This window comes from Vitis riparia, chromosome 5 (genome assembly GCF_004353265.1).
Source record: "Vitis riparia cultivar Riparia Gloire de Montpellier isolate 1030 chromosome 5, EGFV_Vit.rip_1.0, whole genome shotgun sequence".
NCBI classification, from domain to species: domain Eukaryota; kingdom Viridiplantae; phylum Streptophyta; class Magnoliopsida; order Vitales; family Vitaceae; genus Vitis; species Vitis riparia.
The window spans coordinates 19401145-19473233 of NC_048435.1; the positions used below are offsets into that span (position 1 = coordinate 19401145).

General features: G+C 33.0%; 5 protein-coding genes across 5 annotated transcripts in view; 4 read left to right on the plus strand and 1 right to left on the minus strand.

Moving 5' to 3' along the window:
* LOC117915249 overlaps positions 1-2804 on the plus strand; it is an 8683-nt gene extending 5879 nt beyond the window's left edge. Inside the window, exons 2-9 of the mRNA XM_034830807.1 lie at positions 681-821; positions 911-1006; positions 1103-1563; positions 1624-1683; positions 1797-1881; positions 1960-2040; positions 2143-2200; positions 2684-2804. Of these exons, the coding sequence (XP_034686698.1) occupies positions 714-821; positions 911-1006; positions 1103-1563; positions 1624-1683; positions 1797-1881; positions 1960-2040; positions 2143-2200; positions 2684-2763 (1029 nt within the window). The 5' untranslated portion in view covers positions 681-713 and the 3' untranslated portion in view covers positions 2764-2804. The remainder of the gene's footprint in view (positions 1-680; positions 822-910; positions 1007-1102; positions 1564-1623; positions 1684-1796; positions 1882-1959; positions 2041-2142; positions 2201-2683) is intronic.
* A 13039-nt stretch (positions 2805-15843) lies between these two features.
* LOC117915250 lies at positions 15844-16902 on the minus strand. Its single transcript, XM_034830808.1, has one exon. It carries the CDS (start codon positions 16900-16902, stop codon positions 15844-15846), a length of 1059 nt encoding a protein of 352 aa, XP_034686699.1.
* A 15117-nt stretch (positions 16903-32019) lies between these two features.
* Positions 32020-36738, plus strand: LOC117915107 (amino acid transporter ANT1). The gene is made up of 3 exons (XM_034830672.1): positions 32020-32313; positions 32410-33039; positions 36082-36738. The coding sequence occupies exons 1-3, from the start codon at positions 32098-32100 to the stop codon at positions 36511-36513; spliced, it is 1278 nt and encodes a 425-aa protein (XP_034686563.1). The 5' UTR covers positions 32020-32097; the 3' UTR covers positions 36514-36738.
* Positions 36739-39249: 2511 nt separating this feature from the next.
* Positions 39250-41203, plus strand: LOC117915052 (amino acid transporter AVT1H). Its single transcript, XM_034830615.1, has 3 exons — positions 39250-39573; positions 39673-40280; positions 40486-41203. Exons 1-3 carry the CDS (start codon positions 39303-39305, stop codon positions 41017-41019), a joined length of 1413 nt encoding a protein of 470 aa, XP_034686506.1. The 5' UTR covers positions 39250-39302; the 3' UTR covers positions 41020-41203.
* An 18447-nt stretch (positions 41204-59650) lies between these two features.
* On the plus strand, positions 59651-60876 carry LOC117914794 (transcription factor IBH1). Its single transcript, XM_034830267.1, has one exon. It carries the CDS (start codon positions 60075-60077, stop codon positions 60519-60521), a length of 447 nt encoding a protein of 148 aa, XP_034686158.1. The 5' UTR covers positions 59651-60074; the 3' UTR covers positions 60522-60876.
* Positions 60877-72089: the final 11213 nt, after the last annotated feature.

Here is a 72089-nt window from a genome sequence, read left to right on the forward strand (position 1 = left end):
ATACGGTGTCGTTGTTCTGGCTGTAGATTCCTCTCTGGAATCCATTTGCTCTCAAAAGTGAAGAAGGATGTAATAAGAGGACTTGGTTTTGGTAGGCTATTGCAATTAGGTTGTAAGGAGGTTAATTTAGATTTATGTTTTTGGTTGATAAAAAACACAAACATTGCTTATTCCCAACTCGAGTTATTTGGGGGTAAGAAGGTTTCTTTGACATGTCATGATGTTGGGATGAGGATGGGCATTCCACATAGTGGAAGAAAGTTAATTGTTGAGAAGGGAAGTGTTAAAGCTAGTCAAATTCCAAATTTGCAAGATATAGAGTCAATGATGGTTGGCATCGATGATATGGAAGAATTTAAGCGGGTCTTCTTGATTTTCGCTTGTGCAACCTTATTGGCACCCACATCTCGTTTGGAAGGTAGTCACTCGTTATGGTATACACCCCTAGAGCAGTTACTTGGGAACATAAATTGGGGAGAATATGTCTTGGAATTTTTTATTCAAGCTATACATGACCATAGGAGGAAGGAAAGTGTTTGGATTAAAGGGTGTTTGATGTTTCTATAGGTAACTTTTTGTCTTATTTATAAGTATATGTTCATGTATTAGATATTTAATAATGGTTATACACTATGTTGGCCATGATGTTACCACTAATTATGTCTTATATAATGCAACAGATATTCTACTTTTCAATATCTAATTTTCCAGCCATGTATGTGGAACTTACCACTCCTCGCATTGCTGCATGGAACGATTTTTTGGTCAAGCAACACATCAAGTTGGAGTTGGAAATGCTTGGAGGATTTGGCAAAGTTGAGGTATAATTAGCTTTTAGTTATATTAAGATAGTTGATTACCATTGTAATTAGATTATTGGGATGACAATTTACATGTTTTGCAATGATAGTTGGTTAGCACATCGGCGGAGCAAGATGAAACAGAAAAAAATAAGGCTCCTGCAGTTGATGACCCAGTTGACCCAGATGAGAATGAAGACTTTGATGTAATCCTTCATATCTAATGATTATGAATAGTAACTTATATTAAGGCTTAGTTTAAATATATGTCATTTAATGTTCCGTCATTATGTTTGACTTAGGTTATTTGTGCTCGCATGGAGGCAACACAACGTCAAATCACCGATGCACAAAGTCATCTTAATAGTCTTATTGCATCATACAATCGTGACGTGAAAGTGTTGAGGACTCGTTTCACCTTTTCACACTATCGCACAGATGAAGGCCAACCGTCAAATTGTCATGAACATGTTAATGAAAGTGGTGCACCATTTTATATAAATAATCCACATCATTCACCTGTTCATTCTGGTGGTCAAAGAAGATCTTCTGAAGATGACCTTGGATGTACAAATGAAGGGGTGTCAAAAAGACCCAACGTAGAAGATGGTGTGTTCTTTGCAAACGAGGATCCCCTTCACCCTGGGCCACACAATATGTTGGTGTTAGTGCATTCGTGCATGGACAACAATGTGGATGTAGCACCACAAGGCTCAGAAGAAATACGACCACGAAGAGTAAAAATGAAAGTACGTCGTCATAGGTAATGAGCAGTTGTGTGCAAGTCACCTTTTGTACAATTATGTGTATCAAAATACAAAAGGTTGACGGAGGAAGAGACACATGTTGCCGACTATGTGTTTGACGAGTCAAAAGATCCTAGGTTAGTCCCAAATCACATGTTTAGCAAGTATTGTTCTTAAAAGACTATGATTATGGATTTGTCTAGAAAAACAAAAAAAATTACTCATGTCTTGTGTTTCATGTGATTAATAGTGAGATGCTTTGTGCATATGGTGGCTATGGCATGACACGGGAACAACTTCAATGCTTAGTAGGGGAGAGCTTCATTGATATTCCGGTAAGGTTTATGATAAATAAGAAAAAATACCTTCATCTTTCCATTGATCATTTTAACTAAGGAAGAGGCATTATGTAGGTGATTTCCATGTTCTGCCGATACATGAATGCAAAAGAAGAGAATCCTTCTCGCAGACACTTTTTTAATCCATACTTTGGGGTGAGGTTTTTTCCTCGAGTACACCAAATCTTGTCCCTAATATAAGATGCATGTATAGTTTTAGTCATACATTGTTACTATGATCTCAACAAATTTTTACAAGAAATATGTGGTTCAATGAGCAAGTCTACCTCAAAATCAACACTCAAGAAAAGATTAGGTAGCTATTATGTTAATCTTGAATGTTGCAACCAGGTAATGCTTGACTATTGTATTGATTACATAGATTGATGACAATTTTTTAGTAATTTCAAATTTATATTTCAAATATTTAAGCCTTCATTGTTGCTATGATGATTGTCTGTTTTGTAGTTTTATATCCCCTTATTCCAATTTAATGAATGGGTCATCATGGTAATCAATTTGGAGGCTAAAAGGGTGGATCTACTTTCATCATATCATAGCATTCAACGGATTCACTTAGTTAATGAAGCTTTCAAAGTAGTTGGATTTATGTCGCAGTTCTTAAAAAATTCCTTCAAACGGAATGATGTGAATATAAATAATTTACATCCACAGTATGCAGATATCGTTGGCGATCCAAAATTGTTAGTTACATATATTTTTTTTTTCATCTATTCATTTTCAATCCTAATTGGGTCCTATGTTAATAACATGTCACAAATCATACTTGTTATTGCAGATGTCATACTGGGATGTATGCTATTCTCTATATGCAACATTGGGATGGAAGTGGTCTTAATAGAACCATTAATTCTGTAAGTTGTTAAATATGATGTTATGTTTTTATTTTCAAATGTACATGTTAAATGTTATCGAGATGTAGGGTCTAACATAAGTTTAATGTGTAGAAACGCATGAGCCTTGAAAGATTGAAATTCGCAACTCATATGGTTCTTGATAGCGAAAACGAAATTAGTGAAATGGTTATAGCTAATATTTGGTCAACCAACGATGCAGAATAGTATTGGGTAACCTTCACAATTAATTTCTTTTGTTTTATTTCATTCAATTTTTTAACTATACATTCTAATTTAAACTCTAACTTGGTCATCGATAGTGAATAATAGATTTTGAGGCTATGTCATGTCTTCTTTATGGTACAATATAAGGGATAAGTTATCAATACTACTTCCAATGCATGCATGGTTCATTTGACTACCAGGTTAGGTGCTATCTCCTCCCTATATATATAAAACTATAGTAAATGACATTTTTATTTTTTAAGGTTATATTATTGACAATTTCTTTATGCTTCCATAAATCGTTTGTGCTCTTCCATATAACCTGTTTAAATCAGTTGATAATATTGTAATGACATGGTTTGGTTGCTTAAACTTATCCCTAATTTTCTATGTTTATGTATAATCATGAGCTAATTATTAGATAATTCAACAACCCTATAAACCAATTTGGTCAAATGGCTGTATTTTCTATTTAGCTTAAAGAATCCTTGTTACCATCTGATTGTGGGTTTGGCTGTCTCGCATCTATAAAGCAATTGATACTAAACTTAGTTTAGAGTGATTTTTGATGGTTAGACATTTAATAAGACAAAAGATGACTTGTTCCTGCATTAATATTTCATAGGGGAGTGTTGTGGAAGGAACCCTCTAAAGGAATAAGTTCCTTCATTACTCATAAGCTTTATAGGTTTTTATTATGTTTTATTTACATCTTGTGGTTAACTGTACTTCTCTTATCTTTAAGAGTTCACTGATAAGCTGATTGAGGAGGATGAATTTGATGCAGATCAAAAGGATGCATTTAAGGTGATTTGTAATTGATGATATGCATGTAACTGATTGCTTTTGCATGTAATTAACCATACCATGAACTTAAATTGTTTTGGTTGCTCAGAATTTTGTCAAAGACAATGTCCGAGAGGCAAAAAAAGCCAATAGATAGGTATTTTATAGCAGATACCAATCGTTGCAATAGTTTTGGTCTTGCACATAAATTTCAAATATGTTGAGTAATTGTCAATTCCTTTTCTTGTAGGCTAGAGAAGCCCGCAAAAAGGACTTGCAAAAATGAGTTAGTAGACTAAAGCAGCATTTGAAAACATGAAGTTTAACAAGTTCTACTCAGTCTAGACCGATGATACTCCTGACATATCAAATGTTAAGGTACAATTTTTTTTTTTTTTTTTTGCAAAAGTTAATATTATTAACACCACCTAATTAAAAGAAGGTGCACAAATGTACACAAGAAGTTTAGAAATGAGACATAAAGGCAATTAAATTGAGAGATTAGCAAAAACTTAGTTTAGAGTGATTTTTGATGGTTAGACACAAGAAGATGACTTGTTCCTGCATTAATATTTCCTAGGGGAGTGTTGTGGAAGGAACCCTCTAAAGGAATAAGTTCTTTCATTACTCATAAGCTTTATAGGTTTTTATTATGTTTTATTTACATTTTGTGGTTAACTGTACTTCTCTTATCTTTAAGAGTTCACTAATAAGCTGATTGAGGATGATGAATTTGATGCAGATCAAAAGGATGCATTTAAGGTGATCTGTAATTGATGATATGCATGTAACTGATTGCTTTTGCATGTAATTAACCATACCATGAACTTAAAAGCCATATAATTTTATATTTACGAATGATTTTTAAAAATAATTATTTTTAATGATATGGGTCATTTTTTTTTCCAAATTGAATTAAATAAACTTCTACTACTATTTTTGTGGAAAAAAATTGGAGTCCATGCGCATTTTTTGTCAATTGTGAAAGTTTTTTTAGCATTTTTAATAATTTAATGATACATTTTTTAAAGTATTTAAAATGTCATAAAATATGTTTTAATATACATATTTTTTAATTTTAAAATAAATCTCTTAAATCAATTAATGCTACTTTTCTTATAAAAATTTAATAAATATTATATTTATTCATACTTATATCAGCTATATTACACTTATTTGATAAATATTTGGCCATTTTATGTCGAAGAGAACAAAAACTTGAAAAACTTTTGTTGCATTTGATTTGATTGTACCATGATGGACAATTAATAACTAGAGGTCAACATATTACCAATATTTATGATGCACCTACCACATAATAACTTCACATTCACTCCACATAATGATAGTCTCCAATTGTAGGCTTGTAGAAGACTTCATTCACGTTGTTTCATCCCATCCAACTTTAGTGACTTGTAACTATGCACTCATTATGGAACATTAAATGCATGTATGTACTAGCTACATCTCTTGCACAGGCGGACCTCTATTCCAACTTCAACCATTTACTCAGTTTGGTTGACATCACATCCTCAACAACTCATATTCATTCCCATTTACACCTCATATTCTACCACCTATACACGTTGCACATCACAACCTTCCTCTTCCACCCACCCATTCCTCCATTGTAGTTAACCTACCCTTTCACTCTAAGATTTTCACCGGCATAATCATCAACAACTTGGTACAATAACAACAACAATAAGGTTTGTTTTTCATTGTTTTCTGCACATATTTTCTCTTGGTTGTGGCAACCACTCTTTTGGGAGTTGCTTGAATTCCTTTTTAAGCTATTTGTGGTTGGCTTGGATGCAATGAATTGAAACTTTTCATCTCTAACTTCCATCACTGAATTTTTAACAATATGTAGTGCCATTACAAGGACCAAACATCATGCCGCCTAAAAAGAAGGTTAGACATGGCTCAACATCAACTGTACTTGAGGAAGTCCAACATGACCCTTTCATGCCTCGCCACCCACTTGATGAGCACGAATGTGATAAGCTCATAGCAAAATGACGAATTGTTGTTGAGTGTGTCATACTAATTGCTGAGTTTGAAGAACATGGTGTTGCTAAGTTACTAGATTTTTACAAATTGAGACCATTTATATAGCTAACGCAAGAATGTTATCCAACTCCTGTGCGAGCATTCTACAGCAATATCAGAAATGTTGACGAAGAGAAATATTTGTTTCACACTTCATTCAAGGGAGTTGCTGTGCGAGTTTCCCCATCCCTTATTGGACGCACCTTCTCTCTGGAAACACCCAAGAAAGTTATTAACATTTGTATTCCAGAGATTGATATAAAGGCAATGTCAGACACAATAACAAAGGAATTATGCGGCCTTTCTTTTCAGTTGGGTACAAGCGTTGAACGTAGATCTCTTCTTCCAAAATACAGGATTCTAAGTCTGATATTGTTTCATACCGTCTTGAATAAAAAGGGTCATCTTAATGAGTTTACACTATATGGTCTGCATATTCTGTTCCACATGGCATGTCGCCATAAAATTAATTTGCCCGCACTTATTTGCCATAACATGATAGAGGCACAACGTAGTAATGTGAGCACACGTGCATTACCATATGGTTCAACTGTTTGCTTGCTTTTACAAAATGATGGGTTGGATTTCAAGACACTACCTTATGAGTCAATCCCGTGCATGCAACCTATGCGCATGAAAATGTCGATAGACAAACAAACATCATCCTCTTCTTCGCGTAGGTCAACTAAAAGTTCTCAGCTTGGGGATATTTACGCAATGTGCAAATCAATGAACAATCAATTGAAGATCGTGCGTCAACAATGCGATCGTTCCATTGCAGCATGGAAAGCATTGCACCCTGATGCTCTACCTCCTACGCTATCACAAACAGATGACGAGGAAGATGGTGGAGATGAAGAAGACGAAGATGCACCGATTGATGGAGAGGAGTAACCTTAGTTTCTGGCAATCTTACAACCGAATGCGTATGTGTGCGCACAAAATTTTCATGGATTTTGTAATAAGTTTATAAAATCTCGTTCTCAAACAACTTCTTAACTCCTTTTACTTTAACGCTTTCCAATGCTTATCGATATGCATGCTTTCATTAATCATTAGTAAACTTTATACTCTCTTGCACCAATTGTCAACACTCTATGCAATATTTATGTGTAAATGTGATGCTAGTTATGAGGTTGGTTTAAGTTATTTTGAATGTCTGAATGACATTTTGCCCATTTTTCAATCTTAGTATGTATTGACTCTATATTTTAGGCTTCAACACATATGAAGCAATTGTCCATACATTTTATTTCAATGTGAATGTGTAAGGGCAGCCCTTCATGCGTTGGGTCTGCCTCCCATGACCATACTGTCCAATCAACAAGTAAGATAAAGTCACTATGAAGGCATGCCGCCTGCACAAGGGGCATGCCTATCTTTTTGATACTGTACAAATAATAACTACGATTAGGTTTTCACCCACTTGCATGCATGTCATATGAAAGGTGTGCCCCTAATTTGGCTACTGCACATGGCATCTTCGACACATAGGCATGCCTATGAAATAAAGAGTGGGCTCTTATTTTGTGTATTGCATATAACATAAGATTCCAAAGTTTATCATACCATTGGGGATGTGTATGACATGAAGGCGGTGGCCATAGTTTTCCTTCATGATGATTCCTACAAAAAAACGTTGTCATTACCTAATATTTTATTTCAAATTTATATTATCATTTTATTTTATATTATCTTTATTTTTTTAACTACTTTTTTTATTTAGCTCATTATTATTATTTTTATTTACCCGTTTACTTTTATTTAATTTCAAATTTTTGTATTTTTAAATATTACAAAAATAGTTGTACTCAGAATTTGCTACAATAAAAAAAATGATGAAGTCCTAATATTTTATAACATAAAATTAATTTGATTAGATAAATGATTAATCATTTTAATTATTTAAATAAATTAATGTTAATAGAAAAATTGTCACCACATATTTGTAATAAATTTTTAGAAATCATATCTCAAATCAAATTATTTGATATAAATCAATTTAGTTTTTATTTAAAATGTAATAAAATATGTTTTAATAAAAGTATTTTTTTAATTTTAAAATAAATCACTTAAATATATTAATTGAATTTATGTTAATTTTTTGATAAAAATTTAATAAATATTATCTTTAATTGTACTTATATCAATTACACTTACAAAACATCTTTAATACACACACACACACACACACACACACACACACACACACACACACACACACACACACATATATATATATATATATATTACAAATTTTGCGAAGGATGTACAAATGTTTCTAAAGCGTGTTTCGAGGTGGGGATCAACCATGAATCCCTTCCTTATAGGTTGCCAAATTAAATTATGGTCCATCCATGGTAAAAAGGCGGTCCCGGAATAACTAGGCTCAGATATACCAAATGTAATGAAGGATGTACCAAATTTTGTGAAGGATGTACCAAGGGTTCGAAAATGCGTTCCGAAGTAGGGATCGGCCCCAAATCACTTTGTTATGGGTTTTCAAAAGAAATTATGGCCCATCCATGCTCAGATGGGGGTCCCGGAATCACTAGACTTGGATGTACCGAATTTAATGAAGGATGTACCAAATTTTGTGAAAGATGTACCAAGGGTCCAAAAATGCGTTCCGAAGTGGGGATCGGCCCCAAATCAATTTGTTATGGGTTTATAAATGAAATAGTGGCTCATCCATGGTTAGAAGGGGGTCTCGGAATCACTAGGCTCGGATGTACCAAATTTAATGAAGGATGTACCAAATTTTGTGAAGGATGTACCAAGGGTTCGAACCTGAGTTTCGAAGTGGGGATCGACCCCCAATCACTTTGTTATGGGTTTGTAAATGAAATTATGGCCCATCCATGGTCAGATGGGGGTCCCGGAATCACTAGGCTAAGATGTATCAAATTTAATGAAGAACGTACCAAGGGTTCGAAAATGAGTCACGAAGTGGGGATCGACCCCCAATCACTTTGTTATGGGTTTCTAAAAGAAATTATGGACCATCCATGTTGAAATGGGGGTCTCGAAATCTGTCGGATCGGATGTACCAAATTTAATGAAGGATGTACCAAATTTTGTGAAAGATGTACCAAATTTTGTTAAGGATGTACCAAGTATTCCAAAGTGTGATTCGAAGTGAGGATCGACCCCAAGTCACTTTGTTATAGGTTTCTAAATGAAATAGTGGCTCATCCATGGTCAGAAGAGGGTCCCAGAATCACTAGGTTCGGATGTACCACATTTAATTAAGGATGTACCAAATTTTGTGAAGGATGTACCAAGGGTCCGAAAATGCGTTCCGAAGTGGGGATCGACCCCCAATCACTTTCTTATGGGATTCTCAATGAAATTATGGCCCATCCAAGGTCACATGGGGGTCCCGGAATCACTAGGCTTAGATGTACCAAATTTAAAGAAGGATGTACCAAGGGTCCGAAAATGAGTCACGAAGTGGGGATCGACCCCCAATCACTTTGTTATGGGTTTCTAAAAGAAATTATGGACCATCCATGTTGAAATGGGGGTCTCGGACTTTGTTGGATCGGATGTACCAAATTTTGTGAAGGATGTACCACGGGTCAAAAAATGCATTCCGAAGTGGGGATCGACCCCAAATCACTTTGTTATGGGTTTTCAAATGAACTTATGGTCCATCCATGCTAAGATGGGGGTTACGGAATAACTAGACTCGGATGTACCAAATTTAATGAAAGATGTACCAAGGGTCCGAAAATGCGTTTCGAAGTAGGGATCAACCCCAAATCACTTTGTTATGGGTTTTTAAATGAACTTATGGCCCATCCATGCTCAGATGGGGGTCCCGAAATCACTAGACTCGAATGTACCAAATTTAATGAAGGATGTACCAAATTTTGTGAAGGATCTACCAAATTTTGTTAAGAATGTACCAAGGGTTCCAAAGTATGATGCAAAGTGGGGATCGACCCCAAATCACTTTGTTATGGGTTTCTAAATGAAATAGTGGCTAATCCATGGTCAGATGGGGGTCCCGAAATCACTAGGCTCGGATGTACCAAATTTAATAAAGGATATACCAAGGGTCCGAAAATGCGTCACGAAGTGGGGATCGACCCCCAACCACTTTGTTATGGGTTTCTAAAAGAAATTATGGACCATCCATGTTGAAATGGGGGTCTCAAAATCTATTGGATCGGTTGTACCAAATTTAATAAAGGATGTACCAAATTTTGTTATGGATGTACCAAGGGTTCCAAAGTGTGATCCGAAGTGGGGATCGGCCCTAAATCACTTTGTTATGGGTTTCTAAATGAAATAGTGGCTCATCCATGGTCAGAAGGGGGTCTCGGAATCACTAGGCTCGGATGTACCAAATTTAATGAAGGATGTACCAAATTTTGTGAAGGATGTATCAAGAGTCCGAAAATGAGTTCCGAAGTGGGGATCGACCCCCAATCGCTTTCTTATGGATTTCTAAATGAAATTACGACCCATCCATGGTCAGATGGGGGTCCCAAAATCACTAGGCTCGGATGTACCAAATTTAAAGAAGGATGTACCAAGGGTCCAAAAATGAGTCACGAAGTGGGGATCAACCCCCAATCACTTTGTTATGGGTTTCTAAAAGAAATTGTGGACCATCCATGTTGAAATGGGGGTCTTAGAATCTTTCGGATCGGATGTACCAAATTTAATGAAGGAAGTACCAAATTTTGTGAATGATCTGCCAAGGGTCCAAAAATGCGTTCTGAAGTGAGGATCGACCCCAAATCACTTTGTTATGGGTTTTTAAATGAACTTATGGCACACCCGATCTGACATATTCCGAAACCCCCATTTCATCATGGATGTTCTATAATTTCTTTTAGAAACCCATAACAAAGTGATTGGGGGTCGATCCCCACTTCGTGACTCATTTTCGGACCCTTGGTACATCATTCTTTAAATTTAGTACGTCCAAGCCTAGTGATTCCAAGACCCCCATCTGACCATGGATGAGCCATAATTTCATTTAAAAACCCATAAGAAAGTGATTGGGGGACAATCCCCACTTCGGAACGCATTTTCGGACATTTAGTACATCCTTCACAAAATTTGGTACATCATTCATTAAATTTGGTACATTCGACCCTAGTGATTTCGGGACCCCCATCTGACCATGGATGGACCATAATTTCATTTACAAACCCATAACAAAGTGATTGGGGGTCGATCCCCACTTCTGAACGCATTTTCGGACCCTTGGTACATCTTTCACAAAATTTGGTACATCCTTCATTAAATGTGGTACATCCGAACCTAGTGATTATGGGACCCTCTTCTGACCATAGATGAGCCACTATTTCATTTAGAAACCCATAACAAAGTGATTTGGGGCTGATCCCTACTTCGGAACGCATTTTTTGACCCTTGGTACATCATTCACAAAATTTGGTACATCCTTCATTAAATTTGGTACATCCGATCTGACAGATTCCAAGACCCCCATTTCAACATGGATGGTCCATAATTTCTTTTAGAAACCCATAACAAAGTGATTGGGGGTCGATTCCCACTTTGTGACTCATTTTCGGACCCTTGGTACATCATTTTTTAAATTTGGTACATCCAAGCCTAGTGATTCTGGGACTCCCATCTGACCATGGATGGACCATAATTTTATTTAGAAACCCATAAGAAAGTGATTGGGGGTCAATGCCCACTTTGGAACGCATTTTTGGACCCTTGGTACATCATTCACAAAATTTGGTACATCCTTAATTAAATTTGGTACATCCGAGCCTAGTGATTCCGAGACCCCCTTCTAACCATGGATGAGCCACTATTTCATTTAAAAACCCATAAAAAAGTGATTTGGGGCCGATCCCCACTTTGGATCACACTTTGGAACCTTTGGTACATCCTTAACAAAATTTGGTACATCCTTCATTAAATTTGGTACATCCGATCTGACAGATTCCGAGACCCCCATTTCAACATGGATGGTCCATAATTTCTTTTAGAAACCCATAACAAAGTGATTGGGGGTCGATCCCCACTTCGTGACTCATTTTCGGACCCTTGGTACATCCTTCATTAAATTTGGTACATCCGAGCCTAGTGATTACGGGACCCTCTTTTGACAATGGATGAGCCACTATTTCATTTAGAAACCCAAAACAAAGTGATTTGGGGCCGATCCCCACTTCGGATTACACTTTGGAACCCTTGGTACATCCTTAACAAAATTTGGTACATCCTTCATTAAATTTGGTACATCCGATCCGATAGATTCCGAGACCCCCATTTCAACATGGATGATCCATAATTTCTTTTAGAAACCCATGACAAAGTGATTGGGGGTCGATCCCCACTTCGGAACTCATTTTCAGACCCTTGGTACATCCTTCATTAAATTTGGTACATCCGAGTCTAGTGATTCCAGGACCCCCATCTGAGCATGGATGGACCATAAGTTCATTTAAAAACCCATAACAAAGTTACTTGGGGCCGATCCCCACTTCGGAACGCATTTTTGGACCCTTGGTACATCATTCACAAAATTTGGTACATTCTTCACAAAATTTGGTACATCCTTCATTAAATTTGGTACATCCGATCCGACAGATTCTGAGACCCCCATTTCAACATGGATGGTCCATAATTTCTTTTAGAAACCCATAACAAAGTGATTGGGGGTCGATCCCCACTTCGTGACTCATTTTCGGACCCTTGGTACATCCTTCATTAAATTTGGTACATCCGAGCCTAGTGATTACGGGACCCTCTTCTGACCATGGATGAGCCACTATTTCATTTAGAAACCCAAAACAAAGTGATTTGGGGCCGATCCCCATTTCGGATTACACTTTGGAACCCTTGGTACATCCTTAACAAAATTTGGTACATCCTTCATTAAATTTGGTACATCCGATCCGATAGATTTCGAGACCCCCATTTCAACATGGATGATCCATAATTTCTTTTAGAAACCCATGACAAAGTGATTGGGGGTCGATCCCCACTTCGGAACTCATTTTCGGACCCTTGATACATCCTTCATTAAATTTGGTACATTCGAGTCTAGTGATTCTAGGACCCCCATCTGAGCATGGATAGGCCGTAAGTTCATTTAAAAACCCATAACAAAGTTATGTGGGGCCGATCCCCACTTCGGAACGCATTTTTGGACCCTTGGTACATCATTCACAAAATTTGGTACATTCTTCACAAAATTTGGTACATCCTTCATTAAATTTGGTACATCCGATCCGATAGATTCCGAGACCCCCATTTCAACATGGATGATCCAAAATTTCTTTTAGAAACCCATGACAAAGTGATTGGGGGTCGATCCCCACTTTGGAACTCATTTTCGGACCCTTGGTACATCCTTCATTAAATTTGGTACATCCGAGTCTAGTGATTCTAGGACCCCCATCTGAGCATGGATGGGCCGTAAGTTCATTTAAAAACCCATAACAAAGTTATTTGGGGCTGATCCCTACTTCGGAACGCATTTTTGGACCCTTGGTACATCATTCACAAAATTTGGTACATTCTTCACAAAATTTGGTACATTCTTCACAAAATTTGGTACATCCTTCATTAAATTTGGTACATCCGATCCAACAGATTCCGAGACCCCCATTTCAACATGGATGGTCCATAATTTCTTTTAGAAACCCATAACAAAGTGATTGGGGGTCGATCCCCACTTCGTGACTCATTTTCGGACCCTTGGTACATCCTTATTTAAATTTGGTACATCCGAGCTTAGTGATTCCGGGACCCCCATCTGACCATGGATGGGCCATAATTTCATTTAGAAACCCATAACAAAGTGATTAGGGGTCGATCCCCACTTCGGAACGCATTTTCGGACCCTTGGTACATCCTTCATAAAATTTGGTACATCCTTCATTAAATTTGGTACATCCGAGCCTAGTGATTCCGGGACCCCCTTCTGACCATGGATGAGCCACTATTTCATTTAGAAACCCATAACAAAGTGATTTGGGGCCGATCCCCACTTCGGATCACACTTTGGAACCCTTGGTACATCCTTAACAAAATTTGGTACATCCTTCATTAAATTTGGTACATCCAATCCGATAGATTCCGAGACCCCCATTTCAACATGGATGGTCCATAATTTCTTTTAGAAACCCATAACAAAGTGATTGGGGGTCGATCCCCACTTCGTGATGCATTTTCGGACCCTTGGTATATCCTTTATTAAATTTGGTACATCCGAGCCTAGTGATTTCGGAACCCCCATCTGACCATGGATGGGCCATAATTTCATTTAAAAACCCATAAGAAAGTGATTGGGGTCGATCCCCACTTCGGAACGCATTTTCGAACCCTTGGTACATCCTTCACAAAATTTGGTACATCCTTCATTAAATTTGATACATCCGAGTCTAGTGATTCTGGGACCCCCATCTGAGCATGGATGAGTCATAATTTCATTTAATATATTTAAGTCATTTATTTTAAAATTAAAAAAATATTTTTATTAAAACATATTTTATTACATTTTAAATAAAAACTAAATTGATTTATATCAAATATTTGATTTAAGATATGATTTCTAAAAATTTATTACAAATATGTGGTGGCAATTTTTCTATTAACATTAATTTATTTAAATAATTAAAATGATTAATCATTTTTCTAATCAAATTAATTTTAAGTTATAAAATATTAGGACTTCATCATTTTTTTTATTGTAGCATATTCTGAGTACAACTATTTTTGTAATATTTAAAAATACAAAATTTTGAAATTAAATAAAAGTAAATGGATGAATAAAAAAAATTATTAACGAGCTAAATAAAAAAATTAGTTAAAAAAATAAAGATAATAGAAAATAAAATGATAATATAAATTTGAAATAAAAAATAAATTAAAAATTGAACAATTAAATATTTTTTAAAATGATAAATATTTAGAAAAAAATCTATGATTTTGAATCAACAAGGAATCATTTCTAGCGTTTATTTCATATGAACATCAAGGGCCAACTTTTCAAGCTATCAGTATGCCTCCATTTGCCTTACTGCCCAACCCACACCTCAACTCTAGTCATCCTAAAGTCATGCCTCTGACAGAGAGTCATGTCTTTCTTTTTCCTACTGCAAGTAGCTTAACAAAAAGAATTTTGCATCCACATTTATGCGTCTTCCATCAAGGTTTTGCTCTTAGGTTGACTACTGCACATAGCCTACCAGTATAATGGTTTTAGCAATAGGCATGCCTCTAAAATCAAGGGTGTGCCCCTACTTTGCATACTGTAAATAGAATTTCCCAATAAAGTTATCATACCCATGGGCATACCTATGCAACCAAGGGTGCACCCCTGATTTGCCTTCTACATGTAGCATAGTTATATAATATCATTAACACATAGGCATGCCTTTCAAATGGAAGGTGTGCCCCTAGATTGCCTTATGCACATAACATACTAAACTAATGTTCGAATGCCTTCCCATGGTGTTAATGGTTCAACCTCCCTTTTACAGACACCTCACATAACACGAAACCAATTTTAAAGAAGAAAAACGATGGGGTTGCCTATGATCTAATAGACACAACCTTATTTTGGCTATTGCCCATTTCACACAAAACTAAACAATATGCTTAAGGGTCATCAGCCAAAAAGCGGCAGCCCCTACATGTAAAGGTTGGCCACGATTATGCCCACTAATTAACAATCTCGTATTTTTGCCAAGGACGCCATGTGAATTTATGTCACTTCAATGCCATCTTTGAACAATAATGACCAAGGAACATATTTTGCTATTATAATTACATTATCATGTAACATATCCCATAATATTGAAGAACAACATACAATCACAATATATGTACACCAAACACTTCAAATCCAATAAATTACTCATTGCTTATAATCAAGGAAACAACAACGAAGATTACCAAACTATTTCATACTAATATAAAGTCGATCTTGCATTATGAAGTTTAATAAAAAAAACTTACAGCAATGGGTTGTTACATGTCGCACGATTATGCCTAGGCTGATTACAACGAGAACAATGAACTGTTTTTTTTTTTACATGAATTGAGACTCGATTCGACGTTTCCTAGGTCTTCCAGGAGGTCGCTTTGTGGTTAGAGCATTAAGAAAGGGATAAGTATGACCCAAGGCATCACAAACAGTTCCATCTTCATCAATCATTGGCATGTCATGCGTTACCAAAGTACGCATGCTTCCAGAGTATATCTTCTCTTGCAAATTGTACTTATACCAGTCATCAACATAATCAGATACATCAAACCCCATTCGCCGTATAGCTGCACAAGCATGATCACATGGGATTCCAGACATTTTCCATGCTTTACATGTGCAAGTTCGCTCCATTAAGTCCACTTCCAGGAATGCTTTTCCATTGGATACTTTCATTGAACTACCCAAGTGTAAATAAGTGATATAATTTTCATCTTTTCCAATATTCAATGCAATCTTTTCTTCTATTTTAGGACCAATACACCCATTTCCTTTTACAAGTCCATTTTTATGCTCGACTAAAAGAGATCCTAACTTATCCATATGCTCGATGAAGAAAACAAAAATGTTATGGTGTCGTTCATGTCTTAACCAAGAATTGAAAGACTCGGTCAAATTACTTGTCATCTTATCCCAACGCATCTTCTTAAATTTAGAGATTGCCCAATGTTGAGGGTTATTTTCTTCAACCCACTTCGCCAAATCATGATTAAATGTCCTTAAAGTATCCATTGCAACCTCATAATCACAATCTAACCTAGCATAGGTGATAGAATCAAGCATTTGCAAAGCATTTTCCTTTCCTTTCCTCCCTTTAGTGTTCAGCTTTGTTAGAAAGCCATTGAAGTTTTCTTTAATGTGACGATAGCAATGTGCATGGTTTTCACTACCAAATACCTCTGAAACACTACGAATAATCCCTTGGTACCTATCAGATATTATTATAACATCTCTTTCACCTATGACCATCTTCAATTTCTCTAAGAACCAAAGCCAATCCTCGTAATTCTCAGAGCTAAATAAGCCATAAGCAAGTGGAAACATGCCATCGTCAGCATCATAGGAAGAAGCTAAAAATAAAGCACCCTTGTATGGCCCACTCATGTGGGATGAATCTATTGATATAATAGGCCGACATCCCATTTGAAACCTATGTATTGACATTGAAAGGGCAACAAACAATTGCATAAAATGACCATCATCCGAACATCTATATTCAGCAATCATTGTTGGATTTGTTTCAATAAGCCTTGTACATAACCAAGGTAACAACTTATATGAACATTGCGGCACACCATGAATTCGTTCTTTAGCCTTCTCTTTCAAGTTCCATGCTTGACACTAATTCAATTGCATTCTGTATTGTCGACGAAAGCCTTTACATATTTGAAGGGGTAAGTAATCTGGATTTGAATGAATAACATCATCAATCATAGCTGTGGCTCGATTACAACGAACTACTGGTTCGAAAATTGACACATCTTCTAAAGAGTGGTTATGTTCATTTCTAAATGTATGCACTTGAACTATTTTTGTTCTCCCAACAGCATGAGCAATTACTTTCCAAGGGCATCCTTCAAAACACATATTACAGTCATATGCTTAAGACAATTCCTCTTAAACTTATATCTAAAACGGCCTCCTATTGACATGAGATATATTGCATCCCGAAATTCATTTGTAGTTGAGAAGGTATGCCCACTACCCAATATTGCACTCTCAAAACGACTTGACTCTAGTAGACCAACATGTGATTCAGCACATCTTTGATGAAATCCTCGTGATTGCATTCTAATATCAATATCTCTTGTTGAATATGGGACCAGTGAGTTAGACCCTACGATTGTTTCGTTCAAGCTGCATTATAACATCTAATGAATAAACATAAATATTCCAAAATAAATAAATACATGGAATCATTTAAGATTATATATTTTTTTGATATAACTGACCCTTGTCCTCCATTCTCAATTGTTTCATCGTCTTCAACTGTTGATGCTAAACATATATATACACGTGCACATCGGTTACTAAATTGAAACATGTTTGTCAAGTCTTCATCATTTTTCAATGGTCGAAGTGCATATAAATCAAACGGGAGAGTATATGAAAATGTTGGTCCCACTATATTGATGTTCATTTTCCCACAAATCCTTGAAACAAAATCATTATATGTCATTGATCGTTCTAAACTTAGACCATCTCGTCTCTCACCCATATATTCTACATTGCGATGTTCATTCCTTACTAGTTCTCCTCCAATGTGCAGATAACAATAAATTGTATTACTTGGATCCATTTAAATGCTACTCGATCATGTGCAGCCCCTGTTTAGAAGCATGAACCTTTAGTCAAGCTGAAACAATTAACTAATTTCTTAATAACACTGCATAAACCAACTTACTTATAACAAAACTGATTATCACGCCTATGACCATCATATATTAATACATCGTTTATCTTTGAAACTTTACAAACGAGCTTCATTTACATTTCATAGTCTACAATTAATGGTGTAAATATAGACATGCATAGTGTATACCTAACATTAAGCAATGCAATTATTCTATTTTACTTCGTAGTAATTTGCTATGTTATATAAGTTAGGGTGTGAACCTCTCAATTCATGAGCTAACCTTTGTTTTGGTAACTCTTCAAGCCAAATTGTGCTAATGTCACTCTCTTCGGGCCACCCCCTCAAACAATGGGTCGACCTTTATTTTGCTCATTGCCCAAATTAAACCACAACAATGTTACAACCAAGGGCCGACCTCCAAACAATTAGGTCAACCATTGCCCAGATTAAACCACAATAATGTTTACAACCAAGGGCCGACCTCTAAAAAAAAGGGTCAACCTTTATTTTGCCCACTGCCTAGATTAAACCACAACAATGTTTACAACCAAGGGCCGACCTCCAAACAAATGGGCCAACCTTTATTTTGCTCACTGTCCAGATTAAACCACAACAATGTTTACAACTAAGGGCCTACCTCCAAACAAATGGGTCAGCCTTTAATTCACTTACTGCAACCTCTTACGAAAACAATAATTTCATTCAAATGTCATTAACTGAATTACGGCCAACCCCTTCATCCAAGGGTAGACCCTTACTATGACCACTACACACATAAACAAAACAAATTTCATATTTGTGGTTGTGACCATCAATTTTGAACCTAAGGCTCCACTACTATTTTCCCTAATTCCCACATAAATTCATGCCCGCTTTACTAAATTTGTTTTATTTTCTTCATTAATTCAACCCTTATTCATTACAAATTCAAAACTTTTATTAAGAAATTTATTCAAACTTTAATCCCAATCATTTTTAAAATTTATACTCATCTACTCATGACTAAACATGAATTCTTTTCCCATGCATTAGATTCACCAATTAACAACTATAAAAGATCACTCAAATTACTCATTTTGGAATCCCATATAAACAACATTAAACAACAAATTGTTTGAACATTCCTAGAAATTGGATTCCCTTCACATGCAATAGTCATATTTTTCTTCTCTTTTCCGTATTCTTCCCAACAACCACATACAACACAAACACAACAATTCAGAAAATAAAACAAAATCAATATAGCTTACCACCATCTCATTTTCCCATCATTTATCAAAATTTAAGCCATATTTCATTTCAAATAAACCCTAAATAAATTAAAATATAAATTTAGATACAATATTAATGGACATTGAACATGTAGAAATATGCAATGTAATCAAGTTTAAATCACAAAATTGCACAAATCACATAACTATGACATTATTCAAATCTCAAAGAATCAAAATGACAAATCAAAATATAAAGTTATTACAAAATTTAATAACATATATATATATATATCACCTGGAAAAACCCTTGCTTTAAAAGTTAAATGCAACTGCAATATTTTTATTCTTCGTTATCTCGTTCTCTCAATTGCTTTCTTTCTCCTTTTTCGATGTAAAAGCAAAATAGGAAGTACAACCAGGAGAAAAATGACTGTCACTCTTGAAATAAGAAGAAGGAAATGAGTTTTTTTGTCTACCTGGCCTTTGTTAAGGGGTTCGCACTTGGACTTTTGTTTTCAGATTGATGTTTGGTGGGAAAATGAAGATGTCGTCTTCCTTATGGTGATGGAGGAGAAACAAAATAAGAGATCAAGTTTGGAGGTTCGTTTGGGGTTGATGGGTTATCGCAATTTGAGAACCTACTAGATTTTTTATGGATCCCTTCGCCTTGTGATGGGTTGTGCCTGTGAACGAACAAGAAAGAAGATGGGTTTTTGGTGTTAGGGTTTGGTTGAAGAAAAAAGAAGATATTTGGGGGTAAATATTTTTTAAAACATCAATCCATGTGGAATGTCTAGTTGGCCGATGACATGTAACTGAGCCATGTCATTGGCTTAAGTGGCAACAAGCAACTTATCCAACTAGGAGATATGTCAAACTATAGGAGGGTATTTTTGGAAGGGTCTCAACATCACTATTACAGTGTATGAAAGGTTGTTTATTTTCCACAAAATCCACTGAATTTGAAAAGTAAAAAGTAAAGTTTCCAAAAGGCAAAATTTTGCCCCTTGGTGTATGGTTACATAAATTCCCTTTCAAAAAATGCACGTACAAAATTACAGAAGGAAGGATAGACATTAAAGGGATCATTTATTGTTGGTTGCTGTGGGGCAAGGGAGGGTGTTTTGACTTGTTGGGGGTAGAAGAAGACATGTAGGGACCCTCATTTGATGGGTGTGGTAGGTTAATGAATAGTCACTGAAAGGATTCTCAAGATGTGAGACACACAGATGGCACAATACAGGCACCTGCATCTGTGGCCCCTGGCTTGGGAATCACCCCCTTCTTTCTTTCAACACCTGCATGTGATCCATGTTCATTCTAAATTATTTCCTCAACTACTATCTTGGTCTATATTCCTTTCACAATTTTCGTTTTTAGGCTCACTCTATGTACTCCAATGGAGCACAATGCATTGCAATTTGTTATGCCATAAAGGCTTGTTGGGGATCTCTTTTTCATGTTCCTACCCTAGAAACTATGTGTACATTGATTGATGGTGAATTTATCAATTGGTCTTTAGGAAGTTCAAAATTCAATGGGAAAATTGTATTGTTATTTTTTTTAATGACCCTTCTAGAAGATGAGAGAAAAGTGATGAAGATCCTGATTTGAAATGAAAAAGATTGACACTGTTTAATGCAATAACTTTATATCTAAAAGTCGCCAAAAATGTAGTAGTTTCTATGATGAAAAGTATTATTATTATATTATTGTTGTTGTTGTTGTTGTTACTTCAATGTCAAGTTGGCTTACTTTTTTTTTTTTTTTTTCTTTCTTTAAATTATTTCTTTTAACCTATGTTTTGATTGTGAAAAGTGTTAGAAAAAAGAAATATTAAGGAAAATAATTTTTTTATATTTGATTTTATTATAAAAAATATCAAAGAAAATTAAATATAATTAAAATTATTAAAAAATTTATATATTTTAAATTATTTAATATTTATATAAAAAAGTCTGAAATAGTATATAAAAATAATTTATTGGATTTAAATTTATTTTTTTATTTTCGTTTGTTTTATTTTTCTATTTTTTCTTTTTATTTTCTTTTCCTCATATTTTGCTTCAAATTTTTTAAAAACAAACATAGTTTCAAAAAATTTAAAGGAAAATACAGGAAAAAAAAAATAGAGAGAAAAAATGGAAGAAAATAAAAACAAAAATAATTTTTTTTATATATGTTTCTTCTTTTCCTCCATTATACAAAGATGAAATAATTTTAAAATCCATAAATTTTTAACTAACTTTAATTATATTTGATTTTTTTTCTATACTTTTTATAATAAAACCAAAAAGGAGAAAAATATTTTTCTTAATATCTGTTATCCTTCATTAGTCTTTTCCACCAACCAAACATAGCTTAATAAAATAAGAAACAATGCTTATCCTTTCTTCAACGTGGCCTTGGTGTTTGATATTTGCCTTTTAGTTGGCCAACAATAGGGCAATTCCTAATTTGTTGGAGTTAAATAAAGCACAATGATCCCACCTAATCTTGGTCCAATTGCAATTTTCTAATTCTTGAGAATGGGCCAAGTCCTTGAGTATTGGAGCATAATAAACTAGAAATGGTGATCACCCTTTGTATTGGCCCCAATTGTATTTTTCTAACACCACCAGATATTATTTTTCCTTTGAAGGAATTGAAAAACCCAATGATAATATAAAGCCTAATTATAGAAATTATTCTAAAACGAGTCCCAATGGGTAAATTTTAATCAATTAAAATAAGTAATAGAGGCAACAAGTATAATAGAAAGATAGGTTGTGTGAAGTCAGATAAGGAAGGTGACTTGTGGACCTTCATGGCCGGCCCAATCATTTTTGGGCTTTTTCTATATATGCAACCTCTTCCTTGCAGGTAGAGAATTCAAAGCTCTTTCAAAATTGAATTCGGCAAACATAGAATACCACCTTAAATCTCTCTCTCTCTCTCTCTCTCTCTCTCTCTCTCTCTCTCTCTCTCTCTCTCCTCCTACATATACCACCTTAATTGTTATATGTATAATTGCTATACGAATAATTGTTATAATATGCCTGTTATAATACAATATTCTCTCTCTCTCTCTCTCTCTCTCTCTCTCTCTCTCTCTCTACATATACCACCTTAATTGTTACATGTATAGTTGTTACACGAATAATTGTTATAATATGGCTGCAGATGTTTTTGAATCTTTACACCCCCTCCTTAAAATGTTTGAAGATGAATTTACCAAAATATCCTTCCATCTCAATTCAATTATACTAAACCCCAAAATAGCAAATTTGAATATTATTACCCATGGTTACCCAAAATAATTAAATCGAATTTTTAACCATATTAATAAAATCCATAATTACATTCAAGTTATTAAAAGTTTGGTTACACTTACATTATTCATATTTTATTGAATAGCTCTTCATCCATTAATATAATATATGCCATGGGAATTAATCATATGATATTTTTTCAATAACTCGAGTAATTCTAATTCCGTTTTTCTTTTAATTAATAATTAATAATTAAAAATTAATATTCAAAATCCCACCCAAATATATACCCAAATATATTTGCAAGTGAGATAATTGTCTCTTCTAACATAGCTGCATTTTTTTCGGAAGATGATAGAGTCTTCCCATCTTTTGTTCCATTCTCAAGTTCCTAAATTTATGAGTTTTTTATTTGAAGTATTTTTAGTTGAAGTATTTTTTTTTTAAATATGTTTAGAAGAATCAATTACCAACCGTTTTTAGGAAATATTATACATTATTTTTAAAATTTTCAGAAGTGTTTTTAAATTTTATCAAATTTATAATGCATTTGGTATTGATTTTAGAAAACGTTTTTAACATTTTTAACACTTCAATAATAAAATCTTTTAAGTGTTAGAAATATTAGAAGTGCTGCTTAGAATCACTGTCAAACGGGCTCTTATGATTTAAACCAACTCTTAGTGGAAAAAAAAAGGTAAAATAATTAATCGAAGAATTAATCAGCTTAAAAGGATAATCTCCATATTTGTGAAATTAACCTTTTTCATGTTTTTATTTAAAGAGTAACTTATTTTTGACATAAATGTTCTTGACTATTTTAGGTATTTACATGTATGTTTTAAAAGAAAAGTTATTTTTACAAAAAAGAAGAAAAATGTATTTTTATTAAAATGAAACCAAAAAAGGATGAAATGTTAGATTTCTAAAATTGGGTTTTCAATTACCCTTTTACTCCAATAACACTTAATTAAAAGAGTCTGATAGAACCGAAAACCAATGAAAACAAATCTTATAAAAACATTGTTTTGGTAAGTTAATTTGGAAGGCTTATCCACCTAAAATACTTCTCACCTACCAAAACAAAACAAAATGAGAAGCCACACTAAGCTCCAAGCTGCAATTTGCAGGTCTTTTAAGCCTAATGCTAAGGTCGATTTCTCCAAGAATCCACACAATTTCTCTAAGACATTTGTATAATCCTATGCTCGAAGACATTGGAAACTCCAATGCTCATCTTTGGTAATGTCATGCTTTGTTTTGGTCTACATGCTATATAAGACCACAACAGTATCAAGCAACTTCCTTTGGTTCCTCCCTACTCTTCAAGATAGTTAGACTTCAAAAAATGATTGAGTGTATGTGGGCAGATGATGAGGATAACGAAAGTGGGCAGACTTCTTCGAGCACCAAGGGGCGATTAGAAGAGGTTTTGATACCAAGAGAGTCACCAAGCTTACTCAACAGTGAGAGGAATGTAGTCATTGTTATGGATGCCTTGAAGGACTTCTCTCGCGAGCCTTTACAATGGGCGCTCAACAATGTCATCCGCTCTGGCTGTTCCATCACCCTCCTTGGTGTCATGCCTTGGCTTCCCATGCCATGTGAGGAAATTTTCCTTTTGCTAATTATCTCTTTCTCTATTAGTGGACTTTTGAAGTAGTTTTTTTTTTTTTTTTTCCAACAAGGCATGCATTTTAAGGTTTCAGTTCATATTGCATTTTGCTTTCACTTTTAACTAAAAGTTGGAGTTGAAGCTAAACTCATATTTTTAAAGAGTAATTTTGGTATTTCATGAATCATGTTACTGTATAAATTCTACAAAAAGTCTTTTATGATTAGCATAAAATAAGGTATGAAATATATGTTCACTTATTATGCTTCTTCCAATAATCATTTTCAAAGAGATTATATAAATATATATTATATATTTTGGAGTTGAGTTTGGGTGCCTAGTGTGCTAATCCGACCCGATCTAATAAATGAGAAATAAGGGGAACATTTTTTTGGAGGTTTAAAACTACCTAGAAACTACCACTATTTTTTTTTTTTTTTAAATCTCTCTATTTCTCTATGAGAGAAGAAAAAGAAAAGAAAAGAATACCTTATGGATTGTTATCTCTTCCTCTGAGAAAATCAGAAAGAACATGTTTTTGCTTTCTATAACAAAGTTCTCTCTTGAATCATTCATGTTTCCTTTTTTAAAACAAGATCAAGGCTCTTGAACTGTGAAAAAAAATGATTATCATATTCGTAGTTCTATTTACCACTTAAGGCAAAAAAAATTGGTCAATGAAACAACCAATGGAGATTATTGGACATCTTAGAAGGTAAATATATATGTATATGTGATATTGTCACATGAGCATTTAAAAGATGATTACTTAGTGGATTCAAGAGTATGCATGGCACTTGTAACGTATATCTAAAGAAATAAACCATACAAGATATGTATGCATAGTTTGGCATGCAAATTAGTAGCTATATTAAGCTTATGGAGTCCAGTAAAATGCAAATGACAACTCTAGATCCCCATAATTAAAATTGTTACATGAGTTTTTTTTTTCTATTTTTTTGCCTCTCTAGATTCATGCAAGACAATGTCAGAATTTTGGACCTACCACACGGGGGATTTGTCGCAACTAAAAGAGAAGTGTGAGTGGATGAACGAGCAAAAGTACCAGAAGATTCGGGGAATAATCGAGCTATGTGAAGAGAAAGAGGTTTGCTGCCTTTTCTTTTTTCATGCTTTAGGTGAAAACTATTCTAACACATACGACCTAAATACCAACGAGGACATGGAAATAATACTTTGTAGGTGGTCCCTTACATGAAGGTAGCTGTGGGTTATCCGCTAAAGCTTGTGGTTCTTGAGCATACCACCAGTCTTCATGCCACCTTGGTGGTCGTAGATCGGTAAGAACCCATGCAGATATATGCTATATATGTTTTCTTAATTGGTTTTGAACCATAGTTCTAAAGAATTTGTGGGTACATTTTTGGTGGCAGGCGTCTAAGGAAGTATAGTACATTTTTGGGAAAGAGAATGCCGAGCAGTGTGGTAGTAATGAACAGCGATGGAGGAGTAGATCTGCTAAAAGTTCAGTCCACAATTGACCAAGGCGATACAACTCCTGGAGAAACTCCAATGACAATAGCCCCTCCTACTCCTCAAGTTATTCTCTCTGCAGAGTTGTCTAAACTTCTAGGGTTCAAGCTCCGTGAGAGCCTTGTCAAAGTGTATAACAGGATCAGATAGCATCACCCATTCTTGTTCCTGGCATTCTGGCAACAATATTCAAGGGCTTATATGATAATATCGATCTAGTGAAAGAAGCCAATGTAACTTGCCATGAGAGTCAAATGTTACAGTGTAAAATACATCACACGAGCCTTTTGAACAGATTCTTCTTGAAGGGCCTTCTTCCCTTGCCGTCATAATGCTCCTCAGAAGCTTTTCTTAGGCTTATTATAGATAGTGTATATGAGGGAGATATGATACCGCCGTTTTTATGAAGTACCATTGCTGGTAATAAGAAGCTTGTCCTCTCAGTTTGCTATGAATGATGGGGCAATCCTGGTCGGCCATACCAAAGCTAGACGACATAGTAGTGGAGATAGTTAATGTATACCTCTATGTATGGACCTTTTCTTTTTTTTTTTTTTTTCTTTTTTCTAAATTTTAATTTGATATTGCATGTACGGATCTCCAAAGCCAGCTTTAAAATGTATCTGCATAGTTAAGAGGTCATTTAAAGATATATTCTATATTTAGTTCTAACTATTAAATAATTTAAAATTTTATAATTTTTTGATTAGTTTTAGTTATATTTGATTTTTTCTTTTTTCTTTTTTTCTTTTTTATTTTAATATATGCTATCAACTTTTCAAAATTACTTTTATAATTGGTAAGTCTCAACTTCTTCTTCATAAAGGACATATATCAAATTCCGCTTAAATAATTATTCCCACCACATGTTATACGATGATAAGTCCTTAAAATCATCCAAAGGGATACCATGTCTTAATCTTCTTAGATATCATGGTCTCCATCTTGAAAATACTTGTTACCACCTACCCTAATTAATAGAAACTTAATTCATAGAAAATATAACCATTTTTTAGTCTTGCTCATAGGTCAAAGTCACTACAAACTTTAGTATTAACTCAATTTTCTCTCAAGGTTGAGAGTTCATATAGTATAGCTTAGTAAATCATTACTACATAATGTTATGATTCACCATAAGTCCTACTTAATATATAACCATACATATTAAAGCATTCACCTTGAAAAAACCATCCTATGACAAAAATAAATTATCCCTCCAATTGGAGGCAGTGTATTATAATCTAAGATAAATTGCCTAATTACATGAACCAACCGTGAATAATTTATCACTTTATAAAGAACCCATGATTTGGATGTTTTTTATAACTCATAATGCAAGTCATATACAATGTAAATGATACATGTAGGAAGTGTGTGTGCACGCATGCGTGTGTGAATGTGTATTTTAGAGTGAAAAAAAGGCACAAGGTGCCAATCCCACGTGGGAAAAAGGATTGACATCTTTTATAAGTTTATATTGTATCCCATTTTCTCAGCCTCATAGGTTGAGGAAATCACTTTGCTATTAATTGTTGGCACAAATTTGATTGTTCATATCAATGGAAAGATCTTCATCAAGACCTTACTACCTTTATTATCAATGATCAAAACGACTAGTCATTCTATGTTGGTTTTGGAGCCACGCAGGTAAACTTTCTTTTACAAAAACGTATAACCGAAGTGATGTGATTTATGAGAAATGATGCAGGTAAACTTTCTTCTATAAAAACGTAATGATGTGATTTATGTTGGAAACGTAATGATATTTATGTTAATACACATGAAGGATAATTAAATTTAAAGGATGTACTTGTAGTAGCTAATTTGACAAAAAACCTTTTATTAGTTGGAAAGTTTCTTTCAGACAATTTTTGCACCTTTGAATTTACTACTTTTGATTTTGTTATTAAGGATCAAAACAAAAAGACGATAGTGACGGGGCGTAAAAAGGGACAACTTTATGCTCTTGTTGGTTTTTCTCAAGAGGCTCTTATTGCAACAAGGAAAGGTGAAACTTCTTCAACTCTCTTTGGCATCAATGACTCGAACACCCAAATTCAAAGATTATATCTTTGTTAAAGGAAAGGATTAATGTTACTCGCTGAATATATAAACCTTCCATGTGTGTTTGTTGTTAAACGGGAAAAAGTTGTAAATTTTCTTTCCGGTAATAAAATTTCAAATTTTCCTCTTGAGAAAATCCATTATGATCTTTGGGGACTTGCCCGTATAACTTCAAACCAAGGATTTCGATTTTATGCCATCTTTGTGGATGATTATTCAAGGTTCACATGGTTGTGCCCATTACGAAGAAAATCCTAATTTTTTTTATTGCTTTCTAAAGTTTCAAAAATTGGTTGAAAATCAATTTGATCAACAAGTAAAGATTTTTCAATATGAGGGTGGTGGTGAATTCAACTTGAATGATTTTCTTGCTCACTTAAGGAATTCTAAGATTGAAATACACATGTTTTGTCTAGGAACCCCTAAGCAAAACAGGGTAGCTGAATGGAAGCACCAACACATTGTCGAAACTGGTTTAACCATGTTGTTTCATGCAAGTTTGCCTCTCCCACTTTGGGTTGATATATTTTTCTCTACCATGTAACACATGGACAACTCATACTTCTTATCCTTTGAAATAATTATGTTCTTGGGATAATTTTCTTTAAAAATAATGATTTAAAAAAAAAAAAAAAACTTATAAAAATGGATGACTTTTCCTAAAAAATTTATTTTACTTTTATATCAAAAGCTATTAATATTATATTTTCAATTCAACTTTTAAACTTAAATCAAACTTTATGCACAAGAGATTTGAAACATTTTTTTCTTTCATGAGGGAGAAGTAAAATAATTATTTTTTTGATTTTAAATTTTTAGAATTGCTCATATTTGTTTTTTTTTTTATATGAAACAAAAAAAAAGTTTTATTAATTTATTAAAATTTTCATATAGAACTTGCTTTTACAAGGGCATTCCAATTATGGGAAAAGATCAGTATTTAAAGATTTTCTTTTGAGGAATTGTGTTTTGAGGTGAGATGAACCTGAAAATTGATCCAAGATCCTCGTATCACCCAACTGATGGCAAAGATATAAAATAGTAATAGACAAAAATAAATAAAAATAGTCATTTGACCTATCATATGTTTATGCTGGTGTTTGTGGAACCCATCATTTATGAAACTATTTTGTCTTTGTCGTATCACTCTTCACATCTTTTGGATTTTTTTTAATTATCTTTTACAAATAATTGAAAATCAATGTTATTTTCTATTTTTAAATTATAAATAAACAAAAATTATGTCATTAATGATTCAAAAACTATTTTGAAAAATACTTTCTAAAAAATATGTTAATTTGATTTTTATTTTCTATATTTTCTCTTTTTGAAAATATGCTTAATTAAAAAATGAAAACTATTTTTAAAAATAAAAATTGAAAACCTTATTTAGTACTATTTTTTACATGAAAATAATAAAAAGAATTAAATTCCATTTATTGATGAACTTTTTTTATATTTTCCATTAGTTATTTTAATTAAAAAATAAAAAATATGTTTACAATTAGAGGAATTGACCAATTTAAAACAATTGTTTTTTTTTTCTTGTCATTTAATTACGCACACTCTTAAACCATACATTGAGTAGGGGTGGGGGGTGTATGAAATTTGTGTTATTATATAAGGTATTTACATTAAGTATACAAGATAAATATACTAATTGCATAAGGAGTATACAAGACCATTATTTTGTGAAGGATTTCAAGTGATTATGAACGGTCATTTGCTTATTTCCCTTAGCCAAGGGTGGAGTACATTCCTGCACACATTGGTTAATCATACATTTATTTCATACACTTTATGTAACTTCTATGTGGTCATTTGAATACTTACCCCACTAATGATGATTGTAAAACAAAATTGTACAACAATTTTTCCTTTAATTTTAAACCAAACCAATACAAACATATTTAACTGACCTATGAGGACATTCACAAGACAATGTATGAAATCTAAGTCATTGTATAAGGGTATTACACTAATTGTACAATACAAATTTACAAACAGGGTGTATAAATTGTTTTTTTGTTAATGATTTCAAATGATTATGAAAACTCTCATAATTTTTTTTGTTTTTTTCATCTAAGGACTGCACAATTTCCCCACTCAAATTCCCCTACCAAAGAATTGTTTCTATTCTTAATTTTAAAATTTTATCATCAAAATTTTGTAATTGCATATTTTGTTTTAATAGTTTTAACAATATTCTATATTTTAAAATCCAATTTTAAATTATAATCATATTTATCAAAAATTTTACTAAGATTATCTTAAATTTTTTTAATATATTTATAGTCATTTATATAAAAAATGTAAAACTAATTTTCTTTAAATATGTTCTATTAAAGATAAAAAATTAATAAGTTTGAAAGTCAATAAAAAAAATTAAATACCACTTTCAATCATTTTTAAATAAGATTTATATAACATATTTTATTTTAAATTTAATTTCTTAAGTTTCATTAAAAAAAAAATTGTGTTAACAATTTTCTTACTATTAGTTAAAATAATTTGCATAAGTTTATTTAGATAATAAAAATTATTAATATAATATTATAACTTATTTTAGTTATTTTTCAATAAATTTATCTTTTTAAAAATTTTAAAATAAAAAATTTAAAAATTTAAAAACTAAAAGGATATATATGTTATAACATATGAGATTTTGTACCACTATGGTAATTTGTGGATGATCATTCATAAATATTTCTTGTAACTCCCTATAAAAGGGAGAGACCCTTAATGAAATTTAAAATAGAGTTTCCCCTTGCATTCTATTCTCTTCCTACTTTCTTGTTCTCCTTTCACTTTATCATTTTACAACATAATAGAGAAATAAGAAAGACGTGTATCATGATTTTCTATTTTATTACCAGAAGTTATGGGGTAAATTCATAACCAGAAAATATGTGCAATTCCTATAACCAAAAGTTATGGGGAAAAATTACAAAATTATAGATACATGACCAGAAATTATGTATATGATCCCTAATTATTTATTTTTAATTACACTGTATAACTGGAAGTTATACCAAACAATATTATATAGCCACAAACTATAAAATAAATAAATAAATAAATGTTCATAACTTGAAGTTATGTACAAATCTACATAATGAAAGTTCATAGCCCGAAGCTATGCACAAATCTACCCAATGAATAGTTCATAACATGAAGCTATATACAAATTTATATAAAAAACAGTTCATAGCCTAAGTTATGTACAAATTTAAATATTTACTTGTTCTAAAAAAATAATCATGACATGAAGTTATGAAAGATATTAACTTTTAATTTCTTTAATTTCTTTTAATTATATTGTGTATCATATTTTCTTCTTACATTCTGATTTCTCTTTCTTATTTTCTTCTTCTTTCACTTTATAATTTTACAACAATATATATATATATATATATAATTAAAATATAAAATTAAGAGTGAAGTGATAGTCAATCTTTTAAATTTTAAAATATGGTTAATGTGAAAAATATAAAAATAATTAAAAAATCAGAAAAAAAATATAAATAAAAAGGTAATGTAAATTTCAAATAAAAATTAAATATTAAACTAAAAGATAAAAAATATTTGGATAAAAAATCTCAAAATTTTTATCCTTGCTTAACAAAAAAACATTATTAATTTTTATTTAAAGGAGAGTAGAAGGGAAAAACAAGTATCCACCTACAATATTTAATTAGAATCAAAAGAAAATTTTGAATTTAGAACCAAATAATTATAAAAGAAAATATAAAATCTTATGAAATATTTATAGTTTTAGTAAGTTTTTGATAAATATAAAATTAACAAAAATATAATTACGAGAGATTGGACATAAAATAGAAATATAGATTGGAAGAAAAGAAAAAAAAATAGCATAAATGGATAATGGAAAATAAAAAAGCAAAGAAAAAAAATATAAATAAATTGAAATTCATACTCATACTATAATGTGTTAATGTCAAGGTTAAAAGCATTTTATGTTGGTGTTAAAGACATTTCAGAGACAAATAAAGGATAATACCTATCAGCTTAATTTTTATATTTGTGACTATAATTCTTTTTTTTTTTTTTAAATTACCATCCTCGTGGAAACAAAAATTACACCTGGCATCTGACGTCATTCATATCCTCTGGATTGCTTACAAAACGACGCAAAATTCTATGATTTAGCGAGATTCGGGAAAAGCCAGCTCATCATCCTCCTCCTCCTCCACCGTTTCCACGCTATTCCTCCATCCCTATATCCTCGCCAACACTCCACTCTGCAATAGAGCCCAGAAATTTTCTTAGATTCCAGTGTCAGCAATGGAAGCGCATGGCAAAAGTGCAGAGACCCCTCTGCTTGGATCCTCGCACAGAGGCACAGCTTCCTCCATTCAGACTCTTGGAAATATCCTTGTCTCCATAGTGGGCACTGGCGTGCTGGGCCTGCCTTTCGCTTTCCGTGTGGCGGGCTGGCTTGCGGGGACAGTCGGTGTCATCGTTACTGGACTGTCCACTTGTTACTGCATGCTCATCCTAGTGAGAGATTCATACCCTATCTGGTTTTGTGTTCTAGTAGCTTACTTTTAAGTCAATCAACAACTGATTGGTCTTTCTATATCGTTATGCCCACAGGTGCAATGCAGAAAACGGTTGGTGTGCGGGGAAGAGAAGACGTATGGGGATTTGGGGTACGAATGTCTGGGAAAACCAGGCCGTTATCTGACGGAGTTCCTGATTTTCATCTCATATTGTGGTGGTTCGGTGGCGTATCTGAAGTTTATTGGGCAGACACTGGCATCGGTTTTCAGTGGTATGACGTTTACATCCTTTATATTTTGCTTGGTGCCGATTGAAATTATGCTTTCCTGGATCCGAACCCTGTCTGCGCTATCGCCGTTTACTATCTTTGCGGATGTTTGCAACGTTGCGGCCATTGCCATGGTGGTGAAAGAGGATGTGCAAGTGCTGTGGGGAAGTGGGAGTGATATTGGGGAAAGGAGGGCGCTGTCGCCCACCATTGCAGGGCTGCCGTTTGGGGCTGGGGTGGCGGTGTTTTGCTTTGAAGGGTTCGGTATGACACTGGCATTGGAGGGGTCTATGAGGGAGAGGGGTGCGTTTACGAGGGTTTTGATTCAGGCGTTCTGTGGGTTAACCACTGTGTATGTGTTGTTTGGGCTGATTGGTTACTTGGCTTATGGTGATCAAACTCTGGATATTGCAACGCTTAATCTTCCACAAGGCTGGTCATCCATGGTGGTGCAGGTAACATTTTCTTGCTAATTTCTCCATTCACTTTCATGTATGCTTAATCTTGCTTTGTAGAGTTGAATTATGAGTGATGCTACTTGTAGCTTTGTTGTTATAGTATAGGTTTAGAATCTTGTTTAGAGTTGAGCCCGGTTTCTAGAACCAATTCTCTGCTTCTGTGCTAGATGTGGCTATGGCTGCCAGTTGATTTACTTCTATCAAGATATAGTACTTGAAATTGAAACAAGAAAACATTTCCCGATTTCCCACTTAAAATATTTGAGGATATGGTATATTGTCTGATTCAGAGTTTCCGAATCCTTTACCTAGAAATTTCGGACTAGCTAGAATCTAATTGTTGCATCTCCTCTCTGTCATCATCCATCATCTCTGTATTGTCAGATAGACAATGAGAGCACTTTCCATATGTTCTAATGTCTCTTTGGTAAACAAATTAATTGTTTTACATAGCTTGGCTATAACTTTCAAGGCAAGGCTTGGGAGATTGTTTCAATTAAGACATGTCTTCCTTGGTTTGCTCACCTTCCCATCTGCTGAGAGAAAGAGCAAAGTTGGAACATCCATTAGACTTTCATGTTGAGTCTCCATGGAGAAAGACATTCTTTACATCAAAATGATGCAGAGGCCAAACAAAGATTGTTGCCAGAGAGAGGAAAACAATGCTTTGATCTGCCTTTCCCACTGGAACAAATGCCTCAGGGTGATTATTCCTTCAAGCTTGTCTAAAACCCTTGATCACTAATCTGGCCTTTCTACAGAATCCACTTTAAATCCCTTAATGTAAATTGGGAATTTTAAGAAATATATAGAATACGATTAGGGTATACAAGGGCATGATCAGATATGAGATATAAGAAATAAAACTAGATACCTTTCAAAAAAGAAAAAGGATATAAAATTAGGGATAAATGTTGAGTGAATGATCTAACTGCTTTGCATAGTGCAATGGGAATATTAGAGTAGGCCCAGAGGCAATTACCGTTTCAGATCACCATTAACTGGTCCCAGGGAGGATTCTTGATGAGGAGCTACGGAAATGGCGTTCATCCCTTGCTCTTCATGATTTAACATTAGATACATATGTAGCAAAGAAACTTTTCTCCTAAGGGAGGTTGATGGCTATGTAGCTCTTCTAAATCTGAGAGTATTCCTGTGATACAATTTACTTCTGGAAGTGGCTTGAAAATGGGCAAAACAGACAGAACGAGGCCAAGGAGGAACTGAGAAGAGACTGAATGAAGAATTAGGAACATGCGCAGGGAATATCAATGCCATAGCATTTTCTAAGAAGTTTCATTTCTTTCTCTATGTGATGTGAAAGAGGTAAATGAAGGATCCTAGAATATTTAACAGATGCTGCTGCTAAGGAAGCAACTACCTTTCTTGGGTGAGCTACAAAGAGCTTTGTAGTGCTGTGTCTTGTGCTGAGTGATAATATCAACTGATAGCCTGAACATTGTCTAGAAAAAATCATAACCTCTCTGGAAGATAAGGAACCTGTAGTGGTAGCAGAGGTCACCATAACTGGTGTATGATGTATCTTAAGGTTGTGATGAACCACCTTAACAATCCCTTTGCCTGAATTTGGAGTACTGTACTTTCATTACTCCAAACTGGTCAGCCTTGGTCAGTCGTGCACCTGTGATTCTGACATTGGTCTTCTGCAAAATGCAACTTGAAGTTTCTTTTTTGTACCCCAGAATTCTTCACAAAACACCCATCTCACTTCTTCTCAATCAACAAGGAGCAAAGGTAAAAGTAATGTTCAAATTTTGCAAAATATTCACCTCTCCAACTTTCTATTAAATCATCCTTAATAGGTATAGGTTTGCTGGAATCTGATCTTACTAATTAGTCTCATCAAACTTCTGTTTCAACTTTCGAGTCATGGATTTGAGCCACATTCCAACAGTTAAAAGTCGGTTTGGGAGGTTTCATCACATCATTTTATCAGTTCTTAAGAACAAACTATTAGTTTCAGATTGCATTGAGTGCATATGCTTGGAGAAAATTGTAGAATTTTCCACATCTCACTTCTTAGAAGAGGGATCCTCTGCTGATGGTTCTTTAAGCTTTCCATTCAAGGAGCCCATTTTCCTCTTCCTTTGATGTATAGAATTGCAGACTGAGTTGATGCAAGCAAGGAAAGCATTGCCATTCAATTTTAAAGCGGTCATATGTAGAGTACGGTTTTTGTTGAGGTTGGTAATTTTACTTAACACATAAAGATGTTCTCTGAGATTTGAGACTGACTTCAAATTTTCTGTCGTCAAGCCCTCTCTCCAATACTCCAACCACACCACATAAGGAAAAGACTCTCAATGTTAACTGCAATATAAACAAAATGAGAACCAGCAGTTAAGAGGCCTAAACTTACAATAATGTCCCAAAGGAAGGCTTATTAGAACTGTTTGTGCTCAGAACACTGCTGCAGGCTCCATTTTTTTCTTAGAAGATTGAACAATACTTGAATTTTCATCTCCAGAACCACCATGGTCAATCTCCTCATCAAATCCTGGTCCTATATATACGCCAATCCTGGTGGAAAAAGTTTTCTATACAGTGGTGATTTCCACTCAAACATATAATATTTTTCTCTAAAGATGATTATTGTTCTTTTAAGCCAGCACCACCAAATAAAATGATTTTATTTCTCCCCTGAAGTGCTTCTAAGAGGTATAACAGAATGATACTTAACTCAGATCATTCAATTGTGCAGTCTTTTAACATTATGCACAACCTCAAAGATGTGAAATAATATAACCTTTAGATCCTTTGTTGAGTTTCTGCTTGTTTGAGATTCGGGAATTGGTCAGTCTTAGGCAAAATGCAACTTGAAATTTTCTTTTTTGTACCCCATAATTCTTCACAAAAGAATCACCCCACTTCTTCTCAATCTGCAAAACCAAAGGTAAAAGAGTAGCGTCCAAAATTTTCCAACCATCCATTCAATCATCCTTAATAGTTATAGTCTTGCACTAATGATACATGTTGCTCACATTGTAGCTATGCTGACATTTTTCTAACTAATGACAGCTTGGGTTGTGCATGGGGCTAGTGTTTACATTACCAATCATGTTGCACCCAGTGCATGAGATTATAGAGGTGAAGTTAAAAGAGAGTAGATGGTTTCAGAAGTACTGCTACGATGGTGGTGATTATTTGACAAGAGCAGGAAAGCTTGGAATGTACATAATGCGTGCAGTTGTGGTGATGGAGTTGGCTCTCGTGGCCTCATATGTGCCAGCATTTGGTGTGTTCACTTCCCTTGTGGGAAGCACTGTATGTGCACTGATTTCCTTCGTTTTGCCCACCATTTTTCACCTAAAAATATCAGGTTCTACCCTCCCCACCTGGCAGAAGGCATTGGATGTTTGCATTTTGTCTTGTGGATTTCTTTTTGCTTGCTATGGTACTTACAACACCATCTTTGGAGCTCCAAGGGATCTTGGCTACATTCATACTTGATTGCTGCTTGGATCATAGAACAGGTACAAAGAGGAATAATCTAAACAATAATTGAGTGTATTATTCGAGAACATTACGAGTTAAGCATTTTTCTGCTTTTGCTTCCCAGCTCTGTTTTTCTCTCATGCATTCTCCTTCTGATTTTCTGCGAAGGGTGTTGATGCCAACAGGTGGAGGGACCAAATCCTTCCATCCCCTGTCCTATAGCGGATTTTTTGAGCTTCTTCTGAGACCTGTTGTTTACTAATTTCTTTCAATTTGTTTGTTCTTGAACAAACTTCCCTATTCTCAATTTCTTTGAACTTTTCAAAATTTTTGGGACTTCATATAACTTGGATATTGTTTAAATAAATTCATTACACTTAAAAAACTAAATTTTGTATATAAAAAATGTTTTTGTCCTTCTTATGTGATAAAATAAAGTCCTTGACAGTAAATCAAATTGAGTGCCATCCCTAAAAAATAAATATTATATAGTATAGCTATGACTTACTTAGTTTAATCCTACTAGAAAGGCAGTGAGTGACCTACAATGAATTTGACAGAGAAGAAGCTCATTTTAAGATAAGACCACTAAGAGGCGAAGCCTTTTTCTTTTTTAAAAGATGAGAGCGAATCCGCCATTCATTACTCTTCTCGAATAGGCTAGGGTGAAGGGTTTTATAAAGGAATCCACAGCTAGTGAATCAGAAAAGAGAGAAGCTCTTTCCGCTTTTCCTTACTCATGCTCCCCTTTCACTGCGCCTTACCTATCCTTTCATTTGTCTTACGAAGCAAGTAAACCTCTCCCCCTATGGTGGTCTAAACATCCCTGGTCTCGCTCAAAACCATCTTTCCTCGGACTATCGGCTGTAGTTGTTGAATCTCATCCATCCTCTTGCTTAACGTTTGAATAATACAAATTTTCAAATGTTAAAAAGATTAAAAATACTTCCTACGGGCTACAATCACTACCAAGCACGGCTGTTAACTTTTATTTTTTAATATAACCAAATTACCTTATAAGTGACTCATATATAATCATGTATTATATAAAACTTCATACTTTAAACAAAACTTAAAATTAGTGATTTTTCATATATAAATAATATGTCAAAAAATAAGATTTACCTAATTAACAATCAAATGGTGCTCCAACACCTGAAGTCTATTAAGCTACACACGGCCATATTCCCAACATACAGTGAAGCTAAGTTTTAAGTATCTTAAAATGATGAAGTTTCATGGAAGTGAAAGTAGGATGATAAGGTGTCATGGAATCAATGGAGTCTCTTCTGCAAAATTCCCAGGCATCTGTAGTGATCAAAATTTTCCAAAATGTCAACTCATTTTTGCAGATCGAATTCACTAAATGGACGGAAGCAGTACTGCAAACCCATCAGACAGTAATGAAAAAGAGGCTGAGAAGGAATATCTTTTCCATTACTACAGTATGGGTACAAGCTTTATATATGCAGCCGCAGTTCCAGAGAATTCAATCCAATCTGACTTGCGTGCCACCTTAATATACGCTGAGTTCATGTATCCCAAAACAAAGGCATTTCAGCGACATCAACCATATCTTTTTCTCCAAGACACTATCTCAGAAGTGGAGGGAGCATGGAATCTATATTCGAATCCCATTACACTTGCAAATGTGAAAGGATCATTCAGAGGTACAGTGGGGTGGGGGGGGAGGCAATGCCATATCAATTTTCAACTAGGACGTGGGGCAATTGTAGCAGTATCTAATATAAGGAAGATGTCATCTCATTATACAATGATATTGTTTGTTCCTTTGGCATCTTTTTCTAATAAATTTTGGTTACGGGAAATTCTTTGAAAGATACCCATAAGAGTAGAGGGAATTTGTGTCCTAGAAGCCTTCCTTTCCAAATATGGAACCTCTCTTGTTGTTTTGTTTTAAATTTGGGTTGGTTCAGAGGCAAATTGTTCAATTTGACAACTTCCTCCCCCAGAAAATATACTACAAGCCAGTAGTATGCACTTGGTGGAGACCAGAACAACCCACTCTCTTTTTGTCACTCTTGGTATTTTTGATGCATGAGAATAAGCGCTTTTTTTTTACGGTTGGAATCCCACATAGGAATTTCAAGCTATTGGTTTCATTACGCCTAAATCAAAGGAATCTTATATTAACCCTTTGAACTGTTGCTTTGGATGGCGAATAACTAATCCCAATAATTAAATGACAGATATTTGAATGACTTGCTACTATTTGGATGGCTGCAAGACTATAAGGATGATCAAATTCCAACTAAAATGGAGGAAGAAAAGGGCTGAAAAACAGAATCTGGATTCTTTTTGTTGTGCATGCACACAGGCAAGTCCTCTAGATGATCTGTTCTAATGAAATCCAATGCATCACGAGGTAAATTTAAGGTGGTTTAGTCAAAACCAATATTTTGGGGAATTAGTACTATCTACAACAGAAGATTTCCCATTGATATGCTGGTTCTGAAAAGTTAACAAATCATGACGTGGTTCGATTCAAATGAATAAAGCATCTAATGGGCGAAATGAAAGTAGGAGGATCTGCACCAAATTTTCTTAGGGTGGCCAGAGTATCCGCTTCGTGGAGACTTCACCTCCTTCCAAACACATCTTACAGTCAGATTCCTGAAATTAGTAGCTAGTATTACATTTGCATTTATTCCCACATGCTATAAATCACCCCACCCTTCCATTATTTTAGTAACCCAAACCAAGTATCTTGTGAAACTTGGGTGGCCAGACCCTAGTTCTTTGTGATTCTATCACCCCAAGCTTTGTGGAACTCGACAAAGAAAATGTGGGGCAAGAATTGGAGATCCATTAGAATGCTATCAGATTGTCTGCCTAGCAAAAACCAGGTAACAAGTGAGAGTGTGCATGGCGCTAATCTAGCAGCAAAATGGATGAGCTGTGATGTCTGCATTGAGGAAAACAAGGTGTGCGGGTGCCAACACAGTAGTACTGAAGACTTCAAGGGCACAGTTAATGATACTGATGTCGAACGCCATCAAGAGTCCAACAGCTCTTTTGCTCATGCTGTTATTAACATGATTGGGATGCTCATAGGTAAACTTCTTCTTCTTTTCTTCTTCTTCTTCTTCGTATTCTTATTATATCCAAGTTTGATGCTTAGTTTATCAGTTTCCTTTTTACTCTGTTTTACAGGTCTAGGGCAGTTATCAACTCCATATGCCTTAGAAAATGGGGGTTGGGCTTCTGCATTCCTCCTCATTGGACTAGGGATAACATGTGCATACGGTTCCCATCTACTAGGAAAATGTCTTGACAAAAATCCCAAGTCAAGAAACTACACCGACATCGGACAGCATGCATTTGGAACAAAAGGAAGAGTTATAGCCGCAATCTTCATCTACATGGAAATTTTTATGGCTCTTGTGTCCTACACAATCTCATTGCACGATAACTTATCGACAGTGTTTTTGGGGATGCACCTTAAGGTGCCAAGCCTCAACCTATCTACATCTCAGCTGCTAACAGTGATGGCTGTTTTAGTGGCACTTCCTAGCCTGTGGCTGAGAGATCTCTCTTCTATATCTTTCCTGTCATCAGGTGGTATTTTCATGTCACTTCTTATTTTTGCGACAGTGGCATGCACAGCCATTTCTGGAGCTGTGAAAGCAAACCAACCAATACCGGTGCTCAAGCTTGATAACATCCCTGCCATATCTGGGCTTTACATCTTTAGTTATGCTGGTCATATTGTTTTCCCTGATCTATACAAAGCCATGAAAGATCCCTCCAAGTTTACCAAGGTTGGTAGCCAGTGCTCTTTTCCCATTTGATTTCTTACAAATATTGCTTCATTCATAAGCATAGTATTATGTCTTGTAATTACCTTTTAGAAAATCAGTACAAGGAAAATACACTAGTAGTTCAGTACAATATGCATAGAAAAATGAGTAAAATTAAGTTTTCTTTTGCCTTGTCTAAAACATTTGTTCTTACTTCCTTCTGCAGGTATCTATTGTGAGCTTCACTCTAGTCACAATGCTTTATACAACTCTAGCATTCATGGGTGCCAAATTGTTTGGGCCTGATGTCAATTCTCAAATCACTCTCAGCATGCCTCGCCATCTGATTGTTACGAAGATTGCATTATGGGCCACTGTGTTGACACCAATGACCAAATACGCACTTGAATTTGCGCCGTTTGCGATTCAGCTTGAGCACAAGCTCCCACAGTCCATGAGTTCCAGGATGAAGATGATCATAAGGGGAAGTGTGGGCTCAATTCTGCTTCTATGTATACTAGCCCTGGCTCTTTCTGTGCCATATTTCGAATATGTTCTCAGCCTCACAGGCTCACTAGTCAGTGTCAGTATCTGCATAATTCTCCCTTCCACCTTCTACCTCAAGATTTATTGGGCTCAAGTCACTAAGCCTCTCTTGATTCTCAATGTCATCCTCATTGCGTTGGGCGCTCTTCTTGGAGTGTGTGGAACCATTTCATCTTCAAAGTCGCTCTTAAAAAGCATAGGGAGAGCTCACTGAGCTGCATGCCTGATGATCACATGAGAACCAAGTCCTCGATTGAGTCCTAATATATAGGTGAAGTACTTAAAAATATTCCATGGACTGAGGATCAATATATGTATTTAAGGTGATTGATAAATGAAAGAAAAATACAATTGCTTACTTGATGTCTAAATGTAAGAGCCCACATACTATGCACATGAGCCAAATACTATACACAAATGTAAAATATTTATGCATGAATCTTGTTATAAATGATGAAAAATTCCTACCTAAGTAATATTTCAGTTTACAATTATTAAGATGTAGTAATAAATTTCAAATAAATTTAATTTGTTGATAGAATAATAAACTATGGGATGCAATAGTTGTTGGGAAAACAATCCCTGGATTTAGATTAATGGGGTTATGCAATTAAGATCCTAGGTGTAATGGAAGATACCCAATTTTCAAAATATTACTCCAGGGTGGTTTTTCTGAAAACATACCTTCGGATTTAAATGTTTCCAACCCCTTTTTCAAATTTGTGAAACTCTTGAATGTAGACAATGTGCTTGAAGACCTCAAGATCTTTCACCTAATGACTATCTCTTGGATCTTGGAAATGGAGAAGTGTGGGCTTCTCTCTAGAGAGAGTGGTGTCTAAGGTTTTTTTTTTCTAAAACTAAGTTAAAGACAATAGTATGTTTAACCCAAAACACTAAGAGGGTTTATATAGACTCATAATTGGGCTTATGTGACAAGGGCTCATTTCATTGATTTAGATCACTTCCCAATGGGCCCTATTTAATTCATTAGCCCAAGGTGATTTAGTTAATTAAACAGCCCAATAAGCTTTAGTTAATTAGTTAGTCTAATTGGCTCTAATGAATTACATAACAAAAAAAAAACAAATAAACCATTTAATTATAAGTCATCGTGCAACCTTGTGCTTATGCAAAAGAAGCTTTATGTACACTTTATAATTAAACATTGAAAAATCCTCAAACAATTGGCATCAAGGAGTGTGAGCTCAAGCAAAGACTACTACGGCCCATAAGAAATACATCATCTCCCTCAAAATTTAATTCTAAATATAATTTTGAAATTGACACAACAATCAACTAAAAAGAGTTAATTGATGTTTAGTATCCTATGACATTAGATTAAGATAGAAAACATGGGCTCGCCACTAACTATCAATTGCATACAAGTTCCCCATGACCTAATGTTCATATAACTATCAAACTTTTAAGGTTACCTAATCCTTGAGTTTCAAATCCTCTTATATTATGATAAATTGACATACTCTTGTTCACAAAATAGATATGTTAAATTCCACTAATTGAATTGTTACAACCTTAAACAACATAATCATGAAATTCTTAGGATTACATAAGGAAACATAATGTCCCAAACCCTGAGATATCATAATGCCTTTGTTGAGAATATTTGTTACCCCTTGTCTAAACTATTAATAACTCAATTCATAGGGAATATATGTTGATTTTAGGATCTCACCTATAGATCAAAGTCACTAATTACCTCAGTACTAGCATAATATTCTCTCAAGGTTGAGAACTCATACAACATAGTAGCATAGAGAAGTCATGACAACCCAATAACTATAAGTCATGACTTTTTAAAAGTCTTATTTAATATGTAACCATATACACTAGTACAATCACTATAAGAAATTCATCCCGATAACCAAGATAAGTTATTCCACCAATTAGTATAACCTCTAATAGATTTCCTAAGCCTATGGATTAATCATGAACTAACTTATCAACTTGTAAGGAATTCATGACTTGAATTTTTTAGAATAGAGCCCTTAAAAGAATGACATGATATAACAATAATAGATTTACCATTTATTAATAATATTCCAATTTCCTAATTTTATTTATCCTATTCATGTATTACATTTTCTAAGCATTATAACATGACATCTCTTGTATTGTACGTGACTAGGTGCATTAGGAGTTGTATGAAAGATCTAACTTATGAGTTCTTTGCAAGTAGGTGTTTTCTTCACAATTGATTCATGGACTTAAGGCAATCCATTAAAGTTGTAATGAACTACCTAATCCTAATTGGAAAGATGGCTGATCTTGATCATCAAAATAAGATTCCCATAGTGAGTGCATAAAGTGTATGGTTACACATTAGACAAGATTTATGATAAGTCATGACATTGACTATCGGATAGTCATGATTTCACCAAGCTGCTATATAACATGAGCTCTCAATTTTACAAGAATAATAAGCTTATGTTAAAGTCTTTAATAACATTAACTTACGGGTAAGACCTTAAGGTGATCATAGATTCTCTATGGATTAGGTCACTGTCAATGAAGGTTGGTGACAACAGGTATAATCAAGATAAACACTATGATATCATATGGATTTGAGATAGCGTGTTCAATGAAGGCTGGTGGCGACAAGTATAATCAAGATAAACACTATGATATCATATGGATTTGAGATAGTATGTCCCCTTGAGTGATCCTAAAGACATGTCATTAAGAAATCTATTATCGTAGTAATTCCTTAATTGAAATTTGAAATATGCTTTTTATGAGCAAAATTATTTTAGTTGATCATATAATGAAAGGGTTTGAGACTCAAGGATTTTAAAGGTAATCTTGATACATAGATAACATTCACCTCATTAGATTATGGTCATCAATTCATAGGAAGCTTGCATATAATGGATAGTAAGTTATGGACTCAAGTTCTTGTATTTTGTTGTAATATCATAGGATGTTGGAATTTGGCTTACTCTCTATAGTGGAGCGTTGATCCAGTTTCATAATTAGATTATAAGGCAGCTAGTATTTTCTTATTGCAAGGAACTCTAGATTACTCTATTCTTAAGTCCTAAATTAATTAAGTGCATGCAAATTTTCTTAAGTTTTTTTCTAGACCTTAGCAATGGAAAAGAAAAATAGCATATAAAACAAAAATTGATCTACATTATGAGTTTGAATAGCTAACCAAGATCTAGATGTTCCCAAATTGATTCCTTGCAGTTAAGATTGTCATTGAATACCCCAGAAGTTGAAGACGGTCTCACAGACCCCTAATCTTTTTCCCGATGCCTATTTCTTAAAGCTTAGCACTAAGATGGTGAAGATCTCTAAAGGTGGAGGTCAAGGCTTTCTCTTTGGAATGTAAGGGAGAATGGTACAAAATTGAAACCCTAACCCTGTAAGGGATATTTATAGGGTTCCTATTGGGCTTAAGTGACTTGAGCTCAACTTAGGTTTGGGTCACTTAATCTACCAAAAAGAGTCATAATTGATTAACCAACTTAATTGGATTCTGATTAATCAATTAGTCTAGTACAAAAATGTTGTTCACTAATTCCCATATGACCTTATGTAATTACCAAAATTCCCTCATGCACATAAAAAAAGAAAAAGCTAAGAACCAATTTAACCTACATAAATCGTGTCATCAAGGTATGTGAGCTCAAATGGGAACCACTAGGTCCTATAGGACAATACTTGCTCTCTTAGAATCTAATTTTGAAGTTGACTTAACATCCCCCTATAGAAAGTCAACTACACTTAAGTATCTTATGTATATTACAATAAGACACTAAGTGTTTGGGTCCATGTCTTGCTATCTATTGTATATAGCCTCTTCATGAATTGGTGTCTATAATTTAACAAGGTGAAAGTTATTATGCTCTCAAGATTACCTCTACTATTCTTAAGTTATAAATCTTCCTATTATGATAAACTAATATGTCCTAGTTCTCAAAAAACTTATGTCAAGGTCCACTTAAAGCACTATTATGACCATAGATTACCTTAACACATGTCCATAGGATCACCCAATGAGACACACTATCTTAATTTCATGAGATATCATGGTACCTCTATTAAGAATACCTATTGCTATTGGTTTCCATCAACAATGACCTAATCCATAGGGAATATTTGATCAATTTAGGATCTCACTCATAATTTAAAGTCACTATTAACTTTGGCATGAACTTAGTATTCTTTAAAAGTTGAGAGAAAATATAGCATAACAACTTGGTGAAGTCATGACTACTTGACAACCTTACATCATGATACACCATAAGTCATATCCAATGTGTAACCATACACATTAGTACACTCACCATGAGAACCTCATCCCGATGGTCAAGACTAGTCATCCCTCTAATTAAGAGTTAGTGCACTACAATTTTAAATGGATTGCCTAAATTCATGAACCGGTTGTGAACAAATCATCTACTTGTAAAAAACCTAAGACTTAGATTTTTTATGCAATTTATAATGCGCCAAAGTCATGTACAATGCAAAAAATGCATGCTAGAATGCTTATAAAATATCATTCATGGAACAAGGATAAATAAAAATGCAATTAAAATTTGTTATATCATGTCATACTTTTAAGGGCTTTATTTTGACACTTATGGGTCCTAGTGGACCTCATTCGAGCCTATGCTCTATGTGACTCAATTTTTTTAGGGTAAGTTTTGTTCTTTATTCACATATTTGCATAAAAGCATTTTGATAAATATGTAAGATTGCATAAGAGCTTATGAATATCTCTTTAGATTGGGCTAATTGATTAATTGAAACTTAATAAAACTAATTAATCAATTAGGATCTAAGTGGACAAGATTAAGTAACCTAAGCCCAAGATGAGTTTAAGTCACTGAAACCCATTGAAAGCCTATATAAACCTCATTTAAAGGTTAGGACTTCACTCTTGTCTTCCTATTTACTCCAAAGAGAGGAGAACCTTAGCCACCACCCCTTTACAAGATTTCCACCATAAAAAAGACATTGTGATGAAAAATTCTTGGGTTTATGAGATCTTTGATGCATACAACACATCTTCACTATTAGGATTTGATTTAGAAACATTCAAATCTCAAGTAAAGCATATTAAACCCCTTAAATCTAAGTTTTAATACTTATTTGTTTTAGTTAGTTAGATTTAGAAAGCCTTAAGAACAAATTGCATGCATCCTAAGTGATCTAAGATTAAGAATGAAGTAATCTAGGGATTCCTAGCAAATCCTTAGTTTAGTTTTTTTTTATCAAGTTTATCATACTTGGGTTATAGTATTTTGGAATAATAAAGAACTATGGTAAAGAAAATGGTGCCATCTTTGGGGAGTGGCATGCAGTCGCCAATACTAGGATAGAATGATTTATTTTACTTTAATATTTTTGTTGTTTTACATATTTTTTATTTGTTTTTTAACAATGGTAAAATTAGGGGTATATGTTAAATCCCAAAAACCAATCAAATCGATCCCAACCAATCCAAACTGGCCTAATTGGTTTGATTTTGAATTTAAAAATGCTTGGTCCAATTTTAAAAGTAATAAATTTGATTAAGTCAATTCGGTGTTCAGCTTAGAAAAAAAATATTATAAATGGGCTGAATTGAACTAACATATATATATATATAGACACACACACACTTGAAGCCCTAGATTCTACTTTTGCAATCTTGTGAAAGTTCTCTTTTAGCAAAACATTTCTTCGATGATCGTTTCTTTAGAACAAATCAATATCATTGTGTAAGTTTGAATCTATATGTAAAATCATCTATAATTGTTTTTTTTTTTTTAACATTATGAATTGGTCATTGACTGTTCATTTACTCTCCAATGATGTTATTGTGATTGAGATTGGAAACTGAGGTAGAGAGTAAAATACTTCGGAAATCTGTTGAAAAGGGTTTTCTTTGATAAGGAAGGTTTGTTGGCAACTTAGCACATTTGGTGAGAGCATTGGGATTGTGGTTGCTTCTTTCACATGCTAGCCAGATCGAGATATTTGGTTTTCAATTCCTATCACCCTAACCTAAAAAAAATCTTTGACAAAAGAATAGAATCAATAGGTTAGTAACTCCATGTGCTTTTATTTTGTTTAATTAAATAAATATGTTGTAAGGACATTAAGGCATTGATTGAGGGATGTTCTCTTATGGGAAAATGTCTCAAAGCCATTTTTTTCCATGGGTAATGCTTCAAAGTCAACACTTGAGCATGTACTTTTTAAGGATTTTGTTTTTTCTCTAAAAAACAAAGAGTAAAAAAACCAATTAACAAAATAGATTCATCTCAAAGCTAATAAGAACGAAATACACTAATTAACCTCTTCTACTTCTTGGAATGTCACGGAATGATAAAATTTATATATACTAATTAATTAATTTCTTCAATGATTTCATGGACAATGCATAGCATCCAATTTTTTTCATTATGGTATAAAATTAAATCTACATACTAAGTTTTGAATACATCATAAAACATTCACCAAATATTATAAATGAAGTAATGAATTCCAAATTATCCATGCATCTTTCAAATTTGCTCATGGTAATTTGGAGTTACAAACATTGCATCAATTAACAAAAAATTGTAAAGAACGGTAAAAGAAATACTAAAAGAAATGTCATCATTTATTTGTATTTTTTTTAATTATATTTTTAGTTTGTCTATTTAGTACACATTAGTCAATTTAATTGTTATTTTGTTGACTTTTGTTTTTTTAATAGAAGTCTAAAATTAAAGAAAACTCATTTGATAGCATGCCTACTCCTATAAGTAGCACACCAATAAATTCTCCATGGTTCCTCATTACCACCAAAGGGTACAAGTAAGAGAAAGCCTACTAAGCCACTTTCATAGGTTTGAGATCACTTTAATAAAGTAAAAAATATGTGATCCTAATTATCTGAGGGTGACATGTAATTATTGTGGTATTGATTATGCATGTCATAATAAAAGAAATGGAACTAACAACATGAAAACCCATTTAGCTAGTGAATGTAAGAAATACCCATTTAGGTGTGAAGATCTAAAACAAAAGATGTCATCATTCCAAATCAAGAATAAGGAAGGAAAGAGAGAAAGGGATAGTAGTTATACATTGTAGGCCACCAGTTTTAATACAGAACATCATATAAAAATGCTTATTAGGATGATGATTGTAGATGAATTGGATTTCAATTTTGTTGAAGGAGAAAGGTTTCATGCATTTTGTAATACGCTTCAACCTAAAAATTTTATCCCATCTCATGTTACAATGGCTAAAGATTGTTATCAATTGTATTCAAGTGAAACAAAAAATTGAAAAGTGTTTTAACAAAAGTGTTTCAGAAGGTTTACTTTGACCATCAATACGTGGACATCATTGCAAAACCTTAATTGTATGGTCCTCATTGCCCATTTTACGGATAATGAATATAAGTTGTACAAAAAGATTTTGAATTTTTATCAAATACCTAATCATAAATGAGACATGATAGAAAAAACAATTGAGAAATGTTTGCTTGAGTGGAGGATTAAAAAAGTGTTTACTATAACAATTTATAATGCAAATTCTAATAATATTGTTATCTCCTATTTAGTGAAAAAGGTTGGTAATTGGAATGGGTTGGTTTTGAATGGTAAGTGCATGCATGTTTGATGTTGTGCACACATACTTAAACCTTATTGTAACCAATGCTTTGAGAGATCTTCATGACTCTATTATTAAGATTTGTAAAGTGAAACAGTATGTAAAGTCTTTTCCTACACAACTCTTAAGGTTAAAAACTTGTGTGGAAGAAGAAAAAATTTCAAGCAAAAGTCTTATATGTTTGGATGTCTTGACTAGATGGAATTCAACCTATTTGATGTTGGAAACAACTGGAAATTTTCAAAAGACGTTTGAATGTTTAGAAGAACAAGATACACAATATGCTTTAGAGTTTGTTGGTGATGATAGAAAAAATGTTCCTCTTTGGTTTAAGGTTGGGATAATGCCCGTGTGTTTGTTAAGTCCTTGAAAGTGTTCTTTGATGTTATTAAGCATTTCAAGATCTTTATTTACTACATCAAATGTATATTTTCATGAGTTATGTTTGATTCAAATTTTGATTTAGAAATACTTGAAAAGCAATGATCCGCTAGCTTTGAAGTGGCATGACACATAATCTGTGGGCTAAGTATGATAAATATTGGGTGAACCTCGAAAGAAGCAATTTGTTGTTATATGTTGTAGTTGTTCTTGACACATGATACAAGTTGAAGTTTGTGCGATTTTGTTTTTGATCAATAATATAATAAAGATGTTGCTAAGACATGTCAATTAGGATGGTTGATATTTTGAGGAAATTGGATGATGAGCATAGACTTCTTTACTTTGATAATGAAGTGTGATTTGGAATAATCCTCACAACTTAAGAAAACCGAGTTAGGGAAGAAAGATGATCTTAACTTTGTCTCCACTTTTATAAGACACTTATACAAGGAAGACAATGTAGCAAGTAAGACAGGGTTGAATCAGTACTTATCAAAAAGTAATGAGAGAGTTAATGATGGTTTTGATATTTTGCATTGGTGGAAGCTCAATTATTTTAAACTTAATATCCTTGCCCAAATTGTTAGGGATGTTTTGGCAATTAACATCTCCACCATTGCTTTCGAGTCTACATTTAGTATTAGTGGTTGAATACTTATCCATTTTGTAGCTCATTGTCTCCAAAAACAACTATAGATGCTTATTTGTGGACAATTGGCTTTGATCTTCACTGATACCCATTAACCTTCGTGAAACAATGGAAGAAATTGAAAAACTTGAGCAATGTATCTAAATTTAAAATCCATATTGTTTTTTGTGATTTTTTTTTTTTTTTCAGTTTTTGTATAGTTTATGTGCCTTTATTTATATGTATACTTTTTTCTTACTTAGATTTGTCATCTGCATTGAAGGAGCCTATGGTTATTGATTAAGTGTGATGTAAGTTATTTTTATACACTTGTTCATGATTGTTAACTTTAATTTATTATTATATTAAATTTAATTCATTGTTATTATTTTTATTATATTTGTTCATGGTTGTTACTTTTACTCTAGTTTATTGTTATTTTAAATTTAATTCATTGTAATTATTTTTATCACATTTGTTCATGGTTATTAATTTTGCTCTAATTGATTATTAATCTAAATTTAATCCATTGTTATTTGATCTACTTTATAATGATGAAGTATGAACATTTTGAACCTTAGTCTTTGGAGTACTTGCTATGGGATGATAGTAGATAAGATTTTGCTATGAAGTTTGTATAACATTTGTTGTCATGAGATGGAGATTGGAATATAAGTTTTTCTTTTTTCTTTTTTCTTTTTTCTTTTTATAATTATGTTTGTTCAATAGATCATGGACTATATTGGTTTGTTATTTTTCTTTAATGTTAGCTTATTATTTGTGTGTATTGTGGATATCAGAATGTTGGTTTTTTATTTTTTTAATGTTGGCTTATTGTTTGTGTATTATGGATAATGGATTGAGAAAATGAAGTTGAAAACATGAGTTAAAAGTAGACAATCTTTACTGAAACCAAACATATAATCATAGGTTTGATGATTTCATTATTTACTTATTTTATCTTTTATTATTGGGCTTTGAGCTTAAAATAAAAATAGGTTTTGGGTAGCTTATTATAATGAGATATAACATCTCATATGAAAATTTCCTTTAATGTAAAACCAAATTGATAGACACTTTCTTAAAATGAAATAAATTCACTTTAAAACTCAAATGGGCCTAAGGCCCAAAATGATCTTCATTGTTGGGCCAAAACCAATTAAGAAAATTTGAACTAAACTTACTTTAAATGGTTTGGTTTGGTTTGATTTTTCAATAAAATGACTTTAAATGATCTATATTTGGTTTTTCATTGTTGGTGACTAAAATGTCTTTAAATGATTTTTTTTTTTTTTTTTTAACTCCATGTAAACTGATTTGGTTGATTTTTTGTTTAAAAACCATCCAAATCAACCTTATTTACACTCCAAATTAAGTAAACATATATAGGTGCCTTGGCATGCAAGGTATGATGGTCACCATTTTCACATGAGAAGACCACACTTTTCCACAAAAAGTTGGAAACTAATAAAAAAAGACCAGAAGGTTTGAAAAATAATTCGGCCAAGGATTGTAAAACTTTATTAAAGATGTGACATGAAAGGACACTAGGTACACACTAGTCCTTTACTACAATATTTTGTTGACTTTTACCAAACTCACTAAAAGAGATTGTAGATATGAATTTTATTGATAGAGATAGTCATTGACATAATTAATCTAGATGATTTCAATTTTCTTTAAAACTTTAATGGTAAAATTAATCAATTAATTGGAATAAGATTGTTTATTCATATTACACATGGAATACTTGTTTTCTTATGTTATATCATATTTCCTAATAAATGGTTATGCTTTAATTATTTTATTAGTTTATACATGACATTAATTGCTTAATAGATTAATCTTAATATGTTTATCTCATTGATTATACAACATTGGTGATAATTGATGTTATTACCATTCAAATATAATAGAAACTTGATTAAAGGCTTTATGAAAGTTCAAACTAAATCATTAGTAGCATTTGATTTTATGTGAGTAATACTTTGTATTATGTTAGACCTAGAAGAATTTTGCATTACCAACTTGGTCTCCTAGAGTAAACAATAATATATTAACTTATTACAAAGAGAAATATATAGTTTTTATGTAGTAAGTAGTCTATCTACACCCCTCAAAGATATTATGACATTATGCAATTATTATTTCGATGAGACAATTTTCTTGTTGTTAAAGAGAGGAAAACTGATTTCAAAGAATGGTATGAAAATCCTTGAAAAAAAAATTATATAAAATAATACAATAATTTGATGTCCCTAAAAAATAATTAAGTAACACAATGGTAGATATACATATCTGACACATGATAAAACAATTAAAGCAAAAGATAATGTTTTGGTAAAACAAATAACTATTATAATAACAAATGAATCCAAGATACGTTTGAAGAATGGTGAACTTATCGGTTCAAATGATATAATTCCTCAAAAAATGAGTACACAAGGAAAAAAAACATGAAAAAAATAAAATAAAATAGAACTCACTAAGGCATTGTCAACTACAGTATTGAAGAAATTCATATATAACATTGGAATGTATTTACTCAAATATCCACTTCAAACAAATAAGAATGTTATTGCAATGTAATTTTATTCCTTTACCTGTCTAGGTTTTGTCCCAAAGAATTTATTAAGAAGCATTTTTAATAATACAATTATTGTAATCCATAAAAATATTAAAAGAATATTATATTATTTTTCATTTAATAAAGTTTTTCCATAAGATTTTTCCTAATAATTTTTTAATAAGCATATCTAGAATGGTTGTCAACCAAGATTAGTTATAAATTTGTATAGAAATATGTGGATGACAGTATAATTATCATGTTCTATTAAGATCATGTTTATGTTACCCTTAGCCTATAAATAAGAGTTTCGGGGTTAATAAAAGGTGATCAATTAATTAACATTTTTTCTCCTTGTCTCTCCTTTTATTTTATTTTTTTCATCTTAATTCTCTTTTTATCTCTACATTTATTTTATGACAATCTTAATCTAGTAAAAATTTCTCCTTATTACTTAGAATGTTTATAAAAATAATTTTAAAGAAACCTATTTTCGCAAATTAATATATATATCAAGATATGAAATATTCTTTCTTGATATCAATAATATTTTAGAAATAATTTTAAAATATTAGGTGTAATTTAAAAAAAAAACTTGGAAAATATTGTTTAATCTCGTAATGTCTTCATTTATATACTTACATTATTTATTTATTAATGATAATGCACCGACAAAATGAGATCCGAACTAATTAATTTCTGAATGACTTTCAGATTCCTAATTGAATCAGTCAATCATTCCCATAGTTTTACAGACATAGTGATGAAACCCCCATCAAAACTCATTGGAGGATACCACCCATAGGTTATCACACCATACCTGGCATCATAAAATATAAATAAGATCACCCCATGGCCCTGGGTTATCCTAATTTAAACAAGAGACATAATGGGCATTGAATGATTTGGCCCTTTATACCTTTCTTAAGCATCAAGGCAAAACAACTATAAGGTGGAAGCCATTAATAAAAGCTTGAATGCACATCAGTTTCTAGGCTAAACCGATGGATAATCTCAAAAAATAATGTGGTATGACGTGGATCCAAGTAATATAATACCAACATGAAGCATATGATAATAATGAGTTGGTTAACAAGTCTAATCTCCAAAAACTTTCAGGTGTGTGAGAACCTGTGGGCGCAGGCAGAGATGGGCCACCAACCCTTTCATTATCTTTTGGCTTTCATCAACTCCAGCTACCAATGGAGAAGGAGAATCATCACCTCGCGTGCACTTTGATTTGCTCTCCTCTCTCTCTCTCTCTCTCTCTCTCTCTTTCATCAACTCCAGCTACCAATGGAGGAGGAGAATCATCACCTCGCGTGCACTTTGATTTGCTCTCCTATCTCTCTCTCTCTCTCTCTCTCTCTCTCTCTCTCTCTCTCACAATAAATTTAATTGGAAGATGAGGTACAATAGTCTTCAAACTCAAACCCTTCAAACCCAAACTTTGTAATACTTTTGAAAATTCACCACCAAATGAACAATTCTATATTAACCTTCTTAACTAAACAATCTGAGATTCAATTTGTTTCCCTCTATATATATATATATATATATATGACAACACTAGTAAATATTTAGATCCTCAAATAGCCTCCAAATAATTGAATGTTTTGTTTTCTCTTTTCTTCTACTTTTCTTCTTTCCATTTTTAACTTCAAAGGAATGGTTAACAGTAAAGCTAAGTAATTGTCATCTTGGAACTTAACAAGATTACTCAACTAAAACGCCCACTAAACCATCAACTTGTAATTTTCAATATTTAAAAATATCTATTCAAAAGACAATTAGGGTGGGTCCTAAAATAGTTTATTGCATTGATATTTATCAAATCAAATATCAATAAATCATTTTACCCATACCTATTAAGTAAATAAAATCCTTAGACTGTTAGGTCATAGGTCATTGATCAGAAAATTAATTCAGTCAAAATTGAATTATAGCCTCAATTTAATATTATAAATAATGATATTAAAATAATAGAAAAATTAATTTTTTTACCATGTAAATAAGTGAAATTTTTTTATAATATCTCCTTTATCTGGATAGGAGATGGGAGATCTTTTAGAAAGCCAGCACTTTTGCTGAAGGTTAACTTTCTGTACTTTCAAAGTAATTAAACGCCTGGATTGGAAGTATCCATGCTGTGTTTGGTAGTAGGCTAATGGCTATGCACTTTGCCCTTTTTGTAATCCACTTCATGATTTATCATATCAAATACTGTTGGGCTGTCACATTGATGGTCTATAATCTAGATTTGCTAGAAACAAATATTTGATTAAACACACATGAAAACAATTTATCAACACAATTCACTTTGAGATGTAGATACATAAATCACCATAGAATTGGAAAATATGAATATAAATATATTGTTTTCTAAAGGTAGTATATATTTACATTCAGGCAATGATTCAAACTTATACCTAAAAAAGCTTAGAAAAAATAATTTTTTTCATCTAAATATAATGATCATTCTAATAAAATATTGATGAAATGGACATAGAATTTTGTGGCACATTACCATCATTTCTTTAGGGTTGGAATAACATTAAACTTTATTAATTTAAAATTAAGATTTTGTTTTATAGTAATTTTAGAAAGTGTTTTTAGGATAAAAACTATTTTCGAAAAAAAAATTGGACAAATTTTGAAAAACATTTTTAAAATTTTGAAAAATTACTTATAGTATTGAAAAATTACTTATAATGTTTTTTCAAAAAAATACTTGATAGATGATTTTTTTTTTAAAAAATATATTAAAAATAATTCGAATAAAAACACTATCAAATATATTTTAAGAGTATATTTAATAATAATTTTAAAAAATATTTTTAATATTTTTAATTGTTGAAATATACAAAAAAATTAATGTTGAAAATTTTAGAAATACACTCTAAAATCACTATTAAACATACTTTAAATCAACTAAGAGAATAATCTAAACCTACAAACAAAATAAACATAAAATCTTTTGTTTGAAAAAGGAAGAAAGAGGGTTACAACATTAAATTAAATAATCATTTTGTTGATTATAGAGGAAGCTTCCTCTGGGTAATGCTGGAATTGGCTTTTTATAATGTTCCTATTATTAGCATATATATATATAGGTTAACCAAACCTAACAACAACTACTTCCTTGGAAGATGCCCAATAAGTTTTAGCAGTTAGTCTACAAATTCTCAAGTCTAAAGTTCTAAGGTCTTTCTCATGCATTATTAGATGTGTCAAAATATAAGAAAAATCAAAACCAAGGCTCAAAAGTGCAAGTTTTTAGACTTAGCTTAATAAATAAATATTAGCTTTCGGAAATCTAGAATAGTAACTTAACAAAACTATCACTTACACAAATACTTAATTGATAATATTTTTATTGAAACATTTTAAATAAAAATGTTTTTAGAAAAAAATCACATATCAAATATTTCTTTAGAAAATACTAAAAATAATTTTCCAATAATACAAATGATTTTTTAGATTTTTAAAAGTGTTTGTTAAATTTTTGCTAAACACTTAATTTTTTTAAAAAAATAATTTTTAAATTAAAAACTGTTTTTAGAATCACTATCAAATGAATTCTAAATCTTTACATATAAATATATACAACTTTTTAAAATCATTATCAAATAGATTATAATGTGTGTATATATATAATTTGAAAATTTATAATTTCACATCTTGTCACTAAATTTCAAAACATTATTAATTTATTTAAATATTATAATTTGAAAAGCTAATTTTAGGATGCTAAGTATATGTTTAATTTGTATTCGATATAAGATGATTTGATTAAAATTTGGACCATCTATAGTTCTATTTGAATATATTTTCACCTGTTTATTTATTTTTTATTTATAAGAATTGGTGTTATAATTTGATTTGGACTATATATTGATGTGCTTATCTGTTGATTTGTTTATTTTGTTTTATTTAAATTATTCACTTGAAAACTTACAAAAGATTCAAATTGCATGAATAATGATTTGATTTTTAGTCACTCTTAATTTATTTTATTTTATTTTTTGTCTTTATAGAGCCAATTGTAAAAATTAAACCTCAAATTTACAAATAAATAAATAAAAATTATGATAATGTGGTAGAATTTTGATAGATATTTATATTTAGGAAAAATCTTAGTTTATAGCAATTTTAGATCTTCTTAAGATACCTGTGTACCCACGTTTTTCATTTTTAGTGATGAAAAATTGATTCTTTTTCCAAATTTTGGGCTCTATAGTATCATATAAATAGTTGGTTTCTAAATTATTTTTTTCCTCAGTTTTCTTCTTTCCCTTTCTCTTATATTAAATTATTTTAAATTTTTTATTTGATATCTAAAAAAATATTGTTTACGATATTTTATTAAATTAAAAATAAATAAATAAAAACTATGAAGAGAAATGGCATAAATTTTCATTTCATGAAAATAGAAGGAAAATAAATAAATAAAAACTTAAGTATCATTTTTAGATATTTCCTGTTTTATTTTTTTAAATTATTTATATAATATATAAGAATTCTTAAAAAATTATATATATTTTTAAAAAAGTAATAATTTTAAAAATATGTGATATCAAAAAAAAAATATTACCTTAAATTTTGAAATTTAAAAAAATTTTGAAGATATAAATCTATATTTTTTTTAATAAAATATTCTACTTTTATTCTAATTTTAACTTATTTGGATACACTTCATATTTTATATTTTTATAATAAAAAAAATAGTAATGATTTTATACAAAATATTAGAATTCTTAGAACCATACATAAAAAAGTAATAATTTTTAGAATTATTTAAAAAATTAGGTTATCAAAAAATATTATTATTTTATATAAAAAGTATACATGAATAAACCGATACTAATTAAGTATTAGTAGTGGCGTTGCTTGGTGTGTTCTTTGTGTTAAGCCTGTGGGGGCTGGAACCACGTGGAATGAAGCTTGTGGGGTGTCTTGGAATCTAGAGAGGAAAAGTATTCAAAGCTTGGCCACATATATTTTGCTTTCAAAAGTCAATTCTACATATTTTAAAACATTTGGGGTGATATATGAGGCGAATAAACTTTTGTAGGACCGTCCAATAATTTGAACAACATGTCTAATAATTTCCCATACACCTCATTTTCCATGGGTTTATTTTCATTCATTTCCATGGAAAAGTCGCAAATTTTAGGTCACCCCACTTCCCCATCTTATCCACCCACGTTCAACGTTATAGTTTGGTCTATTTCTTCGAAGAAACAAGAAATGGTTGAAACCCACGACCTTCCGTTAAATTAAGCTTTGATACTTGACCAATTTTACCAAAAACTTAAAATCATAAAATTTGAATTTAATATAAATATCATGCTCAAACCCGTGACCATCCCTCAAATTAAACTTTGATATCATATTAAACAACCAATTTTTAAAAAAAATTCTCTATATACATTCTCTGTATAAGTATAGTAGAAATTATTTTCTTTTTGGGTACAAATATTCTTCTTTTTTATTTTTTATTTTTAAATGGAATCTTTTTTATGGTTTTTTTTTTTTAATAAAATACATATTTTAATAATATATTTGAGGTGGGTTGTAAAGGGCATGGGCCTCTAAAATTCCAATGTTCCCTATGAATGAATTAAAATAACATTTATTGTCTCTCCTCTTTTAAATAATATGACCATTTAATGGGGGAATAAATGAGAAATGTATGGCTCACCTATCAATTGTGATGAATTGTATATTTAGGAGAATCTCAAGGCAAATAGACATGGAAATCTTTTCCTAGATTGCATGAAGAATCCATGGGTGTTGTGTAGATGAAATGTCTAGCAGAATAATTAGGGCTTTGCTTTGGTGATAATAAAGCAAAAGTAAGAGCCCATGTGATTTAATCCTCCCCTTATAACTTCCTCTTTTTCCCCATTGGTTTCCCCTTTGTCCAAGAATTACCCTTGTGGATACTACCCCCACCCCCAAGCTCTAATCCCATGAACAACCCTAAATAATATTAAATTTGATTTAATTTAATCCTAAATTCACCATTTTGAGAAAAAAAAATATACTAAGTCTACATTAATACATAAAAATATAAATAAAAATAACGAAAAATCTTAATATACTTTATTAAAAAAAAATGAACGCTACAATAAAAATAAGTTCTGGTTTCTGCTCTGATTTTAATGTATGATACGAATATATAACTTTTATTCTTATTTTGAAATATTTTTCTTTATATAATGATAAATCTAACATCCTAATATAAAATTTCAACTTTGAATGAAAAAAAAAAAATTAATTTCAATTAATTATCCAAACCCATTTCTCTTTTGCAATTTGTGAGAACACTAGTGATGAATGAATGTGAATAATAATAAGGTGATTAGAGAAGGGCTGAAGAAGTCATTTAGGAGATAGGAACGGGAAGAGAGAGAAATAATTAAAGACTAAAATGGAGAGAAAGCATGGTGTGATAAGGAAGTAATGAAGGGGATTAGAAAAGAGAAAAGTGGGAAGGGACAAGTGGGTAACTGGAACCATGTGCCTTCATGTGGTGGTTGCCCCTTTCTGGGTCCACCAACCCACTTCTCCAACCCTATACCCCTTCACAATCAAACTTAAAAGCCACTCACACATTTCTCTTCTCCTCCTAGCGCGTCCTCTCCACCTCCCTCTAGGTCGGCAACTATTGCATCAAGGCTTACCCTCATCCTAATCAATTTCTTTCTAAGTTATATTTAAACATATATAAAATAAAAATAATGACCAACATAGAAAACTTTAATATTATTAAAAAATTTCTTATACTAAAGTTATATCATATTTGCCAGCATATTTATAAAAAATCTCTATAAAATAATTTTTACAATTATTAAACAACATAATATGCATATTAAATTCAAATCATTCAAATTTAAACTTTTAAGAAAATTTGTAATTCAATATGATATTAGAATTTGGTCTGACAAAAGGTCGTGGGCTTAAGTCATTTCTCCGCAATTTACATGTTTATTTCTCTATTTGATGTTTTTTTTCCTCAATTTATTATTCGTCACCTTTCTGCAATTTATATATTTATTTCATATATGATATATTTCTCCTCCAATTTACAATTCTTTGGTATTTCTCTTCCTCGTATTTCTCTCCCTCAACTATGTTTTTCAATATGAATCTAAATTTTGTATGTCTCTATATCTATAGATATGAAATCACACGTGAAGGAGGTATTGAACTGAGTACCTACATAAAAATCTCTAAATTCAATCCATAGGTATTACAATTGTTTAATATTTTTAATAATTTAATATGGACATTTTTTTTATAAAATCATATATGTAGAGCATGAACCAAGTTAAATAAATCCTTTAAAAAAGAATTTGAATGAAAATTGCATATCAACCAAAATGGAGCAATAAATCTACATAAATTTTTTTCTTTCAAATTTGAAATAGTTTATATTTAAAGCTTTTTAAAAGCAACATTGTTCTCTAATAAGTAAAGACAAATCGTGTGTTCCACGCTCTTGGACGGCAAATGGGAGAGGGACACATCAACACAACCTTTGTGAAAAAGGAACAATCAAAACCTAAAAGAAATGCATAAAATAAACATCAAATACAAATAAAACCTTGATTCCCACAAGTCTAACTTCTCTGGCCGTCCAATTTCAATCCCTTGAAACCCATCTTCTTTCATATAATATCTTGCCACATTTCCTTTCTCCATGGCCATCATCCTTCACAGCCCAACAACACAAATGCCTCTCTTCCTTATTACACCTTACTGTTAGAAGCCCTCAAGTTTTTTTTTTCCTTTTCTTTCTTTTTCCCTTTTTTTTTCCTCATTTTTTTTTTTTTTTTTTTGCCTTTTCTCCTGGGAAGCAGGAGGACCCTCTTGGTGTCAGAACCAAATCCCAACCTCCAATCCAATATTTTCATCCCAAAAGGTCAGTCCTGTCAGAGTTTGTTGCATGTAGTACTAGGATCTTCATCAATTTTTCATAACCCTTCACTACAAAACCCTAAAAAAATCTTCTAGCATCTCCACCACCTCCTTTGCACCCACAAAATCTGTACTGTTTCTCACCATGACTTCCAATAGGGTTTTCTTCAATACTAGTTCTAGAAAAGCCAGGTGTGCCCGTAGATTCCTTCAATCCCTTCTGCGAATAAGGCAGCGTAGGCCTGGTTCGTTATCGTCTGAAGAAGTAAGGCAGCGGAGTAGGAGAATCAAGATGGCTGCATACTCATCCATGGCATGTACAGTCGGGTCTAGGAGGGCGTGGAGCCGGGCGATTATCTTCAGGCTTCAAAGCCGCGCTGGGCGCCATGGTCGCATGAGGAGAAGGTGTTTAGGTGTAAAGAAGAAGCCCTCTAGAGAGATGAGCCAAGCAGACAGGCTTCGGGATCTTGTCCCAGGTGGGGAAGCTCTGGATTTCTGCAACCTGTTGGAGGAAACTGCCCATTATATTAAATGTCTGAGTTCCCAGGTTGAAATCATGAAAAGTATAGCTGATATCTATTGTAGATCTTGAAGGTGGCACACTGTTCTACATACAGAAACATGAAAGAGCAAAAAAAAAAAAAAAAAAAAAGGAAGAAGAAGAAGAAGGAGGAGGAGGTATATGGACACAGAATTGATGGACTGCTGTAGTGGTGGTGGTATGTTTCTAAACTATGATAAACAGCTTATATACAAGTAGTTGTTACATGCACACACATATATATATAAACACTTTATTATTAGTATCTTTCTTTGAAGAGGATTGTATGTCAGAGCTTTCATGCCTCCAAGACAGATGAATTTTCTTGGTTGTACAGAGATGATATCTGATGAAAAGTTACGATTAAAGCCCTTTATATTATATGCACTGTCTCTTCTTGTGTGAATTCTTGCAAATTTACAACTATGATGGATGGGGTTGACTGTTAAGATTGTTCAATGTTGCAGGTCCTGTGAATATATGAGAGGGGATTTGTCCTATAAACCTAGGTTTAATGGTGTCTGAAGATCAGATAACAAAGCTCATGATAGTTATCAATGGGTAAATCTAAGAATTAGCCTTTGGTAATAATAGTAATTCAAAGGGCAGACCATGGTATGATGATGGCCCCAAACAATTAATTAATCTTTCCTCCTATAGTGGATTTTCTATAGAATTATTAGGTAAAGGGTTTTCCTCCTTAGGGTTAGTATATATGACATATCCATTTTATGCAGGTGATTTCAGTGGTTTTCTATATCTTGACCGGCTTTTTCATGAAAAATATTATGACAATGCAAGGTTGAGCAGGGCAATCGAGAGTTGTATAAGCAATCATATTGGTTTTATATGATCAGACTATTCTAGGCTGAGACATGGTCTCTTGATCAACAGACTCTCATTCTAGGTGTGTATCTGTCTTGATCTCAAAAAGGAGGGAAACCCATTTGTCAATTGGACAAGGAGGCATTTTCCTTCAACAAAAAAAAAAAAAAGAAAAAAAAAAGGTAAATAAATAAATAAAAATTTCCCAACCGAAGACAATTCTTAAAGAAAAAAGAAGAAGAAATGAGGAAGTTATTCCCTATAATTGTCCACTTTGTGAGCATGCAAAGGAATGTTTGCTTTGGACAAGCATAAAAATGGCAACTTGCACATGGTGGGCCTGCCATTTCTCTAATATGGATAAGGAAGTCGGTAACCTTGGTCATTTCCTATGCTTTAATATATATATTAATATTACTAACCTTGGACAAGTAATATTGAATTGATATTAATATTTCAAATAACAGGCAACTGAAATTTGGAACACTCAATTCCAAATTTCAGCCATCATATGTTCTTCTTCTTCTTCTTCTTCTTCTTCTTCTTCTTCTGTAAGCTTCTCATTTACATATCAGTGGCTTTCCTGCTAGATTGTACCCAGATCATATGATAAAATGAGACCAGGTTGATCTGTTACCATTGGTTGAGCTAATGGAAGACTAGTAAAAGTGCTTTAGATTAATGTAAATATTAGAATTAGATGATCAACATGTGTGAAATGGATCTGCAGAAGTTGTGATACATGTTTAAAGGTTTTCTCTGCAGTACTTGAAATGTTGGGGCTTGGGAGTTCTACTTTTGGCTCAGTTAAAATTGATATCTTCGGTTTGTTTGTCCAAATGCCTTGTTTAGTAAGCCATGAAAGAGGACATTGTTGTAAGTTAGAATGAGAGATACACTGTACTTACCAAGAAAAATGTGTTGTGCAGCTTGTGCTTGGGGCTTGACTCAATTATCATAGTTATCTCTTACAGCTAGCCTTTTGTTTTTGGTTGCTTTTCACAGTTAACTGCCAAAGGCACCCTGGGTATATACGAATTTCCATGCATCTTCAGCATAGTCTAAGACTGGGGTATTTTATTAGATCAACTAAATCTCACTATCCTAAAGGTTATAATAGTATAGATTTTTTTCCCTTTGTTGCCATAGTTTTCAATCCATTTGTGTTCTCTGGTGCTTTTATAGCTTAGGAAATTACTCTTATTTGAGAGGATGGCCATTAATCTCTTCATGGTTTAGGTTTACTTCAACAAATGGCCTCATTCCTATCTTGATATATAATGGTTTACACATCGTGTTTAGTCGTCAAGGTGATCGATTCCGTTTATACAAGGATAAAAAGTCTTGAGAAACAAGCAAATTCCTTTCCTTGATCACAAATCCATAGATTTCCATGTGCGACTCTTGTGGTTTCTTGTATTGATCAAACATCTAGAAACAAACACAGCAAACATATTCTCAGTCTGCAATCTTTTTCATCAGTGAATTACTCGTTCGTCGTCTCTCCATTTCTACTTTTATTTTGCTTCTCAGTGTGCATGGGACATTCATCCATTGATTCTTGATATTGCATCAATTATTAAGGCTCGTCTTGCTCTGCAATTTCATTTGATTTCATAAATAAAAAACCTCCATTGAAATAGAGACGATGATGGTTAAAGATGTGCTTAATATTAACATGTTGCAGAGACAAAGATGTGTGAGGGCTCAAATGAGGCGTCAAGTTCTGGCTATAGTTGTCTCGGGCCCCTAAGTGCTAGGCACATTCCAAACCTGTTTGAGTTGTTTGGATAATTGGAAAAGGAAAAAGAAACTAGTGGGATAATGTTCGTTTGGATTCAGCTCCCCATAGACCCCAAAATAGTTTTGCAGGTAGGCTGTATCCATCATGAGATTGATTGTTGTGGCATTTAGGACAATATGGACACTCACAAAATGTTAAAATTGCTTCTGCGTGGGCTATAAGAGCATGAATACAAAAATTAGCTCTAAATTAGTAAACCCTTCAAATCATAAATTTGCTTTTGCTTTATGGTACTCTTACTCATTATTGAGCATCCGTCCACTAGAAGAAAATTACTTTCTAGGAACAAAATATTTTGTTACTTAAAATAAGTATTTGGTTGCTAATTAATATATTTCTAGATGCCGAAAAATGGCAAGAACACCATCGTTGATTAAATTAGTGTGTGGTAACCATCTTTAATGGTAATAATTTTCTTCGAGGAACAAATATACCATTGATGCAACTTTTTTATGATTGATAATTAGATTACTAAATGTGAAATTTTTTATTGCTAATAAGCAAGCAAAATAAAAAAAATAGAAATAAAAAAATTATCATTTGTTTTCGACGAGGATCCATGTTATCACTAAAAGCATCCTTTTTGGCAAGAAAGAAAGAAAAAAAAGTGAATGAAAATTAATATTTGTTGAAATTCTAGGTATTTAATATTCTCCTTTATGGCTTAATGTGAACCATCTCAACCTAATGCTTTACCAATAATCTTTGGCTCCAATATGCTTGTTGGATCAAGTTTTTGCTATTTGGGCTGAAAGCTAATAAAGTAAAATCTTTTATAACATTTGATATCACAAACATCATGAGCTTTATTTCTAAAGTTTGTGGGTTGAAGTTTTGACTATTTAATCCCAAAGCCAATTAGTGAAGGAAGTAAAATCTTTTACAACATTTGACTTCACAATTATCTTGGGCTTTATTTCTAGAGTCATCGTTGATATAGAGCGATATCTTGCAACCCTTATAAAATTTAAGTTAAAAAAGAAAACAAAAAAGCAAAAACAAAAAGACTTATCCTTATAAATTTAGAAAAAAAAAATTACACAATGTTGAGAAGCCCACAAAAGAAAATAATTTTGAGATATAACTTTTTGAAACAATAAGTCTATATGATGATCACATATATATTACAATTAAGATTTTGATCTAACATTAGATTGATTGTTTATATAAAAAGACACATGATATTTAACAAAATAAAAGTATTATAGCACATATAAATATAAGTTATATTACTTAATGCATGATTGAATGGATCGTGATCAATTTATTAATAAGAGTTCACCAAAAGCCTTGTAAAAATTCATTAGAGGGCACTCACCCAAAGGTTGAATCATATCAATATAATTACTTAAAATAAAAAATTTACTAAAAAAAATTATAAAAATAGTTGCACATTATATATCTTTCCAAGATTGATAAATCTATTTATTCAAATAATAAATTGAAAAATTAATTGAGGTTGATATTTTTTTTAATATTTTTGTCAATATTTAGTAATTAATTGAGACAAAATATCCTTAGAGGTTCCTCAACCAATACTCGCTTTCTAGATCAACCCAAATTTAGACCCAAAATTAGGGTCTAGCTCCTTTCCTTTCTCACTACCCTAAAGATAGTTTCTTCCCTAGATAATTCAAACCATTCCTCTTCTAAAACCAAGGAACTTTGTAGAAATCCCATAACTCTAAAGCATTCCTCAAACCTTTAGGACAAAAAAAAAAAAAAACCCACTCCCCTAACAAGAATAAAAGGTGCTTTGCTAGTAAGAACAATGACCAAAGGTTCTCTCTCACATTAGCTCCATAGCATACCTATCTTCCATCAAGTGTCCTTCCCTCCATTTCTTTGTTTTAGGCTACTTTGATCACAAGCAACTTTGCAGGTAAGCTTTTCAAATGGTGCCAAATGCCCTTCAATCCAGAAGCATATATAGATTAAGATTCCTTTAAGTCATTATATATAGGTTGAAGAAGGCCAAACTTTCATATAAATGACTAATCATTTTTGGTAATCACTAGGAGATTACTTCAATCAATTATAAAGATGATTAAGAGCTTGGTAGAAGATGTGATTTTCATTGTGATGCTCTTAGGTTGTTTTCCAACTCAAGGTAGGACAATTACGCATGATGCATGAAAACGCTTGATCATTGCTTACTTTTCCATGGACGTTAAGCTAATATGTAAGACAATTGTGTATAATCATGATTATTTTCTTCTTCTTTTTTCTTTTTCTTTATCAATTTTTTTATTGTATGAAATGCTTAAGTGTTCTTCCTCATATTGCTTGATCAATTTAGCCTAGACTATAGAAAACTTGAGCATTAAACTCCATTTTGGCTAATCATTTGCTTTAAAATGCTTAAGTGTCCTTTTCTGCTTTAGTCAATCTACATCATCTCCTCATCCTTGGAAAACCCTAGCTTCCTTAACCTTTTGCACACTATTTCAAATTCCAAAGGTTGATTTTATATGTGGAATTACCTCTTTTAATGTTTGAAAATACTAGTATATCCTATAATGATATACTATCAACAAAACTCAAAGCATGGGATCAATCTTAAGAACTCAACCTAATTCAAAGAGACTCCTTAAGAAGGTTGTGCTTAAGTTTTTACCACTACTCACACATTTGATGCTAGTCCCTTAGCAATGACAAATAAAATAACACAAGTTAGGGTGAAATTCTAATAATGAAGAAAAGTTAAGTGTTAATTGTAAACATCCAGAATGACAACATTAATACTCACAAAATTCAAAGTACAAGGGTGCATATGAGTGAGTATGTGTCTATAAAGAATCCCATTTGGGCTAATTAAGAAATTATTCTAGTGATTGATTCTAAGTACACATATAAGAATACATTATATAGGCAAATTACAAAAAAATAGATAAGGAAAGAATAAATAAGGAACTAAACCTATACAAATATTTACGACTAGAAATTATTTCTATAGTTGTACAAATATTTATAGCTAACACCTAGGATAACAACTCTTAAGATCTCTCGAGATTTTCAACACTCCCCCTCAAGCTAACTTGAAAATGTTTTCCATGGCTAGCTTGCTCACTAACTTATCAAATTGCTTTTTTGGTAGTCCCTTAATGAGTATATCAACTACTTGTTAATCAGTAGGAATGTAGGGAATACAAATGAGTCATTCCTTCCATTTCTCCTTAACAAAATATTTGTCAATCTCAACATGTTTTATCTTATCATGTAGAACAAGATTGTGAGCAATTGCAATTGCTACCTTATTATTGCAAAACACCTTCATAAGAAGACTACTAGTTACCCTGAGTTCTTCAAGTAGTCTTTTGATCAAAAGGATCTCACATACACCGTGAGCAACTGCTCTAAACTTCGCTTCTACACACTCCTAGCAACTACATTTTGCTTGTTACTCCACCATGTAACTAAGTTTCCTCTTACAAAAGGTGCAATACCCAAAAGTAGATCTTCTATCCATTATACTCCCAGCTCAATCGGCATCTATGTAAACTTTTCAACTCTAAAATGACTCTTGTCTTCAAATAAGTGACCTTTTCCTAGAGTTCTTTTTAGGTGTCTAAGGATCCTATATATAAACAACATCAAAGTGTTCCTATCCTAGTGAGTGATGAGTTGACTAACCATGCTGACTGCAAATGTTATACTGGATGTGTGTGGGAGAGATAAATCAATCTGCCCATAGACGTTGAAACCTATCTCTATCAACAACATCCTCGACCTTAACTGGTTGCAATTTTAATAGGAGTCTCGATAGCTTTACAACCCAATAAGCTTGTCTCCTTAAGTAAATTCAATATGTACTTTTTCTAGGAAATAAAATCCCTAAAAAGCAACCCTTTCAATCTCTCAATTTCCAAGCTATCATCACCAATTAATATAATATCGTCCACATAAACGATTAAGATAGTAATCTTACTTCATAAGACTTTTTTTAAAGAACATATGATCTGCTTAACTCTAAATATAACCGTGACTTTTCACTGCTTTCCCAAAGCGCTCGAACCAAGCTTTAGGTGTCTGCTTGAGTCCATAAAGGGATTTTTTTCAGCTTACAAACTTTCTATATACTTTTTTTCCTCTTCAAACTTAGGTGGTTGGTCCATAAAAACCTCTTCTTCTAGATCCCTATTCAAAAATATGTTTTTCACATCTAGTTGATATAAAGGCCAATCTGACTTGACTGCAAGAGAAAGTAGAATTTGAATTGAGTTTATTTTTACCACTAGTATGAAAGTTTATTGGTAATCTATCCCAAACGTCTTAGTAAAGCCCTTTGCTACTAAACATGCCTTGTATTTTTCCTCGCTACCATCAGCTTTGCATTTGATTGTAAACACCCACTTACAACCCATAGTCTTCTTTCCCTTAAGCAATTCTACAATCTCCCACATTCCATTTATTTAAGGGCATTAATTTCTTCTAAAATTGTTGTCCTCTAATATGAATGAATAAGAGCTTCCTAAACATTCCTTAGCACAAACAAATTAGTGATTTTAGAAGTAAAGGCCTTATAGTTTTCAGACAAATATGGTAAGATAAAAATATTAAAAATAAGGTGTTTGGTAAAAGTTCTAATTCATTTCTTAAAAGCAATAAGAACATCGAGATTAGTTAATTGAATAGGATTAGAAAATGAATCTGATATACTTGGATCTTGAGGAATCAGTGGAGCTGATGATTGGCCTTTCAAGATATTTGGATTATCTCTAGTAGTTTGATGAAATTTTCTTGTATAAACACGTAATTTATTATGATTATTATTATTTGGGAGTGTTTCTCCCCCTACTTGCAACTCATTATTCTTTGACATAGGTAGACTAGGCTCTTTAATTTTTTTTCTCTATTAAACAATTCAATCCCAATTATAAAAAGGGTATCATTAAAGAAAAAATATTTGGTGTTGAAGAAGAAACATATCAAAATTGATCTTCATTTTTTCTCTTCCCCTTAAGAGAAGTTTGGTTAAAAAAAAAATTGTATATATATATAGCTTGGTTTTAGAGGAAATAATGGGAAATGGTCATAGATCATATGAGACTTTGAGGCCAAAGACTTGGGCAAATAGGTTTAGTTATGGTTTTTCTGTTCTACTTCTAGTGGTAATGTGTCCTTGTAGCAATGTGCCTCTTCCTTTTCAATTAGTTTTCTATTGAAATAAAAAATTATTAAAATTGGTTAGCGATATAAAGCCACTAACAATTGACACATGAATCTACTAATGGAAATTGTATCAATTGATTCAATACAAGACTCTTATACTTTACTCCTACCTTTATCCATTCAAACCAATGACATGTTTTATTCTCTATTAGTTTCCAATGTTGATTGATCATTTTTTTCATGTTATGCCTAATGTCAGTGTAGACCCCCATTTGGGGCTCGTTTTTCAGCAGCTCAATTTTGCCAAGTGTCACTATCTCGGGTGGCCACATGTCGGCTCCTGGTTGGTTGCTGTGGAATCAGCTTAGTGGAGTTGATGGACGAATGAGAAAGCGACACCAGGTAAAGTGTGAGGGGGACCCCCCCTCTCTTACCATGAATCCCGGCCAGATGGGACAGGCAGCCAGGAAGCTAAAGGCTTGATGCCAATTGCAGCAGGCGTGCGGTGGCAGGGAGAGTGGTTGGGCAAGCCATGCTTGCTGACCAATGAAAATGGTAGAAGGAAGAAAAACCGGAGGAAGAGGCTAAGAACGAGAGGAAGGGAGGAGAGTTCGAGGAGTGGCCTTTAGGAAAAGAGGTCCTGATCTGGGCATCATCAAAGAGGGGTCATAGAAACAGGGCTCGAAGTGAGGTGAGCTTCCATCTGCGAGGAAGCTTTTCAGGTATGGACCCTGTTCATTACCTTTTCTATTTTGTTTTTGGATATCGATAAGATTCTATTTTGGTGTTTGGATGCGAGCATTGGAGATTTTATTATGCTCTTATGGAATCTGAGTTCGTTTGCCTTCATGTTGTGTTTGATTTCTAACTTGGCTTTCAACTTGTTTACACCGACTATTTTAAACTGTTCTCCTCTGTTTCTTGATTGTTTGCGGGTTATCCTCGATGCCTAGAGTATACTTACTCATTCTCTCTGTTCTGGGAAATTTTGAGAGAAGTTTCATCACATGCTTTTGATTTGTGGGGTCGTGCCTGCATTTCTTTTTTTATTCATTTATTTATCATTCCACCCGGGGAAGAATTATGTTCAGCCAACGTCCCACCTTCTCCGGATGTCTCACATCCGGAATTCTGTCCACCAACATCCCACCTTCTCCGGATGTCTCGCATCCGGAATTCTGTCCGACCGACGTCCCACCTTCTCCGGATGTCTCACATCCGGAATTCTGTCCGCCAACATCCCACCTTCTCCGGATGTCTCGCATCCGGAATTCTGACCGGTCGAAGTCCTATATTCTCTGGATGTCTCACATACAAAATTCTGCCCGCCGACATCCCACCTTCTCCGGATGTCTCGCATCCGGAATTCTGACCGGCTGAAGTCCTGCCTTCTCCAGATGTCTCACATCCGAAATTCTATCCACCGATATCCCGCCTTCTCCGGATGTCTCGCATCCGGAATTCTATCCGACCGACGTTCCACCTTCTCTGGACATCCCACATCCGACGCCCGACGCCGGATGGGAGAGGAGGGCGATTCACCTTCCCCCGTCAGACATGTCCGGATCCTCGTTTTATAACTTCTTTATTTTTAAAACCATTTCAAAACATCCTATCTTTCATCCTTAGAATTTGTAAGATCACCTAAGAGTCCCATTTCCAATAAAATTTTGCTGTCATCTTTCTTTATGGCAAACAATTTTCACAACTCTTCTGTTTTTAAAATGTTTTAAAGTAAGCATAGATTCAATCCCGTAATTCCGAATAATGGAGTTTATGGACTTAATTCATGCAAAAATAAACGGGCTTTGGTGGGAGCCCCACATAAGTGACTTTGTAATTGATTGATTAATTAATTTAATTGCCACGCATGATTGATCTTATTCTACTCTATGACATGCTCGAAATTATTCCTTAATTGTGCACTGACCTCTCTCTTGATAGCGCATGGTGGGCTCGTTGCCCAGGTACGCACCTACTTTCACTCTGGTAATTGTCTAAGCATATTTTGATTTTCACGTGTGCATGATTTATTCCGGGTACTCATTGATTTACTCGTCCATCGCCATGATTGCTTCATTTTATTAGTAGAGACCCGACTTTAAGGACTTAAAGGGGTGCTACGGTCTGTACCGTACCTTCCCGATAAGTAACCTAACCCCCGAACCCGATCCGGTTTTTCGCAGACCGCCTCTTCCAAAATAAGGAGTCACACTTAGGGTTTTTCTTTCTTATTTTGTTTACCTTTTAAAAATAAAACAAAAATAAGTGGTGACTCCAAGTCATTTTCTCAAATCAATAAAAATCAATTTTTTCAAATAAAATCGAGCTCGCCATCGAGTGGGAAACGCATGAGCCGAAGTGCTGGGTCCACAATCAGTTTTATATTGCCTCAATCTTTTACTTCTTGTACAAAATGTCATCTTGGACATATCCCACTCTAATTGGAATTCTTCTATAAACCAAAGTCTTATTTAAAGTATGCATAAAATTGAATTTTGCATCTTTATATCGAAGTCTACAACTACTTTCAATTTCTTATATATTCACTCTGATAGATGCCTAATAGCTACTACCAAATTTATCTTATGTCAGTTTGCAAATTGATATTGGACTATGTTGTCAGATTGTTCTAACAAGGCAAACCAAAAGCTAACATCATTGAGTATGCCATCAAAATTTCCAATATTGGTTCCTCTAATATAGGTTCATTTTAACATGTTATCAATGGCAATCATTGTTTTCTATGTTACTTTTAATCGAGAAATTGTTTCAATTCCATGAGAGAAACTTAGCTTTAATACCATAATGTTGTCTCTATGAAAAAGAAAGAAATATGCATTGGATAAACAATTGGTGGAAGAATTTGATTGATTTTTGCTTTTTTTTACTGAACACCCTATAATTTGTTAAATAGAGATAATCAAGCAAATGAAATATTCAAAAAATGAAAAAGAAAATAATTTTATCTCAATAGAAACTTATTTTAAAAAAATAAATAAATAAATAACAAATAAAGGATAAAGTAAACTCTAATAAATTTGAATTTGAATGGACTTAAAAATCTAGAGATTGAATTACTTATCAAATAAAAGAAAGACCCCAAGCCATCAAGCAAATGATGAGAAAGACATTAGAATAAATAATACTATGGGTTTGATAGCAACTTGGATCTTGAGGACAAATATAACCAAGAGATAGCTCTCATGCGAGGGGGAAAGTGAGGTTATGGTAACATCACAAAAAGGTCAACAAGAGATGTAGCCTTTCAACTTGATCACATTAGGGGGCAACTCACAACTTGGCTACATACAGACCATATTCCCAACATGGCACAAGTAGGACAACTTGACCCAACTAACCTACCTTAATTAGAGGTTGATAGCAATAATGCTACTAACCCTAATTTTTGTTGCAAGTTTGATTTGATAACATTGGATATTGAGAATCGAAATATTTGGGTTACCAAATAAGCAATAGAATCCCTAAATTCATGACAATCTTACCATTTTTTTTATTAAGTTCTTTTTATGCTTCTATAGCTTCCATATGATAGGAAATCTAGTTAAAAGTTTTTCAAATTGGTAACTTTAGATTTTCTTATAGAAAATAAATTTTCTTGAGAGGGTTATTTCCAATTATTATTTATTTAGAACTGGATGTTTCTAATTTGGATTCCAATTTCCTTTTCAGAACTTTCCTATTGTTATAGGATAGGTGTTTTTCCAAGCTATCCCAGCTTGAGAAAAAGATAACATTACCTATGATGATCCTCTAGGCTCTTAAACCTTGACAGGAAGATAAACCCAAGTCCTTCAAGCTCTCCCTCTAGAGAAAAGGACTATGTTTTGGATAAGGAAATTTCAAGGACAAAGAAT

What these genes read in the sequence shown, in the direction of transcription:
- LOC117915250 (XM_034830808.1), bottom strand. Translation starts at nt 16,902, where the DNA reads ATGAGTGGGCCATACAAGGGTGCTTTATTTTTAGCTTCTTCCTATGAT.
- LOC117915107 (XM_034830672.1), top strand. Translation starts at nt 32,098, where the DNA reads ATGGAAGCGCATGGCAAAAGTGCAGAGACCCCTCTGCTTGGATCCTCG. An exon ending in GTTACTGCATGCTCATCCTA is followed by an intron (nt 32,314 to 32,409) that starts GTGAGAGATTCA and finishes TTATGCCCACAG; the next exon opens with GTGCAATGCAGAAAACGGTT. An exon ending in GGTCATCCATGGTGGTGCAG is followed by an intron (nt 33,040 to 36,081) that starts GTAACATTTTCT and finishes AACTAATGACAG; the next exon opens with CTTGGGTTGTGCATGGGGCT.
- LOC117915052 (XM_034830615.1), top strand. Translation starts at nt 39,303, where the DNA reads ATGTGGGGCAAGAATTGGAGATCCATTAGAATGCTATCAGATTGTCTG. An exon ending in CATGATTGGGATGCTCATAG is followed by an intron (nt 39,574 to 39,672) that starts GTAAACTTCTTC and finishes TCTGTTTTACAG; the next exon opens with GTCTAGGGCAGTTATCAACT. An exon ending in ATCCCTCCAAGTTTACCAAG is followed by an intron (nt 40,281 to 40,485) that starts GTTGGTAGCCAG and finishes TTCCTTCTGCAG; the next exon opens with GTATCTATTGTGAGCTTCAC.
- LOC117914794 (XM_034830267.1), top strand. Translation starts at nt 60,075, where the DNA reads ATGACTTCCAATAGGGTTTTCTTCAATACTAGTTCTAGAAAAGCCAGG.